Raw genomic sequence first — 72,089 nt, 5'->3', positions numbered from 1 at the left:
CAGGATCCAGCCGAAATTTGCCGAAATTCTCCGAGAATTGTAAGTGACCCCACGCTACAGTGTCCCACGCTGTTTCTCAAGTCACGTGTTCAGCGTCACTTGTATGTTGCTGTTGTTGTTCAGCCCGCCACAGCTGTTTCAGCAAGCCAGAGGTGAGTTTTGTGGTGATTTCTGCGTCCAGTGTGAGCTTCTCCACGTGTTTGTGGGTGGGGGAGGAGGAGAGAAAGTGGCCGTTCCTGACCTTGCCCATTCTCGCCCTACTCACGCTCACCCGTCTACCATACACTCACCACTGCCCACTCCCTCTGCTGTGTTTTCTGCTGTTTTCCATGTGAATTCATTGCCAGAGCTGTGTATCCAAGTGTCCGAGGCCACTCGAAGCTACGTGGATCAGCATGGCACGTAGATCACGACACCACGTGGATCACGACGCCACGTGGGTGTGGGCGATGTCACGTGGATCTACCAGCCACGTAAGTTACAAGATGTCCCAGGCCTCATGCTGTGGTCTGCTGCTCGCATCACATCGACGTCACCCACGATGCTGGCCGACTTCATGACGTCACCCACGATGCTGGCCGACTTCATGACGTCACGATGTCTGCTGACGTCACCTCACGATGTCTGCCTGACGTCACCTCGAGATGTCTGCTGACGTCACCTCGAGTTGTCTGCTGACGTCACCTCGAGATGTCTGCTGATGTCACAGTGCTGCTGACGTCACATCACGATGTCTGCCTGACGTCACCTCGAGATGTCTGCTGACGTCACCTCGAGATGTCTGCTGATGTCACAGTGCTGCTGACGTCACATCACGATGTCTGCCTGACGTCACCTCGAGATGTCTGCTGACGTCACCTCGAGATGTCTGCTGACGTCACCTCGAGATGTCTGCTGATGTCACAGTGCTGCTGACGTCACATCACGATGTCTGCCTGACGTCACCTCGAGATGTCTGCTGACGTCACCTCGAGATGTCTGCTGATGTCACAGTGCTGCTGACGTCACATCGAGATGTCTACTGACGTCACCTCGCGACATCACATGATGTCACCATCGAGTGTTCAGTAATTATTAAAATATTGTAGATAAGACTAAGAGAAGATATATGTTGTGAGTTAATTCCTCTCAGTCAGTGTTCTCACATGTTAGTGTACCGCATGTACCGCGGGTGTTTTTAAAGTTTCTATGTGTCCAGTGAGGTCTGACCCAGACCTGAGTAGCACCACTGTGCTAAGTCACCTGAAGTGACCAGTACGTTTGACAGCTGATGTCAAGTCAGTCCCCGAGTGACCGAGCCCTCTTGTACAGAAAGCTTTTATGCTCGTTCGTCACTCGTGATGTTCTGCAGAATCGCACCTACTACGATTCCCATCAAGATTTGTTTCACTTCACCTCCAGACCTTCAGAGTGCAGTTATATGTAGAGAAACAAGTCTGGGGATGCATAGACTAACCTCTGCTATAACTCCAACTGCCGAGAGAATGATACTCGCCAAGCCGCAGTTAGCCACTGTCGGCAGGCGCTGTGTCAGCCTTGTGTCACAAGCTTCAGTGAGCAGCCTGCACAAAGAAGATGTCACTTTGACTGCTAGCTCGCTCACTGCAGTCTGGTGTATGATGTTACGACTCCCAGATGTTTCGCCCAGTCGTCTCTGCCACGACTCGCTCCACAACTCGCTCCACACTCGCCGGCAGTGACAGCCCAGCGACAGTACCAGTCGAGAAGTGTCCTCCTGAGTTGCTTGCCAGAAGTCCTGCCCAGTTGCCGAGTTTTGTCGACGCCTCACTCGAGGGCACCAGCATGTCGTGCCCCAGGTTGAGTGAAACCTGCAGCGACTCCTACGATGTCTGCTTCACCGTTCCAGAGGAGACCGTACCCTGTTACGTCACAGCTCAGCCACAGCGATGTCTCCTGTGTTGCAGTATCTGTCCAGATGCAGGAAGGCGTGCAGTGATGCACTTCGATGCTCACTGCCTATGACCACGATGTTTAGCACACCCCACATGTTTTTTTCTTCCCTCCCTGTAGGAAGTTTTTTTTCCATGTTCATATGTATATATATGTTTTTATTTTGTGTTCTGTGCCCTGTTCCTACGAGAGAGAGACCGAGTTCCTTTTACCACCAGTATCGTCGCGTCGGGATGATGCGCGGTAGGTGGCCGAGCATATGTAGACAGCCTGTACTGTCTGCACAGACAGCCCATGCTGTCTGTCAGCTTTGTTCACATTTTGCACCACTCAAGTGTTGCCCTCTGTAGCCAGACCTCTCGGTGGGCACTCCAGCCTGCCGGCCCTTGCCATGCTCTCACTCACACAGCGGCCTAGCAGGAAGATACAAGTACTCCCAGCTCTCTCTCGTGGGATGGCCCTTCCCGGGCCATGGGCATAAACACACAAGCCTGTGAACCCACCACGACTTAACAATAAACTAAGAAGCCTGCTGAAGAAGATATATCATTAACTACCTGCTTACAGCCTACCAAATAATCCCGTTATATATGTATCTAATGAGATTCATCCAGGTAAATGTAATTTTCCACATTTAGTTTCCCGTTGGTCCTTCTTTGAACCGGATGTAATTAGTGAAGTCATTAATTAGTGAATTAATTACTTAATAATTATATGTGAAATGACAGAAGGAGGTGGATGTTAGGTCCACAAATTTACTTAATGTGTAGTGGATTATAGTTATTATAATATTAATTTTGATAAGACAAGTCTGGCTAGAATTCATATTAATGAATTTAAAATTTATGTTATAATTTTCTTACATGTGTAATTACTAAGCTCAAGTGTAGCTAACATTATTAATGTGTATTTAAAATTTACATTATAGCTTTCTTACATGTAATTGCTAAGCTCAAGTTTAGCTAGGATTTATTCAAAGGTAAGTTGTAATATTTACCTTTATGAAGAGCATAATTAAGTACATAATCAGTGTTATTAATTAAGTTGAATTTAATACATTGCTTCATGGGTGAAAATGAGGAAATTAATGTAGAAGACAAACACATGGAATATAGAGAAAAAAATCATCATTGCAGGCTAGAAAAGGTCATGTAACAAAATGCATACAATAAGTGTTTGGAAGTAATGAATCAAGAAACTGTGAATACTGATGATTTAAAATTGTATTTAGATGCTTTAGGGAATAGATATGATTCATACAAATTATATTACAACAAATATGAAGGAGATCTGTTAGTAAACTGTGTAGATGAGACAGAAGTAAATCTCATGATTAACCAGTATTATGAATTAGAGGAAAAGATTCTTTTTTGTAAAAGTCAGGCCTTGAATAAACTAAAATATGTAAACCAGGCAGTTAATCAATCTGCTCCAACAAATAAGATGCCTTTGCCAAAACTCCCAAAATTATGTTTACCTGTATTTAACCCTGGAGAAAATTGGGAGGAGTTTTGGTAAATTTTTAAAGCAGCTGTGCATGACAGGAGTGATCTAGCCTTTGTAACTAAATTATTTTACTTCAAAGGACAGATAAGAGGAGATGCTCACATACTCATACAAGCCTTTCCCATTGTAGATGATTCTTACAAGGAAGCAGTTGACTTGCTGAATGTCACTTACGGTAATATAGAACAAAGTAGGTTGGATCTAGTGAATATCATTGTTAATTTAAAATCTCCAGATCATACTTACAAAAGTTTACAGCAGTTTAGAGTTAAACTGGAGAGCACTCTCAAAACTTTAAGTAATAAATATAATCTGAAGGAATCAGACTGGTTATTGAGTGCCATTGTACAGAATAAATTAAGCTGTAAAACACTTGAATGTTTCTCTAACAAGTATCACAAGGGTTATTTTGGTCTGGAGGAAATAAGACTAGGTCTACAAGAATTAGTTGTTCAGTTGCAGACCAGCCAACCAACTCATTTTAAAGATGCAACACATAATAACTCTGAGGTATCTGTCAAGTTTCACAAAGGGAAAAATTATCCCAATGTTAATAATCAAAATTCATTTCCTAAAAAGAGTTGCATAGGTACATATCAAGTAGCAGGAATCATAAATAATGATTCTCCACAAGGTAAGAAAAATAAGTACCCTCCTAAGAGTAGCCCAGTTAATAAGAAACCAGTCAAAGAAAAGAGAAATTGTCTTTTCTTCAAGGGTACTCATTTTTCTAAGAATTGCAAAGAATACAATTCATGGAATGATGAAGTTGAAAGATTGGAGGAAACTGACAAATGAATCAGATGTCTAGGTAATCACAATTTAAAAGATTGTCATGCCAAATTAAACAACTGTTATCAATGTCACAAAGGAAGACACCATATAGTCATGTGTAAGGGTCTATATGATAATGTTGATAATAATGATAATGTTGACAATCCTGACACAACAGTGGCTAATGTAAAAATTGCTGCTAATGTTAATAATGATGGTTTTGCTGAAGTAGCCTTACCTGTGTTACAGGTAAAAATTGATGATAAAAGGCATAAATAAAAAAAATGTAACTGCATTATTGGACCAGGGATCACAGCGTACTTTCATAAAACTTAAATGTCTTCATGGTATGAAAGTACAGATGGGAGATCCTACAACTCTAAAATTATTTGGCTTTCTCTCAGATAAAAGGACTCAATTGTATGACACTGTTTATGTAACTGTCAGGTTGGGCAATGAGAAAAAACGCGTTAATGCAGTAATTGTAGATAGACTTCCAGAGAAAATATCTACAATAGGGCTTAGTAACGCTACAGAAAGACTTTCATATAATGTAAATTTAGCACCTTCTGGTGTAAATGAGGATTCGGTAGGCCCAATAAATATTTTGATAGGTAGTGACTATTATGCCTCCTTTGTAAAGGGTATGGTAAAGAAATGTGGTGTCACCCTTTTGAAGACTGTAGGAGGTCATGTAATGTATGGTAGGATTCCTCGTAATAATAATTCATGACTAGAGGAAACTATAAATACCATAACTGTGTGTCTTACTCAAGAAATCGTACCCCAATATAATTCTTCCATAGAGGATGGTGTTGAGCCAGTGCATAAATTATGGGAATTAGACAACATTGGAATAAATGTAAATGAAGAAAGTCCAGACGATTCTTTTACTCAGGAACAGTACCTGAGAGATGTAAAATTTGAATCTGGACAATACTGAGTACGACTTCCGTGGAGACTGAACCATCCAGAATTGCCCACTAATTATAAGAACATAAGAACATAAGAAAGGAGGAACACTGCAGCAGGCCTGTTGGCCCATACTAGGCAGGTCCTTTACAATTCATCCCACTAACAAACATTTGACCAACCCAACTTTCAATGCCACCCAAGAAACAAGCTCCGATGTGCAAGTCCCACTCAAATCCAACCCCTCCCACTCATGTACTTATCCAACCTAAATTTGAAACTACCCAAAGTCCTAGCCTCAATAACCCAACTAGGTAGACTGTTCCACTCATCAACTACCCTATTTCCAAACCAATACTTTCCTATGTCCTTTCTAAATCTAAACTTATCTAATTTAAATCCATTACTGCGGGTTCTCTCTTGGAGAGATATCCTCAAGACCTTGTTAATATCCCCTTTATTAATACCTATAGAATGGCATATGCACAATTAAAGGCTCAGCTCCGCGAACTAAGACACCAGAATTGTTGACTCCCTATAATGATATAATTACTGAACCATTAATAAATTTATAGAAGAGGTACCTCCTGAGCAAGCCAAAATTTATGGTTGCTATTTTCCACATCACGGAGTGAAGAAGGATTCTAAGACCACTCCTCTGAGGATTGTTTAATTGTAGTGCCAGAAGTAACAATAATGTACCTAGTTTAAATGACTGTTTGATGACAGGTCCGTCGTTGACGGAAAAATTAGGAGATATCTTATTAAATTTCAGGGTGAAGAATTATGCCTTTACGGCTGACATAAGTAAAGCTTTCCTAAGAGTAGGTTTACAAGAGGCTGACCGGGATTGTACCCGCTTCTTATGGCCTGAGAATCCTATTGACCCACTTAGCCCTCTGAAAACCTTTCACTTTAGGAGCGTATTATTTGGTGCTACATCCATTCCGTTCCTACTTCAAGCGACGATAAATGCACACCTTAAACGTACGGAAAGTCCACTGAGTAAAGTAATGAGCAAACAATTTTATGTGGACAATTTCCTGGGTGGGACGTCAACTGAAGAGGAACTGTTAATGACTTATGGAGAGGCTAATAAAATAATGCAAAGTGTAAATATGCCTCTGAGGGAATGGAATAGTAATTCGTCCAAATTAAAGGACAAAATAAGTAAAGATTACCCTGGAGATGAAGTACCAAAATGTAGTATTGGGATAAACTTGGGATACTGAGAGAAATTTATTAATGTTAAAACCTAATAATAACAGTATGCCCAATAAATTAACTAAGAGAGTCTTGCTTTCTGAAGTTTCCAAATGTTTTGATCCACTAGGTTTAGTGTCACCCCTTACTATAAGAGGGAAATTATTAATACAAGAAGCATGGAAGCTTAAATGTGCTTGGGATGAAACTCTACCTGAGGAATTCATTAAGAGGTGGGGTGAATTAATTGGTGATTCTGAAAAAATTCCGATCTTGGAGTTCCCACGCCGGGTGGCCAATCCAGATGGAAAAAATATACTCCACATTTTTTGTGATGCTTCAAAATTGGCATATGGAGCAGTTGCTTACCTTCAATGTAATAGTGTTATTTCTCTTGTTATGTCTAAGGCTAAAGTGTTTCCAATTAAATAACATACTTTACTTCAGTTGGAATTAACAGCCATTTATGTAGGTGTCAAATTAGCTAATTATATAAGAAATAAGTTGCAGGAGATAAATATTAGCAACACTGTAATTTGGACTGATAAAGAGGTATCCTTACAATGGATTCATAATGGAAACAGTAAAATTGTGTACGTCCAAAACAGAGTCGCTGAAATTAATCAGATGCAAGAGAAGTATAATAGTTTGGGTCAGCATGTGTTAACATTTAATCATATACCTGGTGAGAAGAATCCAGCTGATTTCTTGTCTCGAGGTTTACCTTATGCTAAATTTGTAAATGCTGTATCATGGTTTAAGGGACCGAGCTGGTTGGTAAATAAAGCTAAATGGCCCGTACAAAAGGCGTATATTGCTCATGTTGAAATTACTGTGACCACCGCTCCAATAGTTTGTCCTTCTTCAGCCATTGATATAAATAGGTATTCTTCTTTACCCAAACTAATCAATGTAGCTAAGTTGGTGTTTAAATTTCTAAACAAGATGAATATCTCATATAAGTTTTCACATCCTCTTGAATATTGAATAAAGAGGGTACAAGAAGAAATCTATGGAAATGAGATTAAATTGATGATGGAAAGAAAAATTGTGAAACGTTCCATAATAGAGAAATTGGGGCTGTATTTAGAGAACAATGTAATTAGGTGCAGAGGTAGGTTACAAAATGCTGAATTGGGTGATTATGCTAAACACCCTGTCTTACTGCCCAAAATTCATCATCTAACAAATTTAATTGTTCTAAATGCCCATAAAAATGTAATGCATGGTGGGGTACAAGATACCTTAAATTGTATTAGGGAAACTTTCGGGATTCCACAAGGACGGCAAAGTGTAAAAAGGGTGATTAAATCTTGTGTAATATGTCGCCGTGTGGATGCCAGATCCTATATGTACTCAGGTCCTCCACCACTGCCATAGGAGCGTGTACAATTAGTGAAACCATTTGATGTAACAGGTGTAGACTATAGTGGTCCAATCATTTTAACAGGTACTTCAGATGGTGTTCCACTGAAAGTGTATGTATGCTTGTTCACCTGTACTGCTACTAGGGCAGTTCACTTAGAAGTGGCTCAGGACTTGTCTGCAAAACAGTTTATACAGCTGTTTCGTAAATTTGTAGCTATTAAATCCTGTCCGAGATTCATGATTTCAGATAATGCCACAAATTTTGTAGCAGGTGCTCAAAACTTGATAAAATTAAATAATAGTAACGAGGTTCAATAATAGTACACGAGGGTGTACCTGAAAATTTATTACTCCTAGAGCCCCTTGGCAGGGGGGGCTGTACGAAAGACTGATAGGCACAGTGAAGAGGTGTCTCCGTAAAGTACTACACCTGAAGAGAATTAATTTGGAAGAATTCCGTGCAGTGTTAGTGGAGGCAGAGAATCGTATAAATAATAGGCCTCTCTCGTACATGAGTGATACACCTGATGCAGATGTATTAACACCTTCTCACCTAATATGTGGAAGGAAATTAGAAGCTGCTCCTGTCTATAGAGATAATCCGGAAGAAAATGATGAAGATTAGAATGATGCGGCAGTGTTGTGTGATAAATTTAGGTCACACTACACATACATGTACAAGCATATATATATATACACACCCCTCTGGGTTTTCTTCTATTTTCTTACTAGTTCTTGGTCTTGTTTATTTCCTCTTATCTCCATGGGGAAGTGGAACAGAATTCCTCCTCCGTAAGCCATGCGTGTTGTAGGAGGCGACTAAAATGCCAGGAGCAAAGGGCAAGTAACCCCTTCTTCTGAATAAATTACTGCATGCAGGGGATGAGATGAAAAGCTGTAAGCCTTCTCCGTGAAAGCTGCCTGCCTTGGATCAAAGTCTAGCGCAAGCTGGACTCCAAGTGTGGGTAGATTGATAAAGCACTGCGTACCTTGTTCCAAGGTTCGTAGGTTCGAGTCTCCTTCAGCTAGAGATCAGTGATTGTGTATATTTTGCCTGCTCTTGCGAATTCCAATTCTGAATTCTGAAGAGAAGTTGCAGAGATTGGTGGATGAATTTGGTAGGGTGTGCAAAAGAAGAAAATTTTAAGTGAATAAAGGAAAGAGTAAGGTTATGAGGATAACAAAAAGATTAGCTGATGAAAGATTGGATATCAGATTGGAGGGAGAGAGTATGGAGGAGGTGAATGTATTCAGATATTTGGGAGTGGACGTGTCAGCGGATGGGTCTATGAAAGATGAGGTGAATCATAGAATTGATGAGGGGAAAAGGGTGAGTGGTGCACTTAGGAGTCTGTGGAGACAAAGAACTTTGTCCTTGGAGGCAAAGAGGGGAATGTATGAGAGTATAGTTTTACCAACGCTTTTATATGGGTGTGAAGCATGGGTGATGAATGTTGCAGCGAGGAGAAGGCTGGAGGCAGTGGAAATGTCATGTCTGAGAGCAATGTGTGGTGTGAATATAATGCAGAGAATTCGTAGTTTGGAAGTTAGGAGGAGGTGCGGGATTACCAAAACTGTTGTCCAGAGGGCTGAGGAAGGGTTGTTGAGGTGGTTCGGACATGTGGAGAGAATGGAGCGAAACAGAATAACTTCAAGAGTGTATCAGTCTGTAGTGGAAGGAAGGTGGGGTAGGGGTCGGCCTAGGAAAGGTTGGAGGGAGGGGGTAAAGGAGGTTTTGTGTGCGAGGGGCTTGGACTTCCAGCAGGCATGCGTGAGCGTGTTTGATAGGAGTGAATGGAGACAAATGGTTTTTAATACTTGACGTGCTGTTGGAGTGTGAGCAAAGTAACATTTATGAAGGGGTTCAGGGAAACCGGCAGGCCGGACTTGAGTCCTGGAGATGGGAAGTACAGTGCCTGCACTCTGAAGAAGGGGTGTTAATGTTGCAGTTTAAAAACTGTAGTGTAAAGCACCTTTCTGGCAAGACAGTGATGGAGTGAATGATGGTGAAAATTTTTCTTTTTCGGGCCACCCTGCCTTGGTGGGAGACTCTTGCTGCTCCAGCACCAAACCCTAGTGCAGCACTGGCTCACAAACAGTCAAGCTGGGATAGCCCAATTGCTGAAAAGGTGCTTGCCAACATGCTCAGGGCTGCAACATCAGATAGGGAGATTGCCCGTCTCCAGGCTGTGAGTGCACCTCACTCCGGGGACTTCCTCCAAACAGTTCCCATATCGGCAATGGGAACGCGACTCGACCCTAAGACCCTCCGTATTGCAGTGGCTCTGCGCCTTGCTGCCCCAATTCACACAGAATATATGTGTATTTGCGGCGAAGTGCAAGCAGACCAATACAGTCTACATGGTCTTAACTGTTCCAAAACCAAGGGCTGGCATGCAAGACACAATGAGGTCAACGACATCATTAAGAGAACCCTTGCTACAGCTGGATGCCCTGCCGAGAGGGAGCCACGATCACTTGCAGCAAACAATACCCACAACCCAGCAAACCGCCCCGACGGGATCACCATCTATCCTTGGAAGAATGGCAAGCTCTTAGCATGGGACTATACCTGTGTGTCCACACTGGCTGACACCTATATCCATCACAGTGTGGGGCGACAGGGAGGAGCTGCTGACCACAGGGAGGAGTACAAGATCAGCAAGTACAGGGACATAAGCCAACAGTATAAATTTGTCCCAGTGGGATCAGAGACCTTGGGATCATGGGGAAAAAATGCCACACGTTTCCTTAAAGAATTGGGTTCCAGACTCATCGACACTACCAGGGACCCAAGGGCAGCCACTTTCATGTTCCAGCGCCTCAGCGTCGCCATCCAGAGGGGAAATGCTTGCTGCATACTTGGCTCACGTCCAGCCACGGAGGAGCTGGAGGAAATTCATGATCTTTGATACATTGTGCCATTGTATTCATGTTTATGTTTTTTTCTGTAAATGTATTTTGTTTATCAATAAATATCCACATAGAATAAAAAATATATAGGGGGTGGTAGGAGAAGAAAATATTCAAACAGCTCCGGGGAGAACCTTGAGTTTTCCCTGAGGTACGTTTATTGTCTTCTCTGAGGATGAGGGTCCCCATTCCAGCTATAAAGGTGGTACCTCCCTATATATATTAAAATAATATATACATACATATATTATATATATATATTATATATACATACATATATATATATATATATATATATATATATATATATATATGCATATGCATGCATGCATATTGCCGAATAGGTAAAACTTGAGATTTTTGCTTAAATGGCAACTCTCTTCCTGCCGAATAAGGCAAGCAAAAATTTGTGTGCGCAATAATTTTGCAAAAATCCTTATGAACCCGACAAAAAAATATATTTATTTGTGTTTGTTTATTATTAAATTATTGTAAACTTATCTAAAATATATTTAATTGGATAAGGCTGAATTAAATTGCACTTGTTATTATAAGGTTAGGTAAGTTTTCTAAGGTTCTTATGGTACAAAATTATTACTTTTTACTTTTTAGGGTTGTATGGTTCAGTGGATTAGAGCGTCGTGAATTTTCGCTACCATGAGGGGGCTAAAACAACAAGGGTTCGATCCCCTGTCTAGTCGCAGTGTTGTTATTGATTAAATATCGCTCGTTCATGGTTATAATACTCTATCTTTTCCTCGTTCACTCACTCCATTGAAGACGTCCTTTGGGAACATACTTGCTTGAACATCCTCCTCTTTTCTGCAATACTGCAAGCTCCTGATGATGTGCTGATTGCAACAGAAAAGGCCTAGAGCTATCATTCTACTCCCTCCCCATGGTTGTTGTGCATATATATATATATATATATATATATATATATATATATATATATATATATATATATATATATATATATATATATATATATATATATAGATATAGATATATACACACACAGAGGTTGCTGTCTGAACTCACTAAATTTGCCAATGTATGCCTGGCTGGCAGTGTCCCAAAGGCCACAAGACCCTTTTTCTTTGGTGCTTCATTGTGTGCCCTCCGGAAAAAGGATGAAGGAATCAAGCCCATTGCAGTTGGCAACACCCTTCGGCGCCTAGTTGCCAATTCTGCAGTAAGAAGGGTGAGTCAAGAGGCTGTTGCAATGTTGAAACCAACTCGGTTCGGTTTTGGTGTTCAAAAAGGCTGTGAAGCAGCTGCCCATGCAGCACGAGTATAAATCAACAACATGTTAGATATAAAAGCCTTGATGAAATTGGACTTTGTCAACGGTTTCAACTTAGTCAGAAGGGATGCTGCTCTCTAAGCAGTTTCTAGACTCTTCCCTTCTCTCTATCCCTTCATAGAATCGTGTTATAGTGTGACTTCTAAAATATTATTTGGGGACCATGAAATTGACTCATGTGTTAAGGTGTGCAACAGGGGGACCCTCTCGCCCCCTTTCTATTCTGTTTGGTCATCAAGGGAGCCACAGAATCACTCACCAGTGAGCTCAATATCTGGTTCTTGGATGATGGTACCCTAGCTGGCACAACAGAATCTCTCCTAGAGGACATCAGAAAAATTAAAGACATGGGAGAAAGCCTGGGCCTATCTTTAAACCCCACCAAATGTAAAATAGTTTCTACCAATCGACAGATGATCCCGAATATTAGTACTGTTTTACCAGGAGCATGAGCCATTGATCCACCCAATAGTACTCTCCTTGGTGCTCCTCCTGGGTCCAATGCCATCGATCTGATCCCCAAAAAAAAAGTCTCAGACCTCAGGACAATGGAAGGCAGGATGAAAGACATCAATACACATGATGCCTTCTTCCTACTCACCAGGTGCCTATTAATCCCAAAACTTACCTACTTTCTGAGATGGATAGCGAGTGGGGAAAATCTAGGGTATGTTTTGTAGGGGTTTACATGCCAGCGGAGAACACAATCAAAGTAAAAGAGGATTTTATAAGAGACATCTTGATGTATCCTTTAAGAGGTTTACCTCTAGTCACTATAATTGGTGGGGATTGGAACTGTGTAATAAGGGGAGGATGTGGAGCCAAGGGGGCGGGATGTGTGTTAAGGGCGTTACACAATGTGTTGCAAGATGTGGGGGTTAGGGATGTGGCGGGGAGGGAGGATTGGTGAATCGATTTTGCTTTTGTCAGACGAAGTTAGATAGGATTTATACATCGGAGGCAGTTAGTGTGAGAGAGGTGAAAACATTGGATGTGGGGTTTTCCGATCATAGGGCGGTTTTGGAAGAGCTGGATTGGGTGGGTGTGGTAAAGATACATTCAGGTTTCTGGAAGTTAAATGCGAGGCTAGTGAGGAGTGAGGTGGTGAGTGTGGAGTTTGGTGAATGGTGGAACCATTTGTGGAGGGAAAGGGATGGGGCAAAGAGTATCTTGGAATGGTGGGAAAATAGGGCTAAACCTGGTGTAGCGGGTTTTTATAAATGTAATGGAAGGGAGGAGGTGAGGTGGAGGAATAGTTTACAGAATTATTTGGAACAGCAGCTCAATAAGTGTTATGAAAGAGGGGGGACAGCAGTTCAAAGACAAATTATTGCTAAGAGATAAATTAAAGGAAATACGTTATGAAAGATTTGATGAAATAAGGGTAAGGGCGGGGATGGACGCAGTACTATGGGGAGATAAGCCTTCGGGAAGTGTGTTGAGAAATTTTCGAATTAGGCAACAGGAGTCCACTATTTTACATTTAGAGGTTAGTGAAGATCTGGAAGATGTGACAAGGGGCAAATGCTAGTGACAACTGAAGGAACAAGTAATTATGCTGATTATTGGTTTAAAAGGAAATGGGCGAAGGGTAACGTTCGGATAGGTAGCGAGGAAAGGGGGGGTACAAGCCTTGGGGAAATGTAGGGAGGAAGTAGTTGGGATGAATGGTGTAATTGGTATGGATGAAGTGAAAGAGGCGGTGTTCAATTTAAGTATGGGGAAAGCGCCTGGAATCGATGGGATTTCCAATAATTTTATAGAGTTCAATGGGACCACATAAAGTATTGTCTGGTTCAGGTAATGAATTGTATGCTGCAGGAAGAAATGTTAGGAAGGACACAGAGGACGGGTGTGGTCGTACTAGTCAAGAAAAAGAAGGAGGGGAGAACACTGAGCACGTACAGGGCCATATCTTTAATGTGCACTGATTATAAGATTTTTGTAAAGATTCTAGGGAATAGGATGAAGTGGGTGATAGGTGGTATTGTACATAAGGGTCAGTTAGGAATTCTGGGTCTTAACATGAGAGATGGATATAGTCGAATTAGGGAATTCTTAAAGGGTTGAAAGGGGAAAGGAATTTTGGGAATTGATTGGGAGAATGCATATGACGGTGTGAATAGGGAGTTCCTGGTAGTTAATTTAAGACGACTGGGTTTTGATGAAGGTATTGTAAAGTGGGTTGAGATACTGTATGCAGGAGCGGTGATACAGGTGCAAATAAATGGTAGGTTGGGTAGTATGTTGGAAATGGAGAAGGGTCTGAGACAAAGGTGTCCTATGTCTCAAATTCTTTTTGCATGTAAGCAACACCCGTTTTATGAAATGGTTGAAGAAAAAGCAAATTTATAAGGGGAGGGGGAAGGGCTTACAGAGGTAGTAGGATATATGGACGATACAGCATTATTGATCGATGGTGTAGAAGGATTGAGAAAGGTTGGGAGGGTAATGAAGATTTTTGGGGAGGCGTCGGGTATGAGAGTCAACAGAGCTAAATCGAAATTATTAGTGATAGGGGATTGGGTGGGGGTAGAATGGGGTTGGAGTTCGGATGGGAAGTAACGGAACAGCTGAAAATTTGTGGAATTTCCTATATGGCTGATGAGCAGGAGGCTCGACGCGTGAACTCGGAATTGGTGGGAGAGAAAGTTGTGCGAGGGATGTTACTTTAATGCAAAGGGCAATAATAATAAATTCATTGGTTTATAGTAAAGTGTGGAATGTTGCTGTGGTGTATCCTTTACGAGGGCAGGAGATACAAGAGATACAGAGAAGGGTGCTGCGTTATGTTTGGGGTTTTGGAAGGGCATAGCTCAGTAAAGAGGTGGTCATGACGAATGTATGCAGAGGGGGAGTAGGACTTTTGGTGCTGGGGCCGAGAGTAAAGGCAATGCATGTTATACAGAGGTTCGTACGGGAGGGGGGGGGTAAGAGGAGTGAGAGTGGGGAAAGTGATGGAAGATGTCCGACGGTGGTGGGGAGGAAATGATTTAATGGAATGCGAGACTATGCTCAGGTTATTGTTAGTCGTAGGAGAGGTAGACAAACTTAGGGTTGGAAGGTTGATAGAGATGAGTAGAAAACCAGAAATCATGCAAGAGGTATCGGTATACCCATTGTATGATTGGGGTAAGATTTGGTATGAGTTCCAGAAGCTTAGATTAATGCCGAGGGTACGGGAATTAGTTTATAGGTTTGTAATGGGGATTTTGGCTTCGAAGTCTGCTTTGTGTGTGATGGGTTTGGTGAGGGAAGCAAAATGCAAACATTGTGAGGAACCAGAAACAGCTTTTCATGCCGTTTACTTTTGTAAAGAGTTGGGGGAGGTACAGTTGAGGCTGGCAAGAGTTTTCGAGTTAATGGGAGGGGGTAACGTAGAGATTCTGCGAGCCCTAACATTAGAGGTACGAGGGGTGTCAGAGGATGTAAGGAGAGCCATTATGTACGTTGTGTCAGATTTTTTTTGTTTCCTGGGGATTGAGGGAAAAAGGAAGGGGGGGGATTAGAATTAGGGCAATTGCGGCGGGAATATATCATACAGTTTGTAGAAATAAACTAATTTATGGAAAACGGTGGGAAACATTATTTCTAGAATCATACAGAAATATTACGGTAAAGAGACTAATTAATGTTCTCACTAAGTAAAAAGGGACCGTTTTCCTTTTTTAGCGAAGATATGACTATATTGGAGGATACGTGAACGTGGTTAAGGTTTTTTGAGAGTTGTATGGTATGGATGGGTATGAAAAACAGCTGTTTTATGCTTATCAATGCACGACAAAGTATTATTACCGTTTGTCGTACATTGTACTGACGATACAAGACAAAAACAATTGGTCATAAAAGCTCTTTTATTATTGTGTTAATGTGTGTGTATGAGTAAGTAGGTATATTGTAGGTGTATAAATGTATATGTATATATATGTAAATGTATACGTGTGTGTATTAACAAAACAATTAGTCATAAAAGCTTTCCAATTATTGTGTTAATGTGTGTGTATGAGTATGTAGGTATATGTGTAGGTGTATACATATGTATATATATGTAAATGTATATGTGTGTATATTAAAAACTTTTTAAGACAGCCTTTGTGTCATGCGACTTAATTATTATATACATATGTAGGTACTTGTGAGATCTTGTGTCCTAACTGGATCTCTTTAGTAATATGTACCATAAGCCGTGAGTGACATTATTACAGTAAGGATTTTCAGTCTAACAGAAGTTGAGTGACTGATCAAAGGTGAGTTTAAAGGAAGAAATTGTTTTTGTTAATAAGGGACATGTACAGAAGTTTATTTAAATGGATATTCTATGGTATTAGACGCGGTGGGCAGCCATGTTGGAGGATAATTATACTTTGAGCTTATGACAATCCAAGTATGTAACCTTGGCTTTTTGTTCATAAATATTGTAAAATATGTGATAAAACATATATAATATTGGGAGGGGCATCAGGTTTGATGGCTTTTATCTTTAGTATTGTAGGATATTAACACTATGTTCAGTATCTATATAGGGTATGTTATTTTTTAATTGTTTGTATATTATGTGAAATAAGTACTTACAAAAGTATGAGATAGACTAGTCATTAACTTCCATGGCATTTGTCATAGTGTGGGAAAAAAAAATAAAGGGTTTAAGTTTTTTAACATCAGATCGGTGAGTTGTTTTTTTGATGGTAGGGAAAGTGAGTTAGTACAGGAAATAATTTAATGTTTTTTCTTCATATCTGTGTGTTGTAATAAGGTAGTGATAGTTTTAGGGTTTTTAGCAACAGTTAAATTGTACAACTGGCCTCAGGATGCAAATTGTGTAATGTCTTTATGTATGGAGACCCTTTTTGTTCGCATTTGAAGTTTATATATTTTAATTGTTATATTGTAATTTTGTTTTAATAAAAACATAAAAAAAATTGTCCTGCTAAGGTACGGAATAGATTGTTTCTCTCATTAAACTACACTACTTGCAACACTGGTCGCAAAGAGTCGCATAACCCGTAACTGGTACACGCTGGTTACACATCTGCTTGTAATTACTTGGGAAGCAAACAAGATGCTTGCCCCTTCTGAGAGGGCTGGGCCCCTCAGGGCTGAAAAGGGCTGAAAGGGGCTGAAGGGGGGCTGATACCCCCTCCTGGAGAAAATTTCTCCACATACGTTACTCTACACAAGTCATATCAGGTCCGGTTAAATCAACACAATATAAACCTAAACAAGAGTGAAGCTCTTATTTAAACTAATCAAAACACAACAAAAATAAATGACTAAACAGGAGTGGATTAGAAACTTACAGACTTGATGGGAGCCGGAAGTCAAGTGACACACTGTAAACCGGTCGGAGGGTCTCGTGTCAACTCCCACCGGGAGGAAAAAGGGTAACAATGCACACACCTTTCAGAACAAGCATTCCGCCAATCACACTACAACCATCACTCATTTGTACATTCACTCCTAATGAATTTTTCTCTAACACCTGGAGATGCTTGCAGTTTCTCTCATAGCAAATAGTAACAGGAAAAAATATATATATATTTTTTATATTTTATTTAAAACATCATAAATACAAGGCTGCTTAAAAATTAAATAGCATCACCATACATATTCTATAGAGTACACCAAGATTCACACCATAAATACCAGAAAAAATCTTTATAACTAATACGAATATATACGACAAACACACCATAAAACGCATACGTACGTTTCACGAAACACACACAATACCAAAAGATATAACTGTTTGCGTAACAAATATAACACTGGTGGAAACCCCACTTAACCCATTATAACCTACATGCACATCATACAAACATGTTACATTGATGATTAAACAATAGTTTATGTAATTTGCATACAAAATATACAACTGTTTATAGATATTCCAACTTAGACACAAATTCAATGATTTACTCTAACACAAATTCATTAACATAATAAATATTATATAAATTGACGATCATATTAATCGTCAGCAATTTCCATCCATTCTATATGTGTTCAATCTTGATACCTATGAACTACGTTTGAATCACAAACAAAAATCACAATATTACGAAATATTTATAGGATAAATTTGGACGACTCAGGGTAATGTACACGTGTTATATCCCTTTAATACTTTGGTGACTCACAGACTAGATTGAACAGTAACAGGGAAGGGATAAAACATGCATATATATATGTAGGTTTGTAAACCCAAATATCTGGACCTATAAAACAATAAAAAAAAATACTAAGAAAACTTGTGACTCAAGAAAAAACGAGTCTTTACACAAAAGGAAAGCTTCAAAAACATAAATACTGTAAAGGCACCACTGTCACTCTGTACACAAAAGGTATAGTAAGTAACCCTAACTCCAGAATCAACAAACACACATCCATAACAACTAGAATACATCCATGCCCAATCTCATATTCACGCAACTCACAAATCCCCCCCCTTCCCCAAGAGACGAGCCAGCTATTGCCCACTGACCTACACGGAAACTTACCCGGCATGTCCGTATATTATTCACAAATTCACAAAGCTTTCAATAGTTAGCCTTTTATAACCGTCCGAAAAATCCTTATCCCACCTCATCCCATACAATTCCCTATTCCTACACATTGTACGATAAAACGTTATTGCAAGGACACGCCTTCTCACCTCACTTACCCCTTTCCCCCTCATTACCCACGAAATATAAATGTAATCCACGATCGATAATATAATCTAAAGCTCGTCTAACTTCCTGGTCTAATCCACCGATGACTTAACGCACGCAGGATCTGCACCCCTCTCCCTCCCACCCTCTGTACCACCCTACCTAACCAACCCCTGACATCTTCTAAACCTTCGCAAAAATAGACAACATGAAAAGCCGTGTCTTCTCCACAAAACCCACACCCGCCACCTTCCACGACTCTTCTGGATCGTAGTATTGCCCCTGACGGCAATATACTATGTAAAAAAGGGAACATGACTTCACGCACCCTAGGCCGTAATTTCAGCTTACTAAATCTGAGCCAAATATTTTCCCACGAGTACATGGGGAACAAACCTTCTACTGGAGCTGCGCACGTACCCCCAGTAAACTACTTAAAACCCTTATGCGAATGTTTTTCCGTTCCCTTACCATCAACAAAGCCCGTAGTACAATTTCACATTCCCTCAATTCCATTCCCCCATACTACTTTTTCAATCTCATATATACCTGTTCCATATTTCCCGCCATCACACCCACACGCCAAACCTCCCACTTAAGAAAAACACATTTTACCCTACGTTTTAAGTCCAACAATCCCAAACCTCCTCGACGGACAGGTATCATAACAACCTCACGTTTTAACCAATCACACCTCGATCCCCACAAAAAGGCAAATACTCGTCTCAATATTCCATTGATCGCTGTCCCTGTAATCGGGAATACAGCCGCAACGTGCCACACCTTACTATACAATAAAACGTTAACAACGATCACACGTTGGGCCAGAGTGAGATGTTGGGGTCTCAAAACACCCAGACGACCAATGATCTTTTCCAACGTCCTTACTTAATTTTCCTCCCGCGCCACATCCAAATCGTCTCTATAAATAATACCACAAATCTTTAAGTGATGACGAAGGTTTAGAGGGTTTTTCTATGCTGTGGAAAGAGCTTTCAAGGGAAGCTCAGGAGGTAGAAGACATTGTAACGTGGTGGGACTCGGTAGCAAAAGAAAGGATAAAATCCTTTTACGTGAGGGAGGGTAAACGTATAAACACTCTAAAATATGGACTAACGAATTATTTAGAGGATCGATTAAGAGGTTGTTATGGGCAGGGAAAGGTTGGTGGTGTTTACCCCATGGACGAGATTGTAGACATAAAAGAGAGCTTGCGAACGTTGCATAATGAGCGGTTTCAAGCGGTGCGGGTGCAAGCAGGATTAGAAGAAGTTTTGTGGGGAGAGAAGCCATCCGCGTGTGTGTTGCGGCAGCAAAAGCAAAAGCAGGCGGTGATGGCAATCCCGAGCTTGGAGGTACATGAGACGATGGGAATCCATAGAGCAGGTCAAGTGATAAGAAACACGAAAGCTATGAGTGCATATGCGGATATGTGGTATAAAAAATACTGGACTAGTAGTGATGTGGATGAAGTGGAATTAAATAGGGTGTGCACATATGCCAAGTGCAATTTGGGTCATAGTGATAGGAAGGCTTTGGGTGGGGATATTACTGAGGAGGAAATTGAAATTGCTTTATACGGAGTGAGAAATTCAATTCAAAGTTTATTCTCTATAAGGATTACAATGCTGAGTTTACAGAAATTTGGTTATTGTTTGGTTTACATGTAGTAAAATTGTGATTACAGAGTGTACCACTAGAACGCTTAGCATGGCTAGGCATTTCGGGCATACTTAGTTTTATTCTTAATTGTAAAATATTACAAATTATGAGGTAAGTTGGTATTATGGCTAAGTGACTAAATACTAGTTTGTGAGTTTAGCAATGTGAATGCTTTTGTTTTGGCACAGTACATAGTTTCAGTACTGGAGTATCACAGGATTCATTATTTTAAGACTGAGATTAATATTTCTGTTTATGGTCAAATGAGTGAGTGAGTGTAAGTGTGAACCACCAGGTGGTATTCGTGTAGTTAGTTGACGGGGTGTATCAGGGAGATAAGATGTTTTCTAATGGTAGTTTTGAAGGTGATGAATGTGTCTGCAGTTCTAGAGTTCTCAGGTAGGGTGTTCCAGATTTTAGGGCCTTTGACATACATTGAATTTTTGTAAAGGTTTAGTCAGACACGGGGAATGTCGTAGAGATGTTTGTGTCTGGTGTTATGCCTGTGGGTTCTGTCACAACTATCAAGAAAGCGTTTTAGGTCAAGGTTGATATTAGAGTTTAAGGCCCTGTAGATATAGATTGCACAGTAGTAAGTGTGGATGTACTGAACTGGGAGTAAGTTTAGATCTATGAAGAGTGGGGGGGGTGTGTTGCCAGGGATGGGATTTAGTGATTATTCTTACTGCAGCTTTTTGTTGAGTTATTATTGGCTTTAGGTGTGTTGCTGCAGTTGATCCCCAAGCACAAATAGCATAGGTGAGGTATGGATAAATGAGTGGTATAGTGTGAGAAGCGCATTTTGCGGCACGTAGTATCGTATCTTGGAGAGGATCCCAACCGTTTTGGATACCTTTTTGGCTATATGCTGGATATGGATGCTGAAATTCAGGTTGTTGTCAAGGTATAAGCCTAGGAATTTTCCCCCATTATTTCTGGTAATTAGAGTGTTGTCAATCTTAATGTTAATTTGTGCATCTCCTGCTCTGCTACCAAACATAATATAGTAGGTTTTGTCAGTGTTAAGCGTAAGTTTATTGGCTGTCATCCAAGCCGATATTTTAATCAGCTCCTCATTCACAATGGTGTTGAGGGTGGCAAGATTAGGGTGAGAGATGACATAAGTCGTGTCATCAGCAAAGAGAATGGGTTTCAGGTGTTGGGATACGTTTGGAAGGTCATTGATGTATATGAGGAAGAGCAGGGGACCAAGGACACTTCCCTGCGGAACTCCAGTATCAAGTGGCCGTGTTGCTGATGCTGTGTATTTTATGGTGACGTACTGATACCTATTAGTAATGTAAGATTTGAAATAAGCAAGCGCATGGCCTCTTATACCGTAGTGATCAAGTTTGTGGAGTAGGATGTCGTGGCCTACTGTGTCAAAAGCTTTTCTTAGGTCAATAAAAATTCCTAGTGGATATTCCTTATTTTCCAATGCTGTGTAAAGCAGATCTAGCATTTTTATGATTGCATCATTAGTGCTTTTATTTTTCCTGAATCCAAACTGGCAGGGGTTGAGTATGTTTTGAGCCGTTATAAATGAATACAGTCTCCTGTGCACGAGTTTCTCAAAGATTTTGGATAGCAATGGTAAGTTAGATATTGGCCTATAGTTGTTTAAGTCTGTAGGGTCACCACCTTTATGTATTGGTGTAACCCTTGCCATTTTGAGTAGTTTCGGGAAGGTGCTAGTCTCTAGTGACTTGTTAAAAAGTTATGAAATAGCATGCGAAAGGACATGGGCTGCTCGCTTGTACAGTAATGGTGGGACATGAAACAGATTCCCCGAGTTATTTTTAAGTGACTTTATGATCTTAATGACTTCCGTGGGCTCAGTTGGTGCAAGATAGAAGGAATTAGGGAAATTCCCATCTAGGTAGTCCCCGGCATGGGCATTGGTATGTGGGATTTTACTGGCGAGATTAGATCCTATGTTTGAGAAGAAGTCGTTTATCTTGTTAGCTGTGTCAGTGGGATGTAGTGGTGTTTCATTAGGTTTAGTTAGGACAATATTCTTGGGTCCCTAGAATCTGAGAGAGTGTTTTCCAGGTCTTTTTTATATCTCCTCTAGTGTCTGTGAATCTACTGGAGTAGTATAGTTGTTTGGCTTTTTTTATTACTTTGGTGAGAGCTGATGAATAGTGTTTAAGAGTATCTTTGTGTATTAAGCCCTGTCTATATTGCTTTTCATATTGGTGTTTCGTGTCAATGGATTTCAGAATGGTGCTGGTTAGCCATGGGCAACCAAGCCGTTTGTTTGTGATCTGTTTTGTTTTTATAGGACAATGTTTGTTGTATAGTCTAAGTAATTTGTTAAGAAAAATGTCTGTCCAGTCATCAATACCATTGGCCTTGGAGAATTCTGTAGGCCAATCAACAGTCTCTAGGTCAGCTGTGAACTTCCTTACTGAGGCCTCGTCATGGAGTCTAAATGAGACTTTGTTGTATTCAAGTGGTGGTTTACTAATGTTTGTCAGGAGGAAGGTAGGGTAGTGGTCTGTAGTGCTATCTGTGATTATCCCTGATTTAAGGGGGGCTAGTATATTGGTCCATATGTGGTCTATTATGGTTGCACTTGTCTCAGTGAGCCTGGTTGGTTTAGTTATTGTTGGTATGAGAAGTGTGTTGTTCATATTGTTGATGAAATCAGTTACAGGCTGATCATCTAGTAAGCCAAGGCTGATGTTGAAGTCTCCAGCTAAGAGAAGGTGGTGCTTATTCATTTGTCTGTTATTAGTGACTTTAATTTCTCACTGAAATTTGGGATGTTTGTGTGAGGTATCCGGTAAATGGCACCGATTGTTATAGGCGTCTTAAGTTTTTTTACAGTAAAATTAGCAAAAATGTATTCCCCATATTCATCACTAAAGCAAGTGGTGCTAAGACAAGATAATTGGTTAGAGTAATAGATTGCAATACCACCCCCAACTTGGTTTGGTCTGCAGTTGTGAATTGCTGTGTATCCTGGTAGAGGGTAGATATCTATTGTGTCCTGCTTAAGCCAGGTCTCAGTAAGAATAATGCAGGAGAAGGGTGTCTTTAGTGATTCAAGGAGTGCTAGGAGGTCATCATAGTGTTTGCTTAAGGACCTGATGTTGTAGTTAAGTACTGATAGACTTTTAGCATTGTTTAGGATAGTGGTGGCTTGTGATGCTGTGTAATAAAGGCAGTTACTTTCCAATAGGTTTTGATTGGGTGTCAGATTATGGAGGTTTAGATCAGGGTCAACGTGATCAATCATCTTCTAGGTTTAAATTATGGTTATTTATATCCTGAGTTGTGTGTTGAGTTCTAGTACTGATATCTGTAGTGGTAGGAAGTTTGGACAAGTATATAGCTAGAGTATTTTGGTCATGTAGGGTGTAGTCACTACTACACATAATGAAGTTGATGTTGTCTATGTGTTGTGCTGGAATGAACTAAAGTACAACTAGGTATAAACTAGTAATATAAAAATACAAATTAAAAATAGAACAAGACTCTCACTTGTAATTGCACTAAGGTCTAATAATGACTTTTGTTGAGTCTATGTTTTGAGCTAGAATGAGCTAAAGTACAATAGGTTTAATCTAATAATATAAAAGTACAAATTAAAAATAGCACTAGTCTCTCACTAGTAATTGCACTATGGTCTAATATAGTGAATTTGGTATTGACTATGTACTGAGTTAGAATGAGCTATGGTACAACTGAATTTAATCTAATAATATAAAAATACAAATTAAAAATAGCACCAGTCTCTCACTAGTAATTGCACTATGGTCTAATATAGTGAATTTGGTATTGACTATGTATTGAGCTAGAAAGAGCTATAGTACAACTAGGTTTAGTCTAATAATATAAAAATACAAATTACAAATAGCACCAGTCCCTCACTAGTAATTGCACTATGGTCTAGTATAGTGAATTTAGTATTGACTATGTATTGAGCTAGAATGAGCTAGAGTAAAACTGTGATTAATCTAATAATATAATAAAGGAACAAGACTCTCAATTGTAATTGCACTAAGGTCTTATATAAGTTGTTTACAAGAATTAGAGTATAATTAGATTTAAATTGACAGGATAAAATTGACAGGATAAAATACACAAATTAAGGTAGCAAAATAATAATAAAAAAAATGATAAAAATAAAAATGGCAATGACTTGGTTATAATATGCTAGTAAGATGGTAGACAGGATAATATAAAAGTTGTAGTTGAAAATACTAGGTTAAAAAAGTATGGAATAAAAATGGTCAATAAAAGAAGTTTACAATAAGTTTGATCAATATAGTTTAAAGTAAAATTGGGCAATAATAGGGATTTAGAATAAAATTGGGCAATTGAGTATTTTTTAAAGTGAGGTAGAATTATTGAAGACAAGTTATGGTTAGTTTATAAAAAAATAAGATGGAACAGTGATGTGGTAAGTTGTAAAAAAGGAGATAGATTCTGTAGATATTAAATACAATTAAGACTATGAGGTAGAATGGTCGTTGAATACAACAATGACAATTAAAAGTAGTTGGAGTATTAGAATTTTAGGGGGGCACAAATTTATGACAATATAACACTAACGGTGGACTATGGGTATTATCTGCACTTTACTCTGATTCTGTTAGTCCAGCCTCACTTAGGAATGTTTTAAGGTCATGTTCTGTGGAGATGAAGTATCTCTTCCCAGTGGGCTGTTTCCTAACTGCTATTTTTCCATCCCTCACAAAGCACTGGTGGATTTTTTGGGCATAGCGCAATTTTCTTAGCCGATAAAGAAGGTTTTGTCTCGTTTTGGTAAGGCACTCATTGACGTAAACATCAGTTTTCATAGAAATAGATGTTTTTAGTAGGTTGTTTCTTTGTAGGCTAGTTTGGAATTTTAACAGCACTATTTTTTTACCTGCTTGGTAGCCCATCAGTTTGCAATCCTTTAAGTCATCACTACGTATGTTAAGGCGAAGGTGGTCCTTGATAAGCTGTAGGGTGGTCTCCATGCAGGTCTCTTGGGTGACTGTGGCTGGGAGATGTTTGCTGTTAACTACAGCAGTGTCAGATAGCTGCTGTTGGTCATTATGGTCTTGGAAGTTGGTTATGACATTGGCAAGTTGTTGGTCCACTCTTGATCTTTCCTCTGTAATGTTGGTAGTAAGTAGGGTGACTTGGTCTTTTAGAGTGTTGATGGTGTCTAGGGACCGGGTGTGGGTGTTGCTTTGTTGTTCTAGAGTGTCTAGTTTATGTTCTAGAGCAGTGATCTTGTTGAGGTAATCTGCATTGCTAGCCTTTAGTTCCTGCATTTCTTGAGTTAGTTTGGTGATCGTTTGGTTCTGAATCATAAGGAGTTTAGCTATTTCTGGGTCGGTGATCTTCTTGACATCAAATACTGGGAAGGAGTTATCTTGGACTGTAGCGGCGGCCATGTTTGTTGTTGTCTGTCGTGTGTTGTGGTGATGCCGGTGGGTGATGAGGGTTGTGTCCTGGCTGGCAGTACTGATGGTTTACTGATGGTTTACGGGTGGAATTTTATTTACAGCATTGGGCGTTGATTGGGAAGTTCATGATAAGATTATTAAATTGTATGAAGGAGAAGGGTACATTAGGGAATAAGCAGAATACAGCAATTGTGGTGCTGGTCCCGAAAGGCAAAGGGCAGCCAGACCTTGGGAAGTGTAGGGCAATATCGTTGCTCTATGCAGACTATAAGGTTTTCGCTAAAATTTTGGGTAATAGGGTGAAATGCGTGGTGGGGAGGGTTGTTTCACCATCGCAGTTTGGGTTGCCGGGCAGGTCGATGTTAGAAGGTCACAGGATTTTAAGAAGTTTTGTGGAGTCAAAGGGGGGGGAGGGGGGTTTACTGGCCTTAGACTGGCGAGCCGCCTATGATAGAGTGGAAAGATGTGCACTGCAGAGTATACTTAGGAGACAGGGTTATGGTGAAGAAATATTTGGGTGGGTAAACATGCTGTATAAGGGAGCAAAGATGAGAGTACAAATAAATGGGTGTATGGGGACGGACTTTGAGATGGGTAGAGGTTTACGACAAGGGTGCCCTATGTCACAGATCTTATTTGCTTGTTTTCAGGATCCCTTTTACAGGATGGTTGAGAGCACAGTCAATTTCCGGGGTGAGGGGGGGTAGGGGAAGGGAGATGTTGGCCGGCATTAATAGGTTATGTGGATGATACGACTGTTTTGGTGTGTGAACGGATGTCTATGAAAGTGTTGGAAGATGTTGTGCGTGTGTTTGAACGAGCCACGGGTATGAAGGTAAATAGTGAAAAGTCAATGATCATGGGGTTGGGTACCTGGAAAGGAGGAGTAATGGTGAGCTGTAACGTGGTTAACACGACTGCGATGTCATTAACACACTAATATTTAATTTCCAATAAGGCCGATAAATTTCCGCCATCTCCTCCCACCCTACCTCCACTACTACTGCCCTATGATCTGACAAGACCGTCTCGACCGTATTAAAAGACTTTGCAACTACACCTTGAGAAATATACACTCTGTCCAACCTTGCAGCATATCCCCTTCTGATAAAAGTATGTTCCATTTCCCACACCCCTCCCCCAAACACATCACGTAACTTAACATCCCTCAACAAATCTCTGAGAGGTGCAGACATATGCCCAGCCCCTTTGGGTTCGACGTCAGCCGCTCTGATGACACATTTCCAGTCACCCCCCCACTATCGCCACTTCCGGAAGTGCACCCAAAAAATAAACAAGGTCGTCACACACAAAATCCTTTCGTACCTTCGTACTCTTCTCCGCAGGGGCATACACACTTGCTAAAGATACACACTTTCCCATCCAAGTTCCCTCCACTCTCAACACCCTCCCCCCACCCCCCTCACATCTCTGCAACACCCTCCCCCCACCCCCCTCACATCTCTGCAATACAAACGGGCTCGTCTCTTTTATTAAAAGACCCACACCACCTTTCAAACGGATAGTTGGCAGGGTCAGTACTTTATAACCTGCAACCTCCAACACTTCCCCCCCTTTGAAATTGTGTTCTTGAAGGAACATAACATCAACTCTATGTTTGCTAAGAAAATTGTTTAACCAATCTCTCTTTAGTCTAGTACATAAACCGTTAACATTAGCAGTCATACACCTAAGGCCTGTTATATTTTCCACCCTTGCCTCTTCTCCTCTCGTTTTTCACCACTTGAATTGTTATTTCTATAGGTTTTCTTCACAGTACCTTCCCATTCGCCTCCCTTCTTGCGATGGCGTCCCACATGACCCCCCCCTCTCTCCATCCCTTCCCTCTCCCATCCTCTCAGTTTTCTTCCCAGTCCTCTGTGCTGGCGTCAGTACGTCATCTGAATCTGACGTAGCTGCTCGTTTCCTCGTAACGTTCTTATCCTCCATGTCAAGGTCTGAGGAAGCCTCACGGTGTACCTCAACATCCACTTTACAGTGAGGCATGAAGTCCCCCGATGTCTCAGTCTCGTCGTCAATCCACTGAGTCTCATATTGTTTACAATCTGGACTCAAAAAGTCTCCAGCTACGTCATTCGTAGACGGAGCTTCCACCACAGGCAGCGACAAGGTCTTTAAAACTTCGTCCAATTTCTCCCCTATATTTAACACGTCATTTCGGGGTACCAATCCAGCAGATGGTATTGGCAACGACTCAGATGCAGGGAGCTGAGGGGAGGACTCACTCTCATTTCGAAAAGCCTGTTCCACCTTCTCACTCCACAAACGACCACGCCCTTCCTCTGATGATCGATGCTCACCTTCACCACGTGTGACCGGGGCTACCTCTTCTTGCACAGGTTTGGTCACGCGTCTGTTCTTCTCGCATGCCGCCGCTATGTGGTCATACTCTCCACAAATGCGACACGTACGCCGTTGTCCAGGATATAAAACCATTACCTGTGTCCTAAAATCTTGAAGATACACGTATGATGGTATGGGTTGCCGCAACGTCATTTTAAGGCTGAAAGTACCTTCCGGCATACCTTCATAGGCACCCATGAACCACTTACCCTGCTGGGCAGAATGCATGGTCCCATATTTCTCAAATACGTTTCTGATGTCAGCTTCGTTCGCCTCAAATGGGACATTCCGCAGCTTTATCCAGGTATAATATCGAGACACGTCCACCAGTCTCACACGCACAGCAGGCGTAACGTCAAAACACACATCTTGAAAGCGCGTAACCACCGATTCATAAACTGTCGCAGCAAGCAGTTTCACAAATATTCTATGCGCTCCATTCAACGCTACCCCATACAATTCACCGTGTTTAATGCCATATGTCTCCCTGATTATCTTGGGTAAGAGTATCTGAGCTGAACTAGGTGTAATCGCACCTCGAAGCAGTTCAATACCAATAGTATTAATGCGTCTGCGATGACAAACCGCCATCTTAACACCAGTAATTGTCCAGCGGTATCAACAGAGACACAACAACACCTCCTCGTACCACTGCTGTCAGGTTACTGAGGAGCGTCAGGCAAGGGGGTCTACACGGCCCAAGAGCGATGCAGAGAATGTCAGGAAAATATTCATGTGGTCGGAGGGACACTCGTCACCTCCCACCAGATACAAAAGGAGGGGGGTAGGAGAGTGGGAACGATGCACCCACCTAACAGAACAAGAAGACTGCCCAATAAACTACCTCCACCTTTTATTCATAATTCCACCACTCTTATCTAATGAACTTTTCCCTCACACGAAGTCTCTCACGATAAGATCAGAATGCTTACTAAACTTACCCGAGTTACAGGCATAACTTGAGCAGATGTAGAGTTTTCCATATAAACTACAGGATCAGGGCACAATCTTGAACGAAGTATGTTATTAACACTCTCAAATGGTGCCTTTTTCACAGAAAATTTGCCTGAGACACCTAGAGATAAATAAGCCGTAGAGTCACGAAATCGTAACGCGACTGTCTGGAGTTTTGAGACTCTCTGATCGCGGGTTCTATCCCCGCCCGTGGTATGGTTTGTAAGCCTAGGTAAGTATTTACCTAGGCTATCTGAAAAGACCGCCCATCCATAAGCTTCTATCAGCACATAGGAATTTTTGAAAAAAATCACAAAAAGGAGCAGTGGGCACCTACACCACTAAACATGGTCACGTGTTTGGAGAAAGTCTCCTTTACTGATATTAGTCTACTGCTGTAAAATGTGGCCATACATGCATCAACTTTGCCCTTGTTAATGGTGATACTTAGTAGGGAAACAGTTTTGCTTATAGGATGCAGAGAACCTGGATTTTTTTTTATATTTTATTTAAGAAACCTTACAAAAGTACAAATGATGCATAATAAGAGTACAGAAATACAAAAAAAAAAAACAGTCTTTTACGCTACTAGTACCAGGTTATTCCTGGAGGTAACAAATATTATAACAACATCCTGTTATAGTAAACAGTACACGCTAAGATTCACTAAGTATTAGTCAATTATAGGTACTGCCACGCAAAATGTGACCGAAGAAACGCCAAAAGAAAATTTTACATGGGTTAAAATGAAAAGGAGTACCTGTCATAACCTATTACAACAATAAACAACATACAATGCACAACATCACAAGGTTACTAAATGTAAAGTTGTATCACATGACCAAAGTCATAACCACCTTTAACACACACAATATATATACAACACAAATCATGTCAGTAAAGTAAAAAGACCCTAACCAAAGCTTCCATAACAACTATAAAACAGACACAAAACCCGAACATACCCGCTATGGCAGGTTACAGAGTATTGGTTAAAGTTGTGTTACATTGTAGCCTAACCAATAGGAATTCTGAAGGAATGTATGATTCCTTATGCACAATAATCTTGGAAAAACAGTATTTTAATATTATTAATATGTTATATCATCAAGTACAATAATTCTTGCACAGAAAACAGAATAACATACATGTAACATACAATAATAAAATAAAATAAACCCCAAAACAAGCTTTCAAAACATAATAAAACTCAGCACATCAAAAGGGTTTAAATACCAAACCCTACACAGAAATTACACCTCCCACATATGTATATAAACCGAAACTTTTGTCCACAAAAATTTTAGGTATAAACCCCTTAATAAACATGGTACAGACCCGAGACCTATACATACTCTTAAGAATTACCACACACAACCTCCAGCAAACAATAAAAGTTAAACATAATACAAGAAAAGTAGTAAGTATAAGGGCAGCTGTATCTTGCCGGTCCCAAATGTACCTCAGAAAAATTTGTTGAAACCAACTTGTCATATCTGATTACTTAAACCCGAAATCCTAAAGGCTCGGTATCCTGGCTATCAAGGAAGATTTCTTACACAGTAAACATAACCATCAGGTTTAAAAAAGTTAACCTTGTAAGCTACTCTTATATCTTACGATGACAAACATTCCCGTGAAACATAGCTTACCATCCATACCAAACTGCCACTACCTTCCTCTTACACACCACAAAAATCCAGCATCAAACAAAAAAACCCCACCCCCCCCCTTTACATCCCCTCAGAAGGAGACCACCCCTTTGCCCATCCTCAGGTACCCTGACAAAGGGAACCCACAGTGAGGTTCCTATAACCTTCTGGGAAACTTTTTTCCCAGGACGCCCCATAAACCAGCATATTCCTACACTTTGTCCTATAGAATCTAGCTGCCAACGCTTTTATCCTCGTATCACCCCTTAATTCCCTCATTCCCCATGAGATATCCAGATAATCTACTATGACATACATTATAGCCCGTCCCACGTCCCTAGGCTCTCCCCTTACATCTAATAGTAAAGCCCTTAAAAGCGGCAAACGTCCCCCCTCCCCCAACAATCTGATAACCCCACCCATCCATGATCTCACCCCCTCCAAGGAGGGACAAAAAAAGACCACATGAAACGCCATTTCAACATCATCACAAAACTGACAAAAAGCCTCTTCCACCAACCCCATACATCTAACACCTCCTTGGAGGCCAGAATCCCCATGATAAAACGGTACACTAATTCTCTTACCCTAGCTGGTATCCTAAGCTTACTAAAATCCTTCCAAATAACCTCCCAATCATACGTTGGATACACACCGACCCCTTGCAAAATTCCCTGACTTCCCACTACTCTCACCAACCTTTTCACATTGATGTTATCCACCTGTTGCACTGTCAATAAAGATCTTAACATATCTTCACAAACCCACAGGTCCTTGCCACTCCACCATTTACATGCCACCATAACTCTTCCTACGTTAACTCCCCTCACACCCCCTTCCCTAATATACCTCCGCTTGATATATATAGCCATTACTCTCAGTCCTAAAGGCAACAAACCTAAACTCCCTCTTTGAACATCCATCTTAACTACCTCCTTACTTAACCATGCCCTCCCAAATCCCCACACAAACTTTAGCACCCTCCTCTGCATTTCCACAATGTCCTGTACTTCTAAGAGAAAAACCTCTGCCACCCCCCCATACCTTACTATAGATAAGTGAATTTACCACCACTACCCTCTGATGTAAAGCTAGGTCCCTCGCATTTAAACCTTCCAGTCTACCTAATGCCTTACCTGTGAGAGACTCCGAATTTACCCTTCTGCAGGCCTGCACCCCCTCCATGTACCATATTCCACATACCTTGATTCTATCAACCACTGTCCATCCTAACCTCAACCCCAAGCCCCCCCCTATCCAATTACCCACCTCTAGTAACCTTGATTTCACCGTATTAACTCGCATCCCCGTATTCATACCAAACATCTGAATCACTCTACCCACCCTCCTTAGCTCCTCCTTAACCCGTAGCAAAACAGTAGTATCATCCACATACCCAACGATGCCCCCTTTGCACCCCCCGTCCATTTCCTGTTCGTCCATCACCCGCTCAACAGACTCATAGAAAGGATTTTGCACACACTCAAAAAGCAGCAGCGATAGCGGGCAACCCTGCCTTAAACCTCTCTCCATTGGTACACTTTCACCCAACCTCCCATTGACCTGTACCCTCACCTCCGCCTCAGCATACAGGGTGTTCACCCACCTCACTACCACCTCCAGAAACCCCAACCTCTCTAAGCAAACCCCTAAGAAATCTCTGTCCACGCAATCATATGCGTTCTCCCAATCTAAACCTAGTATTCCCCCTCCCGTACAAATCACTAGAAAATCCCTAATAAAACCATGTTCATCCCTCATCCTTCACCCCGGAATCCCCAACTGCCCCCTATGTAGCACTAAACCCAACACTTTCCTCATTCTGTTGTTTGAAATCTTAGCAAAAATCTTGTAATCCGAGCACATTAACGTAATCGCACGGTAATCATTCAAAACTCGGCATTCCTTCTTTTTGGGCACTAAAACTGTGACACCCCTTCTTTGCAATTTTCCCATCCTCCCACTATCTAACATACAATTCAAAACCCCCACCAGACAATGCTGTACACTCTCCCAATGACACCTATAAAAACCGTTCGGTATGCCATCTATCCCAGGGGTTTTATCCTGGCACAGCCCAAAAACTGCCTCCTCCACCTCCTCTACACTAATACTACTCTCGAGTCTGTCACTGTCCTGCTCACTTATAACCCTTTATTAAACCCCTCATCCCCAAAACGTCCCTCACTCACTCCCCCGCCAACCCTCCTCCATTTCTCCCTAAATCAGAAATCGGCATACAAACTAATATGTTCCGTGGTGGATAGGCCTTGACCCTCCTCAAATCCACATCCCCCTGTTCCTGCCACTATATACACCAAGGTGGTTTTCGTCTGCCTTTCCTTAAACTTTCTGAGTACAAATCCCGGCGGCCTATCCCCCCTTAAAACATCCTCCAACCCTGCCCTAACTCTAATTGCCTCAAACTTTTCATTATGGATTTCCGCCAACCTATTTCGCAAATGTTCCATGTCCTCACTCCGCCCCACCCGTTCCTCTGCATAACAGTCATTTAACTGACCTTCAAGATAATTTTGTAGACCATAGCGCCACCTCGCCATCTCCTTACCCCGTACTTTAAAAAAATTCGTGATTCCAACTTTAGCTCTCATTTCCCACCAATTCAGCAAATCCATCTCCCTATTCCTAGTTTCCCAAAAGGATTTCCACCAATCCTCAAATCCTGTAGCGTCACCCTCGTCCCTAAGGAGCCTCACATTCAATTTCCAGTATCCCGTATAAACTCGCACTTTACCATCTACCCTCAAATCTGCTATAACAGCACGATGATCAGAAAAACCCACATCTATAGTCCTCACTCTCTCCACACCTATTCCCTGCCTAACATAAATTCTATCTAACCATGCCTCATATCCCCTACAGATAAAAGTGTGCTCCACTCCATATCCCCTACTCCCCACCACATCTACCACTCCAACATCCCGCAAAACGTCTCTCAGAGCCCCCAAAACACAACCCGTCCCCCTTAGAACCACATCCCCATTCCTAATCACACAATTCCAATCCCCGCCAAGCACTGTAATAGCCGGCAAACCTCTTAAATGATACACCAAGACATCGCGTACAAAATCCACCTTCACCCTAGCGTTACTAGTTTCTGGCATGTACACACCTTCAAAACAAACCCTTCCGGCCCCCCAAAACCCATCCACCCTGGCAACCCTCCCACCCCCCCTCCTCCCAACCCAGGATACGCAAAGGACTGGTCTCCTTTACCGCCACAGCCACACCTCCTTTCAACCTCAAAGCACCACTGGTAAACAACCTATAACCTTTCAAAACCAACTCACATCCTAACCCATAGTTATGTTCCTGCAAAAAGCAGACATCAATACTAAATCCCCTTAAAAACCACAAACCATACCCTCTTGACCTCGGTCTTAAGACCGTTTACATTGAAAGATATACACCTGAAATTATAAGAATGGCGGCTTACCCCTATGCCGCTGAGGCTTACTTGATCCTCCTTTCATAGGTCTCGGTCCATCTCTAGCAATCCCTCGTTCCTGCCCTCCAACCCCTTCCTGTCCCTACCCGCCGATCTTTCCATTTCTCCCCCCCCCCCTCCCGGTATCGCCGTTTCCACCACAGCTGCCCAAACCTTCTTCCCAGGTCGCTGCACTGGTGTGAGGACCTCATCCATGTCTGATGCCCCCGCTGATCTCTTGCGGGAGCTACCCTCTACACACATATCTTCAATCACATCTTCTTGATGGACCTCCACCACCACATTGCTCTCTATCCTAACCTCACTCAAGTCTTCCTTACCCCGTTTCTGATCGTCCATCACCTTGACATCACCTAAGCTCGCATCGCCTTCCACACCGTGCTCCGACTCTTCCAAAAAACCCTTCAGCACAGCCTCCAAAATCCCTTCCTGAGCTGAATCTGTAGTACCTTACGGTCTGTCTGACAGCGATATCCCCCCCCCCGCACTTCCTCTGGTAGTGTAACACATGCCTCCAAAGCCACCTCTGCTCTTTCACCCTCCTCACTCCATAGGCCTTCCACATCACCCGGCATAACGTCCAAGGCTTCTAACTGCTTGTCTTCAGAAGCTTTTTCTGGAACCCTAGGGCCCTGTCTCCTGGAGCATTGTGCCGCCATGTGCTCATAAGAGTCACATAAACGGCACGCCCTCTGCTGCCCCGCATAGTGTACAAAAACCTAAGTTCTATAACCATGCAATGTGAAGTACGATGGTATTGGCCTCTTCAGGGTCATTTTCAGTGAGAAGGATCCTTCCGGCAGCCCCTCATAGGGGCCGTCCCTCCACATTCCCATGCTCGCCGAGTGTACAGTCCCATAACCACTGAACACATCCTGTAGGCTGTATGCTGTCGCTTCAAAAGGTACATTTCGTACCTTCACCCAAGTAAAATACTTAGAAACATCATGCAAGCATACTTCTACTGCCGAACTGACGCTCATCCTCCTTTCTTGAAATTCGTCGACAATGCTGGAGTAGAAGTCGGCCCTCATGAACTTCACGAAGACCCTTGACATACCATTTAGCGCCACACCGTACAACTCTTCATTGGGGATGCCATAAACGTCCCTGATAATGCTTGGCAGGAGAACGTTCATCGTGGCACTGCTTAAAGATCCCCTGATCAGCTCGATGCAGACAGTATTTATGCGCCGGCTCATTCGGTCCGCCATCTTGGTGCTAATGCTGTTTTCTTCACCAGGTGGCGTGCAAGAGAAACTGTAGAAGCGTCCTCTTTCCCCGCAGGTCGAGAGACGAAAAGAGAACCTGATTTACCCGACTTACTGCTTATGGCAGACAGTATTTGGAGTTTGAGAGTGTATAAAATAATATGACAGGGCTTACAATAGAAACGGATTGATACAGGATTAGGAATCCCGTCTTAAGTACCTTTCTGGTCTTAAGGTGCGCGCCGTGACTCATTCCCGGTTTCTCTTCTTGGACCACCATCAGAAGTCTTTCCCCGATGGCCTCCAACCAAACAATGCTGGTGGGAAGAAAGTTTAGTGGATCTCTCACTTAGGTACCAGTTAACTTCACCTGTGTCTCCTAACTTTGTAGCTTCCATGGCGGCTGTGAGCGTAGGGTCTTATAAAAAAAAACTCACCTCCTGACTAACGGACTCGAGGAAGGTGTAGACTAGAGAGAGTTGCACTAACTCGCTAAAGTTAGAAACACCAGCTGCTTTATATAACTTTGTAAAAGTGTTTGACTGGAGCCTAATGAAGTTTACACAAGACTGCCCTGCCCAGGTTGACGCTTTTTCAACTTAAACTCTCGTTTATGCGCCTCGTACAGTAGCAGCGTTCACTACGCGGTAATTAGAGCAGTCTTCATCACTCAGAACAGTAGTGAATACCTGTGCTTTACCATACAAGACCATGTGAACAAGTGCTGCCCAGTGCTTGAATGATCACTGCAGATCCCAAGCCTGGTTTTCGAAGGTCTCGAAAAATTGTTCAGGTTATGACTCGGAAAAAAACGAGGTACCAAGGACACCGATTTCTGAATACTAAAAGTATCATCACAAGTACGACGTTATTGTCTTCTCACCTTCTACTTGCAATATGCTTACTTTGAAATTTTTTTCCAACTTTTCGCCAGTTCAAAAGCCAACGAAGCAGATTGACCCCGCGATAGACCACGTTCACAATTCGTTTCTGCGACAGGAAGTGTCAGACAGATGTTCAGGAGTATGAGCAGGAAAGGGATAATGAACATTAAAATGGTATAAAATACCGATAAAATACCGAGATTGTTAGGTAAGACACATATGCAACAGTTAGGTATCTTTATTTCGAAACGTTTCGCCTACACAGTAGGCTTCTTCAGTCGAGTACAGAAAAGTTGATAGAAGCAGAAGATACTTGAAGACGATGTAATCAGTCCATCACCCTTAAAGTTTTGAGGTGGTCAGTCCCTCAGTCTGGAGAAGAGCATTGTTCCGTTGTCTGAAACAATATGAAGTTGAAGTGACAGGACGGAGCCTTTATATAGTGCCAGGAGGTGAGACGTAGGTTGCTTTGGGAGGGCAGGTCCCTCTCAAACCCAGCCGTTCTCACTAGTAGAGGTTGTCGAAGTAGATGGTCTGTACCAAGATACCCTTGTGTTGCAGTGTCTGACAGAATGAACATTAAAATGGTATAAAATACCGACAGATTGTTAGGTAAGACACATATGCAACAGTTAGGTATCTTTATTTCGAAACGTTTCGCCTACACAGTAGGCTTCTTCAGTCGAGTACAGAAAAGTTGATAGAAGCAGAAGATACTTGAAGACGATGTAATCAGTCCATCACCCTTAAAGTTTTGAGGTGGTCAGTCCCTCAGTCTGGAGAAGAGCATTGTTCCGTTGTCTGAAACAATATGAAATTGAAGTGACAGGACGGAGCCTTTATATAGTGCCAGGAGGTGAGACGTAGGTTGCTTTGGGAGGGCAGGTCCCTCTCAAACCCAGCCGTTCTCACTAGTAGAGATTGTCGAAGTTGATGGTCTGTACCAAGATACCCTTGTGTTGCAGTGTCTGACAGAATGAACATTAAAATGGTATAAAATACCGACAGATTGTTAGGTAAGACACATGCAACAGTTAGGTATCTTTATTTCGAAACGTTTCGCCTACACAGTAGGCTTCTTCAGTCGAGTACAGAAAAGTTGATAGAAGCAGAAGATACTTGAAGACGATGTAATCAGTCCATCACCCTTAAAGTTTTGAGGTGGTCAGTCCCTCAGTCTGGAGAAGAGCATTGTTCCGTTGTCTGAAACAATATGAAGTTGAAGTGACAGGACGGAGCCTTTATATAGTGCCAGGAGGTGAGACGTAGGTTGCTTTGGGAGGGCAGGTCCCTCTCAAACCCAGCCGTTCTCACTAGTAGAGGTTGTCGAAGTTGATGGTCTGTACCAAGATACCCTTGTGTTGCAGTGTCTGACAGAATGAACATTAAAATGGTATAAAATACCGACAGATTGTTAGGTAAGACACATATGCAACAGTTAGGTATCTTTATTTCGAAACGTTTCGCCTACACAGTAGGCTTCTTCAGTCGAGTACAGAAAAGTTGATAGAAGCAGAAGATACTTGAAGACGATGTAATCAGTCCATCACCCTTAAAGTTTTGAGGTGGTCAGTCCCTCAGTCTGGAGAAGAGCATTGTTCCGTTGTCTGAAACAATATGAAGTTGAAGTGACAGGACGGAGCCTTTATATAGTGCCAGGAGGTGAGACGTAGGTTGCTTTGGGAGGGCAGGTCTTACCTAACAATCTGTCGGTATTTTATACCATTTTAATGTTCATTCTGTCAGACACTGCAACACAAGGGTATCTTGGTACAGACCATCAACTTCGACAACCTCTACTAGTGAGAACGGCTGGGTTTGAGAGGGACCTGCCCTCCCAAAGCAACCTACGTCTCACCTCCTGGCACTATATAAAGGCTCCGTCCTGTCACTTCAACTTCATATTGTTTCAGACAACGGAACAATGCTCTTCTCCAGACTGAGGGACTGACCACCTCAAAACTTTAAGGGTGATGGACTGATTACATCGTCTTCAAGTATCTTCTGCTTCTATCAACTTTTCTGTACTCGACTGAAGAAGCCTACTGTGTAGGCGAAAGGTTTCGAAATAAAGATACCTAACTGTTGCATTTGTGTCTTACCTAACAATCTGTCGGTATTTTATACCATTTTAATGTTCATTCTGTCAGACACTGCAACACAAGGGTATCTTGGTACAGACCATCAACTTCGACAACCTCTACTAGTGAGAACGGCTGGGTTTGAGAGGGACCTGCCCTCCCAAAGCAACCTACATCTCACCTCCTGGCACTATATAAAGGCTCCGTCCTGTCACTTCAACTTCATATTGTTTCAGACAACGGAACAATGCTCCTCTCCAGACTGAGGGACTGACCACCTCAAAACTTTAAGGGTGATGGACTGATTACATCGTCTTCAAGTATCTTCTGCTTCTATCAACTTTTCTGTACTCGACTGAAGAAGCCTACTGTGTAGGCGAAACGTTTCGAAATAAAGATACCTAACTGTTGCATATGTGTCTTACCTCCTAACATGTTGTTAGGTAAGACACATATGCAACAGTTAGGTATCTTTATTTCGAAACGTTTCGCCTACACAGTAGGCTTCTTCAGTCGAGTACAGAAAAGTTGATAGAAGCAGAAGATACTTGAAGACGATGTAATCAGTCCATCATCAGGTGGGACTGACCACCTCAAAACTTTAAGGGTGATGGACTGATTACATCGTCTTCAAGTATCTTCTGCTTCTATCAACTTTTCTGTACTCGACTGAAGAAGCCTACTGTGTAGGCGAAACGTTTCGAAATAAAGATACCTAACTGTTGCATATGTGTCTTACCTAACAACCTGTCGGTAATTTATACCATTTTAATGTTCAATCTGTCAGACACTGCAACACAAGGGTATCTTGGAACAGACCTGCAATCAACTTCGACAACCTCCACTAGTGAGAACGGCTGGATTTGAGAGGGACCTGACCTCACAACATCTGAGTTCTTACCTCTTCTAGTGACCTACGTCTCACCTCTTGGCGCTATATAAGGCTCCAGTTTGTCACTTCATCTCCATATTGTTTCCTACTATGGAACAATGCTCTTCTCCAGACTGAGGGACTGACCACCTCAAAACTTTAAGGGTGATGGACTGATTACATCGTCTTCAAGTATCTTCTGCTTCTATCAACTTTTCTGTACTCGACTGAAGAAGCCTACTGTGTAGGCGAAACGTTTCGAAATAAAGATACCTAACTGATGCATATGTGTCTTACCTAACAACATGTCGGTAATTTATACCATTTTAATGTTCACTCCTAACATGTGCAGTCGGATTTCCAGCCAACGCTATAACAAGCAGTCTTGAAGCGACACACCCAACGTACAACAGCTGCGACAATAAAATAACAAGGTAAGCAAACCATCACCGTATAGATGTAGCATAATGAATTGTAGAGACAACAATCCCCATATCACGAGGACAGATTGCAAATCCTACGCTAGTTATACCTGGCAGTAACCAAAATCAGCAATCAAAGTGCAGCCTGCCAATAAAAGGCCAGGCAGACAAAGAAGGGGTAGTTTTTTTATCCGTATATTCCTTCACTACTTTGTACAATATTTACTAAGTTAAATTAACAGTATAATGAAAAGACAGAGCAAAGAGTCATAGCAGGAATGGTCTGGACCAGCCTAAGCAAATCTGCCTTACAGTCAGGCATTTAGGCATAACATCATTTTGGTTGAAGAGCTGCCTCTCATGCGAGTGGTTGATTGAACTCAACAATTAATACGGCAGGGGAGCCTCTGAACTGCTATATTCTGAACTGCTAGTTCACTGGTCGCGAGGGCATGGCAATATGCGTGTGTGTGATGAACATGAAATAAATGTAACATACTCGACACACGCCGCTCACAACATGCAGAATACTGACACCAGTCACAACGTGCTGTCACGAATCACATCTCATCAGACAGAATATTGTCACCAGTCACACCTAAAAATGAAGGGTTTTGTCAGCAGTTACACCCTATTACTCAGGGTGCTGTCACCAGTCACATTTTAACTCAGAGCAGTCACCAGCAATACTTAATACACAGAATACTATCAAGTCATAAATAAACACACTTATGCAACATATGGGAATCTTTACTGAAGAAACGTTTCGCCACACAGTGGCCTCATCAGTCTTATACAAAGCAGGAAGGTATAAGGAGAGGAGGAGTTTGAGGTAATCAGTCCCTTAGCCTGGAGTCACACCATTACATTCATAACGCTGTCACCAGTCACACCTTAACACGCAAAGCACTTTCACCAATCACACATCAAGACACAGAACGCTGTCACCTGTCATACCTTAACACATATTGTTCTATCACCAGTCAACACCCAGAGTTCTATCTCCAATTATACCTCAGGATGCTGTCACCAGTCACACTTCATCACACAGAATAATGTCAATTTTCATACATCAGAACACAGACTATTGTCACCAGTTACATCATATCACAGAGTGATGTCACCAGTCACTTCTCAACACAAAATACTGTTGAAGAATTGAGACACTTACGCATCATATGGGAATCTTTATTGAAGAAACGTTTCGCCACACAGTGACTTCATCAGTCTTATGCAAAACAAGAAGATATAAGGAGAGGAGGAGTTTGAGGTTGCCTAAATGTTGTCTATGTGTCTTACCTACCAACACCAATGACCCAAAAGACAAATAATTCTTTTTACCATTGAGAACAAGCAGAGAGCTGTTACCAGAGGCGAAGTAAAACGCGAAATATTGGTAGGTAGCTGTCAGAAGTGTACACTTGAATGTCCTCGTGATTTTTATCGCTAATTGCAAATTCAGAAAGTTGAAAACAGAAATGGATTCTGTCCTACTGTATTTGTGCAGTGTGTCTGAAACGTTGTGTGCAGAGGTGACTGGTAATATAAGGAAAATAATATTTGAGAAATAAAAAGCAGATAAGAAGTAGGAGACAGAAGCTCAGGATAGGTGAGCTGAGGTGAAATTAAAGAGAATGAGGTGAAGAAATAAAAGGGAAAACGGTGAGTCTGCTTTTGCCACACACAACAGAAAGGCATTTTCAGACTATTGAAATGGAGTTTATCAAGATAAAATGTGCAAGCTATCAGTATTATGTACCTTATGGTGTAGGTACGTTTCATATTTTCTTGCTTCGCTTCATTATGTTACGAATCTAATTATTGTATAGGAAAATCGTCAAAATAGTCAGTAGAGTATATATTATATATATATATATAGTCAGTAGAGTATAAAGTATATCTTCAGTCTATGACACAGTACATTATAAAAAAATTTTGTGAATTTTATCAAGAGTAAAGAAAAACACGAACTTTCCCTATAACAGAGATCCTAAAGGTTCACCTCCAGCACTATACCCAAGTGTTTGTTAGTCACAAGGTTCACCTCCAGCACTATACCCAAGTGGTTGTCAGTCACAAGGTTCACCTCCAGCACTATACACAAGTGTTTGCTAGTCACAAGGTTCACCTCCAGCACTATACCCAAGTGTTTGTTAGTCACAAGGTTCACCTCCAGCACTATACCCAAGTGGTTGTCAGTCACAAGGTTCACCTCCAGCACTATACACAAGTGTTTGTTAGTCACAAGGTTCACCTCCAGCACTATACCCAAGTGTTTGTTAGTCACAAGGTTCACCTCCAGCACTATACCCAAGTGCTTGTCAGTCACAAGGTTCACCTCCAGCACTATACCCAAGTGTTCGTTAGTCACAAGGTTCACCTCCAGCACTATACACAAGTGTTTGTTAGTCACAAGGTTCACCTCCAGCACTATACCCAAGTGTTTGTTAGTCACAAGGTTCACCTCCAGCACTATACACAAGTGTTTGTTAGTCACAAGGTTCACCTCCAGCACTATACCCAAGTGTTTGTTAGTCACAAGGTTCACCTGCAGCACTATACCCAAGTGTTTGTTAGTCACAAGGTTCACCTGCAGCACTATACCCAAGTGTTTGTTAGTCACAAGGTTCACCTCCAGCACTATACCCAAGTGTTTGTTAGTCACAAGGTTCACCTCCAGCACTATACCCAAGTGTTTGTTAGTCACAAGGTTCACCTGCAGCACTATACATAAGTGCTTGTCAGTCACAAGGTTCACCTCCAGCACTATACCCAAGTGTTTGTTAGTCACAAGGTTCACCTCCAGCACTATACCCAAGTGTTTGTTAGTCACAAGGTTCACCTCCAGCACTATACCCAAGTGTTTGTTAGTCACAAGGTTCACATCCAGTACTATACCCAAGTGCTTGTCAGTCACAAGGTTCACCTCCAGCACTATACCCAAGTAATTGTCAGTCACAAGGTTCACCTCCAGCACTATACACAAGTGCTTGTCAGTCACAAGGTTCACCTCCAGCACTATACACAAGTGCTTGTCAGTCACAAGGTTCACCTCCAGCACTATACACAAGTGCTTGTCAGTCACAAGGTTCACCTCCAGCACTATACACAAGTGCTTGTCAGTCACAAGGTTCACTTCCAGCACTATACACAAGTGCTTGTCAGTCACAAGGTTCACCTTAAGCACTATACACAAGTGCTTGTCAGTCACAAGGTTCACCTCCAGCACTATACACAAGTGTTTGTTAGTCACAAGGTTCACCTCCAGCACTATACCCAAGCGTTTGTCAGTCACTAGGTTCACCTCCAGCACTATACCCAAGTGCTTGTCAGTCACAAGGTTCACCTCCAGCACTATACCCAAGTGTTTGTCAGTCACATGGTTCACCTCCAGCACTATACACAAGTGCTTGTCAGTCATAAGGTTCACCTCCAGCACTATACCCAAGTGCTTGTCAGTCACAAGGTTCACCTCCAGCACTATACCCAAGTGTTTGTTAGTCACAAGGTTCACCTCCAACACTATACCCAAGCGCTTGTCAGTCACAAGGTTCACCTCCAGCACTATACACAAGTGCTTGTCAGTCACAAGGTTCACCTCCAGTACTATACCCAAGTGCTTGTCAGTCACAAGGTTCACCTCCAGCACTATACCCAAGTGTTTGTTAAGCACAAGGTTCACCTCCAGTACTATACCCAAGTGCTTGTCAGTCACAAGGTTCACCTCCAGCACTATACCCAAGTGTTTGTTAGTCACAAGGTTCACCTCCAGCACTATACCCAAATGTTTGTTAGTCACAAGGTTCACCTCCAGCACTATACCCAAGTGTTTGTTAGTCACAAGGTTCACCTCCAGTACTATACCCAAGTGCTCGTCAGTCACAAGGTTCACCTCCAGCACTATACCCAAGTAATTGTCAGTCACAAGGTTCACCTCCAGCACTATACACAAGTGCTTGTCAGTCACAAGGTTCACCTCCAGCACTATACACAAGTGCTTGTCAGTCACAAGGTTCACCTCCAGCACTATACACAAGTGCTTGTCAGTCACAAGGTTCACCTCCAGCACTATACACAAGTGCTTGTCAGTCACAAGGTTCACTTCCAGCACTATACACAAGTGCTTGTCAGTCACAAGGTTCATCTCCAGCACTATACACAAGTGCTTGTCAGTCACAAGGTTCACCTCCAGCACTATACACAAGTGTTTGTTAGTCACAAGGTTCACCTCCAGCACTATACCCAAGCGTTTGTCAGTCACAAGGTTCACCTCCAGCACTATACCCAAGTGCTTGTCAGTCACAAGGTTCACCTCCAGCACTATACCCAAGTGTTTGTCAGTCACAAGGTTCACCTCCAGCACTATACACAAGTGCTTGTCAGTCACAAGGTTCACCTCCAGCACTATACACAAGTGCTTGTCAGTCATAAGGTTCACCTCCAGCACTATACCCAAGTGCTTGTCAGTCACAAGGTTCACCTCCAGCACTATACCCAAGTGTTTGTTAGTCACAAGGTTCACCTCCAGCACTATACCCAAGCGCTTGTCAGTCACAAGGTTCACCTCCAGCACTATACACAAGTGCTTGTCAGTCACAAGGTTCACCTCCAGCACTATACCCAAGTGTTTGTTAGTCACAAGGTTCACCTCCAGCACTATACCCAAGTGCTTGTCAGTCACAAGGTTCACCTCCAGCACTATACACAAGTGCTTGTCAGTCACAAGGTTCACCTACAGCACTATATACAAGTGTTTGTCAGTCAAAAGGTTCACCTCCAGCACTATACACAAGTGCTTGTCAGTCACAAGGTTCACCTCCAGCACTATACCCAAGTGTTTGTTAGTCACAAGATTCACCTTCAGCACTATACGCAAGTGCTTGTCAGTCACAAGGTTCACCTCCAGCACTATACACAAGTGCTTGTCAGTCACAAGGTTCACCTCCAGCACTATACACAAGTGTTTGTTAGTCACAAGGTTCACCTCCAGCACAATACAAAAGTGCTTGTCAGTCACAAGGTTCACCTCCAGCACTATACCCAAGTGTTTGTTAGTCACAAGATTCACCTCCAGCACTATACACAAGTGCTTGTCAGTCACAAGGTTCACCTCCAGCACTATACACAAGTGCTTGTCAATCACAAGGTTCACCTCCAGCACTATACACAAGTGCTTGTCAGTCACAATGAGGAAATAAATTCAGTAATATTCCCATATGCATAACTACTAACACACAATATTAGCTAAAAATTAATAATGGTGCTCCTCGCCCTTCAGAACTGGAAAACAATTCTCTAAGAGTGAACATTTATTACAAATATTTGCAAATTTTATTAGATATATAAAACTGTCCTCAGGTATAGCAACTTGACAGTGTTTGAAGTTTGTCAGTTTGAGTTCTCAATATTTTACAGTCAGTTGGTTGTATGACTCACGAAATCGTAATGACACGATTGCAGACGAACCATACCACGAGTGGGGTTAGAACCCACGATCAATGAGTTGGATGGATCTTATCGTAGCTAGCTGGTCCAGTGGCTAACGCGTCGGTCTGGAGTGTAGTGACTCTCTGGTCGCAGGTTCTAACCCCCACCCGTGGTATGGTTTGTTAGTCATTTGTTTATTAGGATTGTTAATATAATTACTGACATTCCGTGGATCAAATGTTAAATTTTTCTTTCACTAATTATTTTTACACAATTTAATTTTTTGGTATAAAAAATAGCATTTGCGAAAATACATATTAGCTTACTGATGTAAAAAGTAGTAAAAAGAAGCTGGTGATAGAGAGATGAAGACGACTAATTTCTGAACATGAAGAATCTAGATAATGCTGAATTAGGATCTAAATTATGTAAATTAGAATCTAGACGTTACTGTATTCAACGGTAATATATGGGCAAATCTTTCAAAAATTTCTTTATTACGTTTTCTTAAAATTTTAAATTTTTTTTAAATATTTTCTGAGTTTACATTAATTTTTATAAGGAAAATGATGCATTTGCTAGGAAATTAACGAAGGTTAACTTTGATAGGTGCGTGTTGTGACTCACAAAGTTTACTGCTAGGACCAGCTGTAGTTAACATTGTGCAGCTGATACTGCTAGCACCAGCTGTAGTTAACATTGTGCAGTTGATACTGCTAGGACCAGCTGTAGTTAACATTGTGCAGCTGATACTGCTAGGACCAGCTGTAGTTAACATTGTGCAGCTGATACTGCTAGGACCAGCTGTAGTTAACATTGTGCAGTTGATACTGCTAGGACCAGCTGTAGTTAACATTGTGCAGCAGATACTGCTAGGACCAGCTGTAGTTAACATTGTGCAGCTGATACTGCTAGGACCAGCTGTAGTTAACATTGTGCAGTTGATACTGCTAGGACCAGCTGTAGTTAACATTGTGCAGCTGATACTGCTAGGACCAGCTGTAGTTAACATTGTGCAGCTGATACTGCTAGGACCAGCTGTAGTTAACATTGTGCAGCTGATACTGCTAGGACCAGCTGTAGTTAACATTGTGCAGCTGATACTGCTAGGACCAGCTGTAGTTAACATTGTGCAGCTGATACTGCTAGGACCAGCTGTTGTTAACATTGTGCAGCTGATACTGCTAGGACCAGCTGTAGTTAACATTGTGCAGCTGACACTGCTAGGACCAGCTGTAGTTAACATTGTGCAGCTGATACTGCTAGGACCAGCTGTTGTTAACATTGTGCAGCTGATACTGCTAGGACCAGCTGTTGTTAACATTGTGCAGCTGATACTGCTAGGACCAGCTGTAGTTAACATTGTGCAGCTGATACTGCTAGGACCAGCTGTAGTTAACATTGTGCAGCTGATACTGCTAGGACCAGCTGTAGTTAACATTGTGCAGCTGATACTGCTAGGACCAGCTGCTGTTAACATTGTGCAGCTGATACTGCTAGGACCAGCTGTAGTTAACTTGTGCAGCTGATACTGCTAGGACCAGCTGTTGTTAACATTGTGCAGCTGATACTGCTAGGACCAGCTGTAGTTAACATTGTGCAGCTGATACTGCTAGGACCAGCTGTAGTTAACATTGTGCAGCTGATACTGCTAGGACCAGCTGTAGTTAACATTGCGCAGCTGATGCTGCTAGGACCAGATGTAGTTAACATTGTGCAGCTGATACTGCTAGGACCAGCTGTTGTTAACATTGTGCAGCTGATACTGCTAGGACCAGCTGTTGTTAACATTGTGCAGCTGATACTGCTAGGACCAGCTGTAGTTAACATTGTGCAGCTGATACTGCTAGGACCAGCTATTGTTAACATTGTGCAGCTGATACTGCTAGGACCAGCTGTTGTTAACATTGTGCAGCTGATACTACTAGGACCAGCTGTTGTTAACATTATGCAGCTGATACTGCTAGGACCAGCTGTTGTTAACATTGTGCAGCTGATACTGCTAGGACCAGCTGTTGTTAACATTATGCAGCTGATACGGCTAGGACCAGCTGTTGTTAACATTGTGCAGCTGATACTGCTAGGACCAGCTGTTAATATTGTGCAGCTGATACTGCTAGGACCAGCTGTTGTTAACATTGTGCAGCTGATACTGCTAGAACCAGCTGTTAACATTGTGCATTTGATACTGTTAGGACCACCTGTTGTTAACATTGTGCAGCTGATACTGCTAGGACCAGCTGTTAACATTGTGCATCTGATACTGCTAGGACCAGCCGTAGTTAACATTGTGCAGCTGATATTGCTAGGACCAGCTGTAGTTCACATAGTGCAGCTGATACTGCTAGGGCCAGCTGTAGTTAGCATTGTGCAGCTGATACTGCTAGGACCAGCTGTTGTTAACATTGTGCAGCTGATGCTGCTAGGACCAGCTGTAGTTAACATTGTGCAGCTGACACTGCTAGGACCAGCTGTAGTTAACATTGTGCAGCTCATACTGCTAGGACCAGCTGTAGTTAACATTGTGCAGCTGATACTGCTAGGACCAACTGTTGTTAACATTGTGCAGCTGATACTGCTAGGACCAGCTGTTGTTAACATTGTGCAGCTGATACTGCTAGGACCAGCTGTAGTTTCCATTGTGCAGCTGATACTGCTAGGACGAGCTGTTGTTAACATTGTGCAGCTGATACTGCTAGGACCAGCTGTTGTTAACATTGTGCAGCTGATACTGCTAGGACCAACTGTAGTTAACATTGTGCAGCTGATACTGCTAGGACTAGCTGTAGTTAGCAATGTGCAGCTGATACTGCTTGGACCAGCTGTTGTTAACATTGTGCAGCTGATACAGCTAGAACGAGCTGTTGTTAACATTGTGCAGCTGATACTGCTAGGACCAGCTGTAGTTAACATTGTGCAGCTGATACTGCTAGTACTAGCTGTAGTTAACAATGTGCAGCTGATACGGCTAGGACCAGCTGTTGTTAACATTGTGCAGCTGATACTGCTAGGGCCAGCTGTTGTTAACATTGTGCAGCTGATACTGCTAGGACCAGCTGTTAATATTGTGCAGCTGATACTGCTAGGACCAGCTGTTGTTAACATTGTGCAGCTGATACTGCTAGAACCAGCTGTTAACATTGTGCATTTGATACTGTTAGGACCACCTGTTGTTAACATTGTGCAGCTGATACTGCTAGGACCAGCTGTTAACATTGTGCATCTGATACTGCTAGGACCAGCCGTAGTTAACATTGTGCAGCTGATATTGCTAGGACCAGCTGTAGTTCACATAGTGCAGCTGATATTGCCAGAACCAGCTGTTGTTAACATTGTGCAGCTGATACTGCTAGGAGCAGCTGTTGTTAACATTGTGCAGCTGATACTGCTAGGACCAGCTGTTGTTAACATTGTGCAGCTGATACTGCTAGGACCAGCTGTTGTTAACATTGTGCAGCTAATACTGCTAGGACAATCTGTTGTTAACAATGTGCTGCTGATACTGCTAGGATCAGCTGTTGTTAACATTGTGCAGCTAATACTGCTAGGACAATCTGTTAACATTTTGCAGCTGATTCTGCTAGGACCTGCTGTTGTTAACATTGTGCAGCTGATACTGCTAGGACCAGCTGTTGCTAACATTGTGCAGCTAATACTGCTAGGACAATCTGTTGCTAACAATGTGCAGCTGATACTGCTAGGACCAGCTGTTGTTAACATTGTGCAGCTAATACTGCTAGGACAATCTGTTGTTAACATTTTGCAGCTGATTCTGCTAGGACCAGCTGTTGTTAACATTGTGCAGCTGATACTGCTAGGACCAGCTGTTGTTAACATTGTGCTGATGATACTGCTAGGACCAGCTGTTGTTAACATTGTGCAGATAATACTGCTATGACAATCTGTTGTTAACAATGTGCAGCTGATACTGCTAGGACCAGCTGTTGTTAACATTGTGCAGCTGATACTGCTAGGATCAGCTGTTGTTAACATTGTGCAGCTGATACTGCTAGGACCAGCTGTTGTTAACATTGTGCAGCTGACACAACGCTAGTACCAGCTGTTGTTAACATTGTGCAGCTGATACTGCTAGGACCAGCTGTTGTTAACATTGTGCAGCTAATACTGCTAGGACAATCTGTTGTTAACAATGTGCAGCTGATACTGCTAGGACCAGCTTTTGTTAACATTGTGCAGCTAATACTGCTAGGACAATCTGTTGTTAACATTTTGCAGCTGATTCTGCTAGGGCCAGCTGTTGTTAACATTGTGCAGCTGATTCTGCTAGGACCAGCTGTTGTTAACATTGTGCAGCTGATACTGCTAGGACCAGCTGTTGTTAACATTGTGCAGCTGATACTGCTAGGACGAGCTGTTGTTAACATTGTGCAGCTGATACTGCTAGGACGTGCTGTTAATAATGTGCAGCTGATACTGCTAGGACCAGCTGTTGTTAACATTGTGCAGCTGATACTGCTAGGACGAGCTGTTGTCAACATTGTGCAGTTGATACTGCTAGGACCAGCTGTTGTTAACATTGTGCAGCTGATACTGCTAGAACGAGCTGCTGTTAGCATTGTGGAGCTAATATTGCTAGGACAATCTTTTGTTAACATTGTGCAGCTGATACTGCTAGGACGAGCTGTTGTTAAAATTGTGCAGCTGATGCTGCTAGGACGAGCTGTTGTTAACATTGTGTAGCTGATACTGCTAGGACGAACTATTGTTATCATTGTGCAGCTGATACTGCTAGGACCAGCTGTTGTTAACAATGTGCAGCTGATACTGCTAGGACCAGCTGTTGTTAACATTGTGCAGCTGATATTGCTAGGACCAGCTGTTGTTAACATTGTTCAGCTGATACTGCTAGGACCAGCTGTTGTTAACATTGTGCAGCTGATACTGCTAGGACCAGCTGTTGTTAACATTGTGCAGCTGATACTGCTAGGACCAGCTGTTGTTAACATTGTGCAGCTAATACTGCTAGGACAATCTGTTGTTAACAATGTGCTGCTGAAACTGCGAGGACCAGCTGTTGTTAACATTGTGCAGCTAATACTGCTAGGACAATCTGTTGTTAACATTTTGCAGCTGATTCTGCTAGGACCAGCTGTTGTTAACATTGTGCAGCTGATACTGCTAGGACCAGCTGTTGTTAACATTGTGTAGCTAATACTGCTAGGACAATCTGTTGTTAACAATGTGCAGCTGATACTGCTAGGACCAGCTGTTGTTAACATTGTGCAGCTAATACTGCTAGGACAATCTGTTGTTAACATTTTGTAGCTGATTCTGCTAGGACCAGCTGTTGTTAACATTGTGCACCTGATACTGCTAGGACCAGCTGTTGTTAACATTGTGCTGCTGATACTGCTAGGACCAGCTGTTGTTAACATTGTGCTGCTGATACTGCTAAGACCAGCTGTTGTTAACATTGTGCAGCTAATACTGCTAGGACAATCTGTTGTTAACAATGTTCAGCTGATACTGCTAGGACCAGCTGTTGTTAACATTGTGCAGCTGATACTGCTAGGACCAGCTGTTGTTAACATTGTGCAGCTGACACTGCTAGTACCAGCTGTTGTTAACATTGTGCAGCTGATACTGCTAGGACCAGCTGTTGTTAACATTGTGCAGTTAATACTGCTAGGACAATCTGTTGTTAACAATGTGCAGCTGATACTGCTAGGACCAGCTTTTGTTAACATTGTGCAGCTAATACTGCTAGGACAATCTGTTGTTAACATTTTGCAGCTGATTCTGCTAGGACCAGCTGTTGTTAACATTGTGCAGCTGATACTGCTAGGACCAGCTGTTGTTAACATTGTGCAGCTGATACTGCTAGGACCAGCTGTTGTTAACATTGTGCAGCTAATACTGCTAGGACAATCTGTTGTTAACAACGTGCAGCTGATACTGCTAGGACAAGCTGTTGTTAACATTGTGCAGCTAATACTGTTAGGACAATCTGTTGTTAACATTTTGCAGCTGATTCTGCTAGGACCAGCTGTTAACATTGTACAGCTGATACTGCTAGGACCAGCTGTTGTTAACATTGTGCTGCTGATACTGCTAGGACCAGCTGTTGTTAACATTGTGCAGGTAATACTGCTAGGACAATCTGTTGTTAACAATGTGCAGCTGATACTGCTAGGACCTGCTGTTAACATTGTGCAGCTAATACTGTTAACATTTTGCAGCTGATACTGCTAGGACCAGCTGTTGTTAACAATGTGCAGTTGATACTGCTAGGACAAGCTGTTGTTAAGAGTGTGCAGCTGATACTGCTAGGACCAGCTGTTGTTAACATTGTGCAGCTAATACTGCTAGGACAATCTGTTGTTAACATTTTGCAGTTGATACTGCTAGGACCAGCTTTTGTTAACAATGTCCAGCTGATACTGCTAGGACAAGCTGTTGTTAACAATGTGCAGCTAATACTGCTAGGACCAGCTGTTGTTAACAATGTGCAGCTAATACTTCTAGGACCAGCTGTTGTTAACAATGTGCAGCTAATACTGCTAGGACCAGCTCTTGTTAACATTGTGCAGCTAATACTGCTAGGATCTGCTGTTGTTAACAATGTGCAGCTAATACTGCTAGGACCAGCTCTTGTTAACATTGTGCAGCTAATACTGCTAGGACCAGCTGTTAACATTGTGCAGCTAATACTGCTAGGACCAGCTGTTAACATTGTGCAGCTAATACTGCTAGGACCAGCTGTTAACATTGTTCAGCTAATACTGCTAGGACCAGCTGTTAACATTGTGCAGCTAATACTGCTAGGACCAGCTGTTAACATTGTGCAGCTAATACTGTTTATGTGTTGCCGAATGAAAAAAAAAACAGTACGAAGCAACAACTTGGAAGTACTAACTTTATATAGTAAATATATCTTGGCAAGAAGTTATTTCTTCAAGCTGTTCATAGCGAGATAATCAACTGGTTTACTAGTTAAGCATTAGTAATGTAGTGAATGAATGCTAATAATTGAGCCGTCCCTTTAGTAAATGTAGACACATGTACTTGTAGTGCAGGAATTTCACTTTACAGAGGCGCACACAGATTCTCCTACATGTATGTCTCTTGACATAAAATGTATCCGTCTGCTAATGGCATTATCTTCTTCTGCTTCACTTCAAACATGGTTTCCATTTTCACAAATTTCACGTATAACCAGCAAATACGAGAATGAAACTTATGACTTCTGGACCATTAACTAGTCACACAGAAGAACGAAGGGAAGGAAAACTCGACGTTTTGTTTCGCTCTGCGTAATATTTTTTAGCTCTCTCTTTTCTATGTAGGTTGGCTCTGTATTATCTGCCAGATTTTCACTAACTTTAAATCCACACTCTTCCATTTCTTTTCCCCTAACTTCTCCTTTCCTTCTTGCCGTCTATTCACTAGCCTTTCATTGTCTGTTCCTGTTCCTCTTCTCTTCTCTAGTTTCTCTCCATCATCTCTTTACCTGTCTTGTCAAGTTCCTCACCATGCCTAACTCTTCTTCTCGTCTGGTATAGTCTTTTCTGCTACCATTTGTAAACCCTCTCTTCCGATTTATCAGTTTCCTTTTCGTTGTTCTTTCTAATCGTTTTACCTTCCCTGCAAAAAGCTTCTCCCTGCCCTGACTATTCTCTCAACTCGTTCTGCCTAATCTCTCTCTTTTTTCCTTACTAAGCCCTTTCTCCATCCTCTCTAATCTCTCTTTTTGTCCTGTCTAATCCTTCCTGCACTGCCTCTTACCTCCTCCACAGCTTTAAAATTCTCTCCGCTCAAATATTTCCTCCAGACATCTTAATTTCTTTGAAGAATTTCTCTAATATATTTTCCGTCCTGGAAAGCTTGATATTTTTTTCTGTTTTATTGAGCTTCTTGTGAAGCCCTGACGATGGAGAGGCAAATAAACTCCGTGTCGTAGAAATGGGCTCAGCTCATTTACATGATAACAAACTTAAGATATTGATACGAAGACTGTTGAGATGAAAGGAAACAAAGACCTAATGGGAAGTATGGTAGAAGCTGATAAGGAAATTTTCCGTGAGAAGAAGGATGGCAGGATGATTCAGATGTTTGTTACGAGCATCCATTCACAACCTGAAACCGTTTGTCAAGAAGATTGTAGGAGCACATGGAAATATAAACACATATTCAGTGTATTGACAACGTTTCGCCCACAAAGTGGTCTTTATCAAGTCAAACTGATCTACCTGGGTGCAAGGTACGTGAGTATTTATAGGATGAAGTCAGGTTCATAATGCTGGCTCAGGTGGAGAATACTGCATGTGACGGTCTACCGAGTAGGGTTGTAGAGCCTAATACCTTGGGTAGCTTGGGAAGACTCTATAACCCTACTCGGTAGACCATCACATGCAGCATTCTCCACCTAATCCATTCTCAACCTGACTTCATCCTACAAATACTCACGCACCTTATACCCAAGTAGATCTGTATGTGACTTGATAAAGCCCACTGTGTGGGTGAAACGTTGTCAATAATGAATCACATTATACTGCATATATGTGTTTATATTTCCATTGTGTCGGTATTTTATACCATTTATTTCCATTGTAGAAGCACATAATGGATTCAGGAGCTGCACCACAGTATTCTGTTAGCTGAAGAAAAATACAGTAGAAATTAACTGTTAATACATTTATTGATACGTGAACATTTTTTTTTATTGAGCGTATCTTGTACAGACATAATACATATATATAATATAACACTGTTGAGAACAATAAGTACATATATAAATTATGACACACACACACACGTTGTTGGACACAGGAGAAGAAACCCGTCACAGACAAAACAAAAAAGAAAAACCATCAAACACACTATACATCACTCAAGTCACCTGTCAGTATATATAAGAAAAACACTGGAAATTATCACGTCTCACTTCTACATAAGTGTAACTTACAGCTGACAAAAGAAAACAGACAAACTCATGTAGGTGTAAGTACAAAAATTCACACATATATATTATTGTCAAAGAAACGCACATTACTAATAAAAAAAACTTTTCTTGGGAGTAAGTCATACAGAAGTATGTGTATCCGCCTGAGGTACACACACCTCCGCCTGAGGTACACACACCTCCGCCTGAGGTACACACACCTCCGCCTGAGGTACACACACCTCCGCCTGAGGTACACACACCTCCGCCTGAGGTACACACACCTCCGCCTGAGGTACACACACCTCCGCCTGAGGTACACACACCTCCGACTGAGGTACACACACCTCCGCCTGAGGTACACACACCTCCGCCTGAGGTACACACACCTCCACCTGAGGTACACACACCTCCGCCTGAGGTACACACACCTCCGCCTGAGGTACACACACCTCCACCTGAGGTACACGCACCTCCGCCTGAGGTACACACACCTCCGCCTGAGGTACACGCACCTCCACCTGAGGTACACACACCTCCGCCTGAGGTACACACACCTCCACCTGAGGTACACACACCTCCGCCTGAGGTACACACACCTCCGCCTGAGGTACACACACCTCCGCCTGAGGTACACACACCTCCGCCTGAGGTACACACACCTCCGCCTGAGGTACACACACCTCCGCCTGAGGTACACACACCTCCGCCTGAGGTACACACACCTCCGCCTGAGGTACACACACCTCCGCCTGAGGTACACACACCTCCACCTGAGGTACACACACCTCCGCCTGAGGTACACACACCTCCGCCTGAGGTACACACACCTCCGCCTGAGGTACACACACCTCCACCTGAGGTACACACACCTCCGCCTGAGGTACACACACCTCCACCTGAGGTACACACACCTCCGCCTGAGGTACACACACCTCCACCTGAGGTACACACACCTCCGCCTGAGGTACACACACCTCCGCCTGAGGTACACACACCTCCACCTGAGGTACACACACACCGCCAAATACACTGGCCACAATTACTAAATTATCATATTGTTGTACACATACATTGATATATCATCATGTACAGTAAAGACTATCAGACAAAATTAAGTTCACATCACTGGCTTCCATAACCTAATGTGAACACATAAATAAAAACTACTCTATCACAACCTATTCACTGCACAAAAGTCAACGTGCAAAACAAATGTGTATACAAGAGACACTAGCAAGTTGCAAATTTAGTCTCTCCATCACTACTTACCTCTCCTCTTCCTCCCCTATTTGGGCAACCGCCCAATTTCTCTGTTCATTACACATGACCCTGTCACACAGTCTTCTAGCTGTACATGCGCATATAACCTGTCACAGCGCGACAGTATCACAATCACTATGAACCTCACCCAAGCATCCTTACAGCATACACGCGTACATTACCTCTAAAAAAATTTATACCTCCATCCTCTAACATAGGTGTGATGGTAAGTGACCAAGCATGTGCAAGGCTATATATACATAGAGAGTGATGCAGTCATCATCCCGTTGGACACGTACGCAAAAGTATAAACCGAAAATCCCCACAACCAAACTGGATCGCACTTTTATTCTAGCTGCCATCACACTTACATCCGAACACCTACTAACCACACTGAACCATCCCTTGTTTGTCTAAGCCATACGTCCATACCACACACACACACACACACACACACACACACACACACACACACACACACTCACACTCACACTCACACTCACACTCACTCACACTCACACTCACACTCACGCACTCACACTCACTCCCGATGGCGAGCCCATTCGAACCCAGATGACATTCCAAATCCTTGCCCCAGCCATGACAACCCCCCACTACAAAGCTAGTAATATCCCAACAGTTAAACCACGATAACCTGCGGGGAAGGCTCCCTTCCACCGCGATCCGTATATTTCCCTATTCCTGCAAATCATCCTATATAAAGTAGCTGCCACGCATACCCCACGACACGTACACAAAATCTACCATTAAATATGCGAATGCTCGTTTTGTACTATCTGGCACCCCTCCCACATCCAAAACGAGTGCTCTCAACACCGGTATGCCCACCCCCTCCCACTCGCCTCACAATCCTACCCATCCAATCCCAAACATTCTCAAAAATACACCACATGATATGCCATATCCTCTCCACCACACACCCCACACCCACTCTCCTCCACTACTCGTCTCGCTCGTAGAACTGCTCCTGATGGCAAAATGCCATGCAGGAAATGGAACATAACCTCCTGCACCCGAGGCCTGAGCTTCAACTTACGAAAACGACACCAAATATCTCCCCATCCATACATGGGGTATATTCCCTCCACCAGCACAACCACCAGGCTCCCAATCACTCTGGCCAACACCCCCACATGGATCTTGCCAGGCTCCCATAGGACCATGAGGGTACACAGCACCTCCTCACATTCCCTCAACTCTGCACCCACATACCACATCTTCAGTCCCTCATACAGAAGCTTCAACCTCCCCACACACCCCGACTCGTACATACTCCCTTCGTAAGTAAACACATTTTACCCAACGCTGCAGATCCAATAACCCTAACCCCCCCCCCTGACGTTCTGGCAGCATTACCACCTCCCTCCTCAGCCAATCACACCTGGGACCCCATATAAACTTAAACACTCTCTAAGATTCTCGTAATTCCTTGCCCTGTTATGGGGTAAACTGCCGCCATGTGCCAAACCTTACTGTATAGTAATGTGTTTACCACGATAGCCCTCTGCAACAATGCCAAATGCTACGGTTGCAAACTCCCCAATCTATGCTGAAGTATCCTACGATCCCCGGCCTACACACCACCTCCCCTGTCCCCATCCCCCCACAAATACGTGCCTCAATGAGTCTGTAAAATAGGTCCTGAACACAGGCAAACAGGATTTGAGAAAGTGGACATCCTTGCCTGACGCCTCAGGCAGCTTCCTCTATGTGACCATTGATTTGCTCACGCATCTGCGCCCTCGATACAATGCCTCCACTCATTCCGCAACTTCCTCCCCAAATCCCTGCTTCAGAAGAATCTGCCGCAATGCCTCCCGTTCCACACGGTCATGTGCTCCCTGCCAATCCAAAGCAAGCCCCCCTTTTCCCCCCAAACCCTCCACAAACCCCTTAAGACGTCTGTGGCCCTTGACCATAGATCTGCCAAGCAACCCGTATTGCCCTCCCGATATGACATGCCCCACGATGCATTTCAGGTGATTTCCCAGAATTTTTGCAAACAATTTATAATCCACACATAGTAAAGTTATCACCCGATAATCCTTTAGGGTATTCTGGACCTCTCCCTTTGGGACCAGGACAACTACTGCTGTGGCTGGTAACTCCCGCAACACCCCCTTCTCATTCTTGATATTCATTAACTCCACCAGGAATCCACGCATTAACTTCCAATTCTGCAGGTAAAATTCACAGGGGAATCCATCTATCCCCGGAGCCTTTCCCATATGCATACTCACCAATGCCTGCCAAACCTCGCCCTCATCTATCTCCCCACCCAGCGCTACTTGATCACTACGCCCCAATGAACATGGTACTAGCTCGCAGACGCTATGCAAAGCCTTACCTCCCACTCCACTACTCCCCAAATACTGCTCATACCATGCATCCGCATAACCACTCATCCCTTCTGTCGTCCGCAACACTTGCCCCTCACGATAACCCCCCACTTAAGAGTAGACGACTAACCTACCAACCTCAGTGGCTTTGTGATGGTGCTGCTGACCCTGTAAAACACAGGCCGAGGGTCGATCGCCACACAACACCTCCTCAACCCCGCCCTGCACATGCACCGCATTAAAACATTCATTTTGCAGCTCATGAATCCTTCCCTTCAACGTTTCTATCTCTTCCACAGGATATACTCCCCCGTGTCCACTTCTTCCATAGCAATCCCTCAACCTACCCTCTAGGTACTGAAGGAGCCCATACGATTGTTGTATTATGCGTTTCCCCTCCCTCACATAAAACTGACGTATTCGTCCCTTAGCCACCCCGTCCCACCACCCCAGCAAATCCTCTACACCCCGCCTTTCCTCGCTGAGCTCTGCCCACAACGTCTCGAATCCTCCCTGCCCCTCCTCATCACCCAAGATCCTCGTATTTAGTTTCCAATAGCTCTTACACCTCCTGGCCAGCCCATCCCACCCCAGGTCGACCACAACCGCCCTGTGATCAGAATATTCCACCTCCACTCTTTCCTGCTTTGTGATGTACACCCGATCTAGCCTCGCTGCATATCCATGTCTAACAAAAGTGTGCTCGACCGCCCAAGCCCCACCCTCAAATACGTCACGTAGACACACATCTTTCAGATCACCTAGGATAGTTGAAAAATGCTCCGCCCCACGTGGCTCAACGTCTGCCCTGTGAATAACACAATTCCAATCCCCTCCCATGATAGCAACAGGTGGTAAAGAACGGAAATAATAAACGAGCTCATCCCTCACAAAATCCGCTTTCAGATGTGCATCACTCTCCACGGGCGCATACACAGACACTAATGCCACTCGCTCGCCCATCCACCATCCATCCACTCTTATAATACGCCCCTCACCCCCCACTTCACTTCTACTAACCACAAATGGGATCGCCTCCTGGAGTAGGACTCCTTTCAAGCGTCAAGTCTGCATCACAAAAGCCCTATATCCATCCACCTCCAATACACGCCCCACCTTGATATTGTGCTCTTGCACAATTACGACATCCATTCTATGCCTGCACAAGAAACTGGCAAACCATGCACGCTTCACATCCTGACACAAACCATTAATGTTAACTGGCATACACCTTAGGCCAGCGGTGGTTTCTTCTCCCTGTGCTTTGACACCTTCACAACACCACCATGTCCTTTCGGACCTCCTTTACGCATGTCTCTATTGGCAGCCCTAACCCTTTCCCGGTCCAGCTCCGGGTCCGAAGTCCCCGAGGGACCACCACCATCTTCTTCCACCACCACTACCTTGCCGGTCCTCTGTGCTGGAGTCAGGACATCATCCGAATCCGATGTCACAACCTCACGCTTGCGCGTGACTCCACCCGCTTCCATTTCCACCTCCTGTGATACCTCACGGTGAACCTCCACCTCCACCATGTCCAACCTTCCCGCCATCTGGGCACATTGCCCCGTGAGACACCACCAAGTCAATGGGCTCATTTTGCTGCCCACACAGGTCTGCAGCATTCCTCACACCAGCCCTCGTCGATGACTCGCCCTCCCCATCTGACTGGGGAAACAGTGAGGTGAGCACTGTCTCTAGGACTTCATCGATGGCTTCCTCCGCAGAACCATGCTGTCGCTGTCCCCCACCATCAGGCAAAATGGGTCCCACAGGGCTCCCAGCCACAGGGGCCGTCAGGTCCGCACCCGCCACTGCCTCTGCTCGCTCCACCTCTTCACTCCACAGACGACCAGTGCCACGTCCTTCTTGTAGCTCCAGAGCACATCCAACTTGCCCAGATTCCCCTGCGGCAATACATTCTAGACCATGAAGTTGAGTCTGTCGTTCACAATATGCAGCAATGTGATCAAAACCACAACAACGCCTGCAGGTCCTGCGTTGCCCAGCATAGGACACCATGAGCTGAGTCCTGAAGGCCTCCAACATAACATATGACGGTACGGGGTGCCGTAACGTCATTTTTAGTGAAAACATGCCCTCCGGGAATCCAACATATGCACCTTCTACCCACTTGCCGGGCTGTGCCAGGTGAACTGCCCCGTAGTCCTTGAAAACATTGCGTATGTCCGTTTCATGTCTCAAACGGTACATTTCGCACTCTAACCCAAGTATGATGCCTGGAGACGTCATGACGGCAGACACTCACCATAGAATTGACGTCCACTCGCACATCCTTGTATTTATCTACCAGCCTCTCATAGACGCAGGTGTTCAACAACTTGACAAACACCCTGTATGCGCCATTAAGTGCTACACCATACAATTCTGCATCCTGTATACCATACGTATCCCGGATGATTAATGGCAACAGCACGGGAGCAGCTTGCGGCGAAATCGCCCCGCGAACCAGCTCGATGCCCACAGTATTTACCCTCTTCCTCACACCCTGCGCCATATTGGAAAAAAACAGGAAGTCTTGCAATCGCCGAGAGAGGGCAGCAGGCGCACGTCTGCTCACACCAACAGACCAGCAGAGAATGTCCACGTGAACAATTTAGTGTAATTAAGTGCGCAACAATTTATCTTTTTTGGAGCCTAGAATCGATTGTCTGATGTAGAAAACTTTCAGAAAAGTGTTTATTATACTAATTTTCTCATTGATGACATCTGGGAATAAAATCTATTTACATCGTTTGGACTAATTGCTGTGGGTTACTGACTTAAAAAATATACATGAATCACGGTTGTTGGTCTCTGAAACTTAAATAGCTACAGTGGGCATCAAGTTAGCAAGCAGTGTTCAGAGGGAAGACAGTCGACGTTGGGAGAGATTTCGACAGCCGCCTGAAGGATCATCAGTTCAAAGCTATACAAAGCACATTGCCTTATTTATTTATTGTAGATGAATGGTTCAGAGAACCGACAAGTTGATAAATTAGACGTATCTGCAACACTTGGGTATCTTTAATGAGGAAACGTTTCGCCACACAGTGACTTCATCAGTCCATACAAAGGAGAATGGTGAAGGACAGGAGGAGTTTGAGGTTATCAGTCCCTCAGCCTTGAGTCGATGTGGTCAGTTTGACGGACTGACCAAATCGACTCAAGGCTGAGGGACTTATTACCTCAAACTCCTCCTGTTCTTCACCGTCCTCTTTTGTATAGACTGATGAAGCCACTGTCTGGCGAAACGTTTCTCATTAAAGATACCCAAGTGATGCACATGTGTCTAATTTATCAACTTGTTTATTTATTACCAATACTTAAAAATTACATAGTGGTTACCTTACCTGGTGGTTCAAGATCAATGGACTTTTGCTGGGAGAGAAGTCCGTAGTTTTTCAATAGAAACTCGAAGGGGTTACTTTAAACAAAATATGTTAAGTATCCTTGGTTCATACATTTAATGAATTAACTGACATATACATTACAGTTTAGGAGACTCGTGTTACAGAGTGACACTATTCTAAAAGACTGGCAAAGAAACTCTGTTACTGCAATAAGTTATATCGATTATTTTTTTTTTCAGAATGCTTCATATATGATTATACATAAAATATTTAAACATGTTTTTATTTACTTGGGTATATTTCAAGTAAGGCAGAAAAGTTGGAAAAACTTGGGTAGTGTCATGAAATATATTAAATGCGAAGTACTCTTACCCCGTTAAGTATGAAGACGTTACGAAGGTGGCCAGTGCTCTAACATCATCGTATACCCTAGAATAAGGACAGTTATTAAAGAGACAGTATTTTAACATAACGCTGTCCTCTAATGTGAAAATATTTAGAGGTGAGAAATACTGTAACCTCACCTTATGCTTAAATATCTGTAGATCCAAGAAATGAGCAGCACTTTAACATCTCTGTCTGCCCTTGTTCAGGGTGATTAATAATGTGAACAGCAGTATTCTATTCTCATTCTATGCCCTGGTGCTCTTCTGTTTATGAAGTCTTCATCTATATATTAACTCGATAAAATACGCTACTGTGATGACATTTTTTAACTGCTGTGAGATGAGGAAAAGATAATTGCTTGCAAAGCACCTGAAGTATCTTACTATTACTCAGTAACATTCAGGAGAATCTTTACAGTCGTGCTAGTAATACTAGCACGACTGTCATTATCCCTGACAGAGTGATGCTCAGAGTGATGTTGCAGTTGGAGACTTGCTGAGATCAATAATAAAAATTGAAAGTATGAATCACTTGATAAAGAAACACATCTGGTCATATGTACACTTGGAAATAAATGGTATAAAATACCGACACAATGGAAATATAAACACAAATGCAGTATAATGTGATCCTTATTGACTACGTTTCGCCCACACAGTGGGCTTTTTCAAGTCACAAACAGAACTGTTTGTGACTTGAAAAAGCCCACTGTGTGGGCGAAACGTAGTCAATAAGGATCACATTATACTGCATTTGTGTTTATATTTCCATATGTACACTTAATTAACAAGAGAATAAACCTAAGCAATTCAGTACTCCACCTGAAGCAGTTAAAACCACATACGTATTAGTAATCAACATGCAAATTAAAATATAATAATTTATTAACAAGTAATTTTGAAATAGAATTATGCAATTATAACACTGACTTAATCCCTATAAACAAAACAACGGAAAGAATGAAACTCTTTGTTAAATCCTTAGATACTCTGAACTGGAGAATTACAGACGGGGTCACACGGTAGGGTACCTAATCTGTTAAGATTATTTACCAGTATCATAATTTACATACTGATGAAGATAATTTATTAGCAGTATTTGTCATGACCTGACACAGACTCCCTACATTTGGTAGAGGATTCTAGGCAGACACAATCCCACCTCTGTTTAATTGTCACAGTAAAAAAAACGACTGTAAAACAAAAATTAAGAAATAAATATTTCATTATGAGAACTGGCTATCTCACTCTTCAGGGCCTATTTTTAAAAATTTTCAGAGGAGCGAATAAATAAAAATTGCCAAACTTATTTATCACCAACATAGACCGTAACCTATTTTATTGACATCTTTGGAGTGATGTGAAGCCGACCCCCTCGCAGTAACTATTCAACAAATACCAACCGGTTCTGAGTCCATAAATCTTCAAAACCGAATATTAACATTCTAGATTTTGACCCTAATCGCAATTTTTTGGATTACGATCATATAATTCAGCTAAGCAATCAGCCAATTAGCGATGTAGACCAACCAATAACTAAGGTTTTCGAAGGGATAAGAGATGTAATTGTTCGTCTATCAAGATAATTCAGCTATATAAAATGTTCAAGCCGTCTACGAACGGAGCTCCAAACTATCCTTATCCTGGTCCATCAAAACCTCAGAAGAGAAATGATAGGGGAATTTAGTAATCCAAGTTAATCAAAACAGAAGGAGCCCAAATTTTTTTGTCGGGATATTCCATGAAAGCTTCACCCCAGCAAGAAAATTATTGGTTACTCAGCAAAAATTATCACAGACGAAGAAATTGCATTTTGACCGTAATAACATAGACGATCGCCAAAATCAAGACAATTTTAGGAGCGTGGCCGGAAAAGTTATATTTTCTGCTGAAACATCAGAGCCACAATAAACTGAAACTACCATAATGAAACACTGGTGGAGGGTAGTATTCCCATCATCAAATTCGATCATATATGAGCCTAGAAAACTTATTCGAAAACCTCCCTGAAAGGAGGCTCATCACGTTTCAGGAAATATAGTGAAAATCAAGAAGATCAAAGAAATAGCAGAAACATTATCAAGAATAAAGCATATATCAAATATCTTCGTGTCTGCAAACATTATTGAACATATGTAATGGAATTTGTAAACTGCATATTAAAAAACCGTTCAAAACATGAACAAAGATATATTTTCCTAAACTGCATGAAATCATTCAATTCCGAATAACCACAGACCCATGTCCCTGCTGGAAACAACGAGTAAAAGAGTTTAGAAAGTCATAACAAGAGGAATCAACTGCCATATCAAATACTATCCCATTATTACTGAGAAACAGTTTTGACTCACAGCTGAAGGTGCATCCAACTCACAGTTAATTCCGATCAGGAAACAAGACCAAATTATACCGGCTTGTATCGGCCTCATTCCAAAACAAACTCCACCTCCCTGTAATCCTTGCCTTTCATTAACAATGGTACGTATTTAAGACGAACCTTCTGAAGCTGAAAGTTATGTCAAGCTAAATGTATTTCTGTCACTGCTGCGTCCTAGAAAGGTATCATTACTGCAACTGAAATAATAAAATTCTAAATGTAAATATATATGTGTAAGTTTATATGTTGGTATGTATGAAAACATATTCATAAGTACAGTTGTGCACATGTATGAGTGAGCATATGTGTAATATGTACAAATGGAAGTATGAGTGTGTATACATGTTCACACAGTGGCCACTTTATTAGGAACACCTGTGCTCCTACTGGTTAATGTATTCAGTCTGTTTCTGATCTGCATGCTGAAGCTGCGTACTATTATAAAAAGTATCTGAAAAAGTTCCGTAAAGGCAGAGAAATTCCTAGTTATCTTACTGATATTTATTTTTTGGTAAACCAGGTTGTCCAAAGGAGAAAATCCGCCATATTGTTTCCAATCAACCAGTAAAACGAACTGATGAAAGTGAAGAAGAGCAGGCAACTATAATTGAAGTAGTTAATAAAATTAAAGAATGTCCCGAAGGACAGTGACATTAAACTGTACAGTGTGAAAGTATGTAAAGGAAGAGATAATGGAACATTTTGGAAATTATTTATTCATAGATACAATAGCTGGAACACCGATACTGCAAGACTTCTGAAAGAATATCCCGGTAATATATACGAGGATTCTGAAGAAGACAATGACAGTAAAATTTCGGCCGCAGCTGCAGTTATTAGAAATGATACTGAAATCGATACTGTCACATACGCTTGAGTTAATGATATTTGTGACGATGAAAGTAGCGCTTTGCCAAAGTAATGGTATCGGTAAAAATATGGCCGATACCAGCCGATACTTTTACAATATATATTACACGAGTGCTTATAAATATCAAAATTAACACTACATCACGACACACACACACACACACACCAGTGTCACTGACGTGTATAGTATACAAAGTCATGGAGAAGATTATCAGGAGAGTGGTGGAGCACCTGGAACGGAACAAGAGTATAAATGACAACCAGCACGGATTCATAGAAGGCAAATCCTGTGTCGCAAACCTTCTAGAGTTTTATGATAAACTAGCAGAAGACACGAGAGAGAGGGGTGGGTTGATTGCATTTTCTTAGACTGCAAGAAGGCCTTCGACACAGTTCCTCACAAGAGATTAGTGCAGAAGCTAGAGGATCAGGCGTGTATAACAGGAAGGGCACTGCAATGGATCAGAATACCTGACAGGGAGGCAACAACGAGTCATGGTATGTGATGAGGTATCACAGTTGGCGCCTGTGACGAGCGGGGTCCCACAGAGGTCGGTCCTAGGACCAGTGCTATTTTTGGTATATGTGAATGACATGATAGAAGGGATAGACTCAAGTGTCCCTGTTCGCAGATGATGTGAGGTTAATAAGAAGAATTAAATCAGATGAGGATCAGGCAGGACTTCAAAGAGACCTCGACAGGCTGGACACGTGGTCCAGCAACTGGCTTCTCGTAAAGGGAGCAAAATAAAAAAACAGAAAAACTTTGACTTATATTATCCTTCACCAAGCAAGAACAGAATTATGTACACTATATACACTATGTACAACAATAGGTATTAGTGCACTCCACGGTAAGCTAGGCAGAATAGAAGCCACTAGAGAGCAGACAGTGCTTCAACCAGCTCTAGAATGGGAATGACAAGGGCAGACAGGTGTCGTACCCACAACACCTCTGCGATTGCCAATATCATCTTCTCATTGGCTGGAACCTGGGTACTGATCGAACGATGGGGGCCCCCATCATCAACCCTTAGCATCTGGTTCGCTGGTTGGGGGAGAAAGCCTTTCAATGAGGGTGTGTACATGTGCCGAATGAAGGGTACGTACTCTTTGCATGCCACACCCCCACCCCGAGAGCGCTCAGGAATAGGCTCCCACCTCCCATTGGTGACCATGGCACCATATTATGGGACCACCTTTCCTCTCAACCATCCAACTCTTAGATAGAGCTCAGCTTTATTCGCGACAAAAAGCCAAACCCTAAACTTAGAGTGAGACAGCAGTCAGTAGGGCTGACATAAGTCCAATGTACAGAAGGACAGTATCCCGCACCCCCTCACAAAAAAAAAAAAAAACACAAGGGGACAAAAAAAAAACACAAGGGGACCAAAAAAAAAAAAAACTTATACTAGTCACCACAGGCCCCCAACACATCCTAACCTAAAATACTCTTGATAATGTTTCTCCCAACTTATTTTCGTTGCCGGCAATGTGTAATATTCTGAGAGAATAGGGTTGCAGTCATAGACTCCATCTCATGAGCCTTGTATTGTGGTTCTTCATGGCTTGGAGATATACCAGAGGGTTGTGGTCACTATATACAGTGACCACCTGTGAAGTCTGGCCCACGTAAACATCGAAGTGCTCCAAAGCCAGTACCAGCACGAGGGCTTCTTTTTCAATGGTAGAGTAAGCCCTCTGGTGTGGCTGGAACTTTGACAAGTAGAATGCTACAGGCTGCAACCCCTCGTCCCCGATTTGCATCAGTACTGCTCCAACCCCAGACTCACAAGCATCAACCTGTAATGAAAAAGGTTTGGAGAAGTCTCGAGACAAAAGAATCGGTGCAGTACACAATCTTTTTGCTTTTATAAAAGCATTTTGACATTCTTGGATCCAATTAAAGGGAACTTTTTGACTGGTATAGAGGTAAGGGGTGCTACAATATCTGAAAAAAAATTGCAAAATTTTCTATAAAACCCTATCATGCCTAGGAAACGTTGAAGAGATTTCCTATCATTGGGAATTGGGTAATCTTTAATGGGAAGAACTTTAGCAAATTTAGGAGCAACTTTGCCACTACCTACTTCATGGCCTAGAAAAGTAACAGTGACCCGGCTAAAGAAAGGCATAAATTAACAGTTAAATGAGAAATCTGGAAGGTCTCAAAGAGAGTTTTAAGCCTAAATAGGTGTTGATCCAAATATCAGACACAACTGTGGTGTCATCTAAAATAGGCTGCCGTGCCTTTAATTCCTTTAATAGCCTCCAGGATAAGTTTCTGGAATGAAGAGGGGAAGTTTCATTCCAAAGGGGGTAACTGTATATTGATAATGACCTCCTGGAATTACGAAGGCAGAGATTTCCTTCGCCTTATCCATCAAAGGTACCCGATAGTCACCTTTAAAGGAGATCTAACTTGGACACAAAAGTAGCCTTACCCACAAAGTCGGACAAACATCTGTAATTGTGACATCGTTCACCTTACGGTAGTCTGTACACATACAAAAACCTCCATCAGCTTTTTTAACAAGGATGCACGGTGAAGCCCATGGACTAGACTCCTCCTCCACTAACCCATGCTCTAACAGAAATTCTACCTCCTGCTGAAGTAGCTTCTGTTTTTCAGGATTAGCTCTGTAGGGGAGAGTTTAATAGGTTTAGAGTTTCCCCACATCTACGTCATGATAACCAAACCTACATTTTCTCGGCACATCCAAAAAAATATCAGGGTATGACTGTAGAAGCGCAACTAAACTTGTTGCTCGAGTTTCAGATAGCCCCACCATTAAAGGGCTAGGGTCCTTGAGGAGGACAATTTGGAAGCTTGACATTAATTTCAGAAATAGAGTGCAAAGAGTCAGAGTCGTCCTCAGAGGTAGAGGACAGTCATTACTGGGACTATCTGGTGTATGAAAAGATTTTAATTGATTAATGTGGCAAGTTTTAGTTTTTGAGGTCTTATCAAGGGGAGCTACCACATAATTTACATCAGATAATTTACTTACAATTTGCATAGGTCCCGTAAATCTAGCTTTCAACGTGTGGCCAGGTATAGGTTCCTGTACCAACACCTTGACTCCTGGATGGAAGGAGAGGAATTGTGCATTTCTGTCATACACATGTTTCATCTTGTTTTGATCTGCCTTTAGGTTAGCCTTGGCTAACTGACGTGCCACCTGCAACTTTGAAGACGGGTTGTGGAGTGTTGAGCTAACGTCTTCTCCCATCCATCCTTCTTTGAGCACCCGAAGAGGGCCTAGTACATTGTGTCCAAAGATCAGCTCAAACGGACTGTACCCAGTAAACTCCTGCACAGTTTCCCTTATTGAAAACAGCAACAAAGGTAGAGATTCATTCCAGTCTGTACGAAAATACATTCAAAAAGTTCTCATCTTTGTTTTTAACGTTTGATGGAATCTTTCCAAGGCGCCTTGGGATTAAGGATGATAGGTATGTCAGTGGAACACCCTCCATCTGAGCAAAAAACTAGTGGAAAAATAAACGAAGAAACGACTCAAGGAATAATAAGAATATTGTCTTTTGTGGATTTTACTTAAAATTTAAATATATAATACAAGTGGTCGTTGGTTCTGGTGCTGTATTTGGGCAGGAGTAGGTAAGGCCCTGGATGGATCTCTGATGTTAAAGACGTTGTAGGTAATCCTGGGTGGATGGTATCAGTCCGATGTTTTGGAATCTCCTGTACTACTTGGCTGGAGCACCACAAGTAGGGTAAATAAGGGCTGGTAGTAGTCGGACAATGTTAATTAGTCCAATTATTAACAAGTATCTTGCTCCCTTATGACCACGCTGGTAATTAGAAAAAAATAAACTGGTTACCAACAGTTAAGCAAATATAACATTTAAGAATGAAAAAGAGTGGTATTAAATGCCAAAATCATTACTGGTAACCAACAAGCAAAAGAAAAACAGCGAACAGTAATACTCCTGGTAGATCACCTTACCTAATCAGGAGAAGAGTGGAGGTGAAGTGACTCTGCGAACTTAACCCCACACCAGATAAGGTCAATACTATCAGGAGTAGAAATTGAAGCACATCAGACACCAGGAACTAGAGTTTTGCCCCAGCCTGCCAGAGGGGAGTGTGCGACGTAACTCGTTAATGGTTCCTGGTTGCCTGAACAACCATAAGCCCACTTATAATCTACTTTTCCCTCACAAGGCAGGGATAAGTTGTGGATCATCCCTAACCTAGTTAATGCTTCCCTAAATACTTTGGCAGTGAAGTTAGTACCTTGATCACTTGGAATAGATTTAGGCATTCTCTGCTCGTCTGTTGGTGTGAGCAGACGTGCACCTGCTGCCCTCTCTCGGCGATTGGAAGACTTCCTGTTTTTTCCAATATGGCGCAGGGTGTGAGGAGAGTGAATATTGTGGGTATTGAGCTGGTTCGCGGGGCGATTTCGCCACAAGCTGCTCCCGTGTTGTTGCCATTAATCATCCGGGATATGTATGGTATAGAGAATGCTGAATTATATGGTGTAGCACTCAATAGTGCATACAGGGTGTTTGTCAAGTTGTTGAACGCCGGCGTCTATGAGAGGCTGGTGGAGAAATACCAGGATGCGCGAGTGGACATCAATTCTCTGGTGAGTGTCCGCCTTCAGGACATCTCCAGGCACTATACTTGGGTTAGAGTGCGAAATGTACCGTTTGAGGCAGATGAAACGGACATACCCAATGTTTTCAAGGACTACCTGCAAGTGGGTAGAAGGTGCACATGCTGGGTTCCCGGAGGGCATGTTTTCGCTAAAAATGACGTTACAGCACCCCATACCATTGTATGTTATGTTGGAGGCCTTCAGGACTCAGGTCATGGTGTCCTATGCTGGGCAACACAGGACTTGTAGGCGTTGTGGTGGTTTTGGTCACATTGCTGCGTATTGTGAACAACAGTCTCGACTTCATGGTCTAGGAAGCACTGCCACAGGGGAATCTGGGGAATTTGGACATGCCCTGGAGTAACAGGAAGGATGTGGGCCTGGTCGTCTTTGGGTGGTGGGAGGGAGGTGGAGCGAGCAGAGGTGATGGCAAGTGAGGACCTGAGGGCCCCTGTGGCTGGGGGGCCTGTGGGACCCATTTTGCCTGATGGTGGGGGATGGCATGGTTCGGCAGTGGAAGCCATCGATAAGGTCGTAGAGATGGTGATCACCTCGCTGTTTCCCCAGTCAGATGGGGAGTGCAATTCGGCAACGAGGGCTGGTGTGAGGAATGCTGTAGACCTGTGTGGGCAGCAAGAGGAGCCCATTGACTTGGTGGTGTCTCATGGGGCGATGTGCCCAGATGGCGGGGAGGTTGGACATGTGGTGGAGGTGGAGGTTCACCGTGAGGAATCACAGGAGGTGGAGTTGGAATGGATGGAGTCACGTGCAAGCATGAGGCCGTGACATCGGATTCGGATGATGTCCTGACCCCAGCACAGAGGACCGGCAAGGTGGTGGTGATGGAAGCAGATGGAGGCAGTCCCTCGGGGACTTTGGACCCGGAGCTGGACCGGGGAGGGGTTAGGGCTGCCAATAGAAACACGAGTAAAAGAGGTCTGAAAGGACATGGTGGTATGGTGAAAGTGTCAAAGCACAGGGGGAAGAAACCACTGCTGGCCTAAGGTGTATGACGGTTAACATTAATGATTTGTGTCAGGATGTGAAGCATGCGTGGTTTGCCAGTTTCTTGTGCTGGCATAGAGTGAATGTCGTATTTATGCAAGAACACAATATCAAGGTGGGGTGTGTATTGGAGGTGGATGGATATAGGGCCATTGTGATGCAGACAGGGTGCTCGAAAGGAGTTGCAGGAGTCCTACTTCGGGAGGCGAGCCCATTTGTGGTCAGTAGAAGTGAAGGGGGGGAGGGGTGTATTATGAGAGCAGATGGGTGGTGGATGGGCAAGCAAGTGGCGTTAGTGTGTGTGTATGCACCTGCGGAGAGTGATGCATGTGTGAAAGCGGATTTTGTGAGGGATGAGCTCGTTTATGATTTCCATTCTTTACCACCTGTTGCTGTCATGGGAGGGGACTGGAATTGTATTATTCGCAGGGCAGACGTTGAGCCGCGGGGGGCAGGGCATTTTTCAACTATCCTAGGTGATCTTCTGAGGGATGTGTGTTTACAGTACGTGTTTGGGGGTGGGGCTTGGGAGGTGGAGCACACTTTTGTTAGACGTGGATATGCGGCAAGGCTAGATCAGGTGTACATCACGAAGCAGGTAAGAGTGGAGTCGTTGCATACAGCAGAGGTGGAATATTCTGATCATAGGACGGTTGTGGTTGACTTGGCGTGGGATGGGTAGGGTAGGAGGTGTATAAGCTATTGGAAAATAAATACGAGGATTCTAGGTGATGAGGAGGGGCAGGGGGGATTTGAGATGTTGTGGGCAGAGCTCAGTGAGGAAGGGTGGGGTGTGGAGGATTTGCTGGGGTGGTGGGACGGGGTCTCTAAGGGAAGGATACGTCAGGGAGGGAGGGGAAAAGCATAATACAACAATTGTATGGGCTCCTTCAGTACCTAGAGGGTAGGTTGTGGGCTTTTTATGGAGGGGGTGGACACAGGGGAGTATATTCTGTGGAGGATATAGAAATGTTGAAGGGAAGGATTCACGAGCTGCAAAATGAGCGTTTTGATGCGGTGCACTGTCGGAAAGCCACTGAGGTTGGTAGGTTAGTCGTCCCCTCGAAAGTGGGGAGTTATCATGAGGGGCAAGTGTTGCAGACGACAGAGGGAATGAGTGGTTACATGGATGCATGGTATGAGCAGTATTTGGGGAGTAGTGCAGTGGGAGGTGAGGCTTTATGTAGTGTCTGCGAGCTAGTGCCATGTTCATTGGGGTGTAGTGATCGGGTAACACTGGTTGGTGAGATAGATGAGGGCGAGGTTTGGCGGGTATTGGTGGGTATGCATACAGGAAAGGCTCTGGGGATAGATGGACTGCCCTGTGAATTCTACCTGCAGCATTGGCAGTTAATGCGTGGGTTCTTAGTGAAGTTGATGAACACCATGAAGAAGAGGGGGGTTTTGAGGTAGTTACAAGCCACAGCAGTGGTCATTCTGGTCCTGAAGGGAGAGGCCCAGAATACCCTAAAGGATCATCTGGTGATATCTTTACTATGTGTGGATTATAAATTGTTTGCAAAAATACTGGGAAATCGTCTGAAATATTTTGTGGAGTGCATCGTATCGGGAGGGCGATACGGGTTGTCTGGAAGATCTATGGTCGAGGGCCACGGGCATATTAAGGGGTTTGTGGAGGGTTTGGAGGGAAAAGGGGGGCTTACTTGCTTTGGATTGGCAGGTGGCAAATGACCATTGGAATGGGAGGCATTGCGGCAGATTCTTCTGAAGCAGGGATTTGGGGAGGAAGTTGCAGAGTGGGTGGAGACATTGTATCGAGGGGCGCGGGTGCATGTGCAAATCAATGGTCACATAGGGGAAACTGTGTATGGGGCGGGGCCTCAGGGAAGAATGTCCACTTTCTCAAATCCTGTTTGCCTGTGTTCAGAACCCATTTTATAGACTCATTGAGACCCGTATCTGTGGGTGGTGGGGCTGGGGGAGGTTGGGTGTTGGCAGGGGATCGTGGGATACGTTGATTACACAATGGTACT

Source organism: Cherax quadricarinatus, chromosome 27 (assembly GCF_038502225.1).
Source record: "Cherax quadricarinatus isolate ZL_2023a chromosome 27, ASM3850222v1, whole genome shotgun sequence".
In the NCBI taxonomy this organism is placed as follows: domain Eukaryota; kingdom Metazoa; phylum Arthropoda; class Malacostraca; order Decapoda; family Parastacidae; genus Cherax; species Cherax quadricarinatus.
This window is presented reverse-complemented; position numbering follows the sequence as displayed.